Consider the following 72089-nt stretch of genomic DNA (forward strand, 5'->3'; position numbering starts at 1 on the left):
AAGTGATTCGCCCAGAACATCAGCTACCAAGGCAAGTTATTCGACATATAAGAGCTGGAAACCGGGCTAAAATACACTATTGCCGAAAACATTACTTTTGCAATGCACGGGGCACGTGACGCACTACTTACATGAGAAAAACTACATCCCATAAACTTGAACAGCACGTAACACACTGCTGCGGCGACGGCCACGTGGCGCTTGGCAAATTAAAGAAATGTGTAAAAAGAAATCAGGTTTAACGTTATTAAAAACATGGAGAGCGTGCTAAAATATAACATTGACCAATCGATTACATGTGCAGTACATGGGGAGGAAGCAACACGTTGCACACTACTTAAAAAATGAAAGGCGGTAAGATTAAGTGATTTGCCAAGAAACATCGGCTAACAAGGCAAGTTATTCGACGTATAAGAGCTGGAAACCGTGCTAAAATGCACTATTGCTGAAAACATTACTTTTGCAATGCATGGGGTACGTGACGCACTACTTACACGAAAAAAAACTACATTGCATTAACTTGAACAGCACGTAGCTCACTGCTGCGGGAACGGCCACGTGGTGCTTGGCGAATTAAAGAAACACAGCAGGATTAAGTGATTTGCACAGAAACAAAGGTTACGAAGTCAACTTTAACGATATAAAAAGGCAGGAAAGCGTGCTTAAAAACAACATTGCCAAATCGAACAAAAATTTGCATTTACGCTTTACTTAAAGATTGTTCAGATTAATTAACTTAATTATCCTTAAAAAAAGTGCTCACCTACAAAGAAGTGGATACGAACACTATCAATGGCTGTGACTGCGGAATAAGAAAAGTTTGAGAAATTTGGAAGGTTATAAATGCTTTGCAGAACGATGATTGGTTGAGCATGTCACGGGGTGTGAGAGCTGTGATTGGTCATGTTGTAATTGAGCATGCGCAAATAAAATGAAATTCGTTAGGGATACACGGCCAGATGGTGGGACGTATTGTGCGCATGCACAACATTAACACTCGTGCGCTACCACAAACATGCATATGCAAAGTGAAGGCAACTCCTAGGGGATAGGCACACAGATGGGGTTCGGATATTGATAGAACGCAGGTGGGACCATGGGGGGATTGGAGATCCCCCCACGGTCCCCAATGGTGAGGGACAGCCCTGGGGGATTGGCTGCCCGCGGCAAAAAAAAAGTCTGTCCCCGGGGAATGGGCTTTCTGGGGCCTTGAAGAGGCCTCAGGAGGGGGGCTATACAGTCCTCCTCCATAAAAAACAAAAAAAAAAATTGCCCATGCCCCGGGGGATGGGGTCCTCGGTGTTCGGAATTGGCCACTGGAGGGGGGCCACGCGGATTTCTTCCCATAAAAAAATTTATACGGATGCTGCGCGCATTGTATCGTACCATGAGTGCACCCTTCCGATCATGCGCCAAATGCTAATTGACTGTCAAGTGGTTGTCAACATTTGAAACTAGAAACTGTTGGCAGTCATTTTGTGGCTCGGTAGAAGCGAGGCTGAGTAAGTCAGTGGAATATGTGTTCAAAACAGAGAATGGGGGTAGGGTAGAAATAATTTTACCCTGTAGACCCCAAGGGCCCACATTTCTTTTTTTTTTTTAAACAACCAGGATGCGTGTAGGGTGCGTGGACTGTGCCTTAAAATAAATAAAAGAAAAAGGAGGTTTTTTTAAATAATTTGTCTCCGGGGGATTGAATTCCGGGGGCAAAATTATTACATTTTATGTGGGGCCCAGAGGGGTCCCCCAACCTCTGGGATCGTCAGTGCCCGGGGCTAGAAAGAAAAAAAAATGTTGGGGGAGGGGTCAAAGATCCTGAAAGCCGCGGGGTCCATCACCCGTTGGGGGTTAATGTATTGTGTACTCACCTACTGGAGTACTTGAGGGCCCCGTTACTCACTGGGGCTACAAAAAAAAGTATGGCTACAGAGGGGTGGCTGTAAGGTCTCCAAAGCCCCTGGGACCACCACTCACCGGGGCTTTATGTATTGTGGGAGGGCTAGTTCCTGCAGTGTCCCGGGGTGTCCATCCCTCCCTTCCATAGCAAGGAAATCTGTTCTCTCTTTCAAAATCAAAATCAGATTGCTTCTCCACATGGGTGTTGTATGTTAGTTGCTCGTGATGTGGAAAAGTAATGCCAAGTCCCAAACGCATACAAGTTGTGCATCAAAGGCGCCTGAGTCGCGTACCGTACAGATTATGAGTCGTGCATCCAGCGGGTGCACACCAGACTTTTTTACCATAAAAAATAGCCCCTATTAGTAATTTCTAATATCTCTGGGGACCCTATCCCCCGGGTCTTATAACAAATGTTGGTGATCATGACGGGAACTACAATGCCCCCACGGTCCCGCCGGCTTCCTGCATTCTTCGGGAGTTGGCATTGCTTTTCCGCAAGGGGAGATGCTAACATGTATGTGGAAATGCAATCTGCTTTTTATTGTGAAAGTGAGTACATATTTCTCTGCTTTGTCTTTCAAAATGCAAACTAAGTCTGCTATGGGAGGGCGGGAGCCGTGAGATTCCCGCCCTCTGAAAGAAAACAGCAGTGTGTCGGCTGTAGGCACCCCGGGACACTGCATGAGATGGCCATCGGGCATTACGGTCTGCGGGGTTCTCGAGGCCTCTAGGAATAGGGTCACACAGTCTGTCTCTCACAAATACACAAATTGCCGGGGGTGGTGGTTCCCGGGGCTTGAGGGGGTTTTTGAGGACCCCACACTTCTAATTTTGTTGGGGGGGGGCCTTGGACGCAAAAGTGGTGCAAGGGGGTTGTACACAGTGTTTTGTTTTAGTTTGCTTTCCTTTTTGGTCTTGTAGAGGATCCCGGGTTAATATAACGGTTTTTGTACAGCCTCGCCTTTTTTATTGATACGGTCACGTGTGTAGTGATGGATGCGGTGGATGGGTGTGGTGTGGGTGTATTCCAGTCATGAGGGAGTGTGTGTGTACCGTTCTGACAACTAGACCTGCAAGTAAGAATTCACTACAATAAAATCTGGGCAATGTTTCGTTGTTATGTTTTCCTGGAAGCGTAAGTGGAGTGGGCTGGCCTGACGTATGCTAGAGCTGAGCAAGGCTCTGAACCATGATCCCAGAGCTATGGACGTGGTCTCATTGTGAGCTATATGAGAAATCAAGTGATTCGGGTGTCCGTTTTGTAGTACTGACGTCACCCGGGTCTTAAAATGAAATGTGTCATTATATCTGTAAAGTCCCACAACTTGGCCAACATATGGAAAGGGGCGACCACTCGGTCCCCCCGAACGTATGGCAGAGTGCCTCGATCCCCCCGGGAACACATTTTTGGGCGGGAGGCGCGTCTCGGCTGGTATGCCCGAAGCGGCGTAGCCGGGGCGCGCTTTTTCCCGCCCTTGAGTGGGCTGGCCTAGACACGGACGCCGCCGGCCACGCCCTCGGGGCAGGCAGGGGCGGGTTTACGCCCGCCCTGAAGATGGATAAAAAGAGACGCAAGACCAGAAGACATCCTCTTGTTCCTGTGCTCTGAAGCTGCACCTCCCCGCTGCACGTGAGCTCGAGACGGAACGAAGAGCCAATTTTGAGCGTTTTAATCGTTCTTGTTTGTTTTTCAGTTACTTTGTTGGAGAATGCCGAAGAAGGTTGGAAAGCGCATGAATACCGACCAGATGCTGCGTGTTCTCATGAAGGAGATGTCCGAGCTAAGGAAGCGGGTGGACATGAATGAGGAAAGGGGTCCAAAACGTCCTTTGGCGGGAGCAGCCCCGGGAGGGAAAAACAAGAGGCCCAGGAGGGGGGCAGCGGGAGAGGAGATCCCCGGTCCCAGTGCTCCGCTCGAGGCTCCAACTCCCGTGCCAGAGGAGGGGAATCCGATCACCCCCGTGTCCGAGGATGATATGCCGCCCGAGTTGGCAGCACAATTGGCAGCGTGGTTGGGAAAAGGTAACGAGGGCGCCACGGCTGTCGAAGCGCAGGAGCTGATTAAGCAATTGCGTGAGAAGCGGGAAGCAGCCAAGGTGCCCGTGCCGGCTGCAGTGGGGGACAAGACACCAGGGACGGTTGCGACCACAGAGGCAGCGTCAGGTGCAGGTAAGCGGCCATTGCCGATCGCGAGGGATGAGTCAACACCCTCTCGGAGAGAAAAGTTGGGGCAACATGTTCCTTTGGCAATTAAGGAAAAGATTTGGGCGGGGGAGTATGTGAACATTTTTTCGTTACTTGTTGATCATTATGAGGTGGAGCATGTAAAGAGTCAGAAGGACCTAATGCATCCGAGTGTTTGGCGCGCAAAAATGGCCGCCTTTAAAGTGAATGAGAATATCGCCAATTGGGGCAATGCCTGGGGAATCTTTACATCAATCCTGGGCGAACGTAGGCCTGAGTTGCTTTCCGAGTTCCCAATTTACCAATCACGAATCATGGGGTACTCGACATCGCATCAGGGGAATCATTGGTTTTGTTACGATAATATGTTCAGAAAGGAAAAGGAGCATAATAAAAGTTTAACCTGGGATTGTTATGATGCCTTGACCTGGGATAAAATGAAGGAGTCAGGGATGTTAAAAATGCCATTGGTGGGAAGTAATGTGGGTGAATCCTCCCGACAATATGCGGGGACGCCCTTTCGATCAGGTTCGGGGGCCGACGATCACTCGAAACCTACCGGCAATACCGGAAGAAAGGGTTTCTGTTTTAATTACAACAGAGGAAAATGTACGAGACCGCAGGGATCGTGTAAATTCAAACATGAATGTAGTGGTTGTGGGTCGTCCCATCCTGAGGCCTCGTGCAGAGCCAGAACGGGTGATAACGGGGGGAGAGGAGGTGCCAAACAGGTCTAATATAGTCCGAGGGGCGCCTTTACCCACTCCCATTGATACCCTGGCAATGATCCCTTGGCTCAGTGATTACCCGGATCGTACTTCTGCTGGGGTGCTGCGAAACGGTTTTTCGTATGGTTTCCGCATCCCGGTAGGGGACTTTCAGGGTGTGGATAAGTGTAAAAACCAACTTTCCGTCCTGCAGCATACAACCGTAGTACAGGAAAAGATCCGAAAAGAGGTGACTCGAGGTCGGGTCGCTGGCCCGTTTAGTGTACCCCCAGTCCAGAATTTTGTTTGTTCTCCCTTAGGGGTAGTCCCCAAGAAAGACCCTGGAGAGTTCCGACTAATTCATAACTTATCAGCTCCACGAGGTCTTTCCGTAAATGAGGCAATCGATCCAGAAGTGTGTTCGGTGCGGTACGCATCCTTCGATGAGGCCGTAGCCATTTTGAATCGCCTGGGGCCCGGGGCGCTGATGGCGAAGTCAGATATCGAGTCAGCGTTCCGATTGCTCCCGGTACACCCAGACGACCAGCGTCTCCTAGGTTTCATGTTTCAGGGTTGTTATTACATGGATAGGTGTATGCCAATGGGGTGTTCTATATCCTGTGCTTATTTCGAGAAATTCAGTTGTTTTCTACAATGGGTTTTCACAAAGAAAACGGGTTTCCAAGATGTAATGCACTACCTTGATGATTTCTTATTTCTTGGGGCAGCCGGGGGTCTTGAATGTGGCCGGGCCTTGGCCGAATTTTGTGTGTTGATGAAACAGTTAGGCGTGCCATTGGCGCCGGGTAAAACAGTGGGTCCTACGACTTGCCTCGAGTTTCTGGGGATCGAGTTGGACTCCATTGAGGGGTGTTTCCGTTTGCCAGCCGAGAAAGTGTTGAAGTTCAGGGCTGCGCTGCAACTGTGTATAAATGCATCAAAAGTTACGCTGCAACAATTACAGCGAGTGGTGGGACAGTTGAATTTTGCCCTGAGGGTGATACCAATGGCCCGCCCCTTTTCCCGTTCAATTGCCCAAGCGATGGTCGGCCTTAAAGAAGGCCATCATCGCACGAGACTATCGGCCGAGATCCGCCAGGACATGCGTATTTGGTTAGCATTCTTGGCGGATTTCAATGGTAGAATCGTCTGGAACAAACCAGCCGTGTCTTCTGAGGAGCTGGGGCTATGGACAGATTCGGCGGGAAGCATAGGTTTTGGCGCCATTTTCGGCACAAAATGGTCGGCACAAAGATGGCCGACTTGGTGGCATGAGAAGGGTCTGACGAGTAATATTGCTTTCCTCGAACTGTTTCCCATCTTGGTGGCCTTGAGAACATGGCCCGATGGGTTCAAGAATCACTCGGTCATATTTTGGTCGGACAATATGACTGTGGTCGAGTGCATCAATAGTCAGGCAGCACGTTGTAAACTGATCTTAAGACTGCTTAAAGAAATTGTTTTACTATGTATGCAATTGAACGTGCTATTCAGAGCAAAACACGTGCCAGGGGTGATGAATCAGGCAGCTGACGCACTGTCTCGTTTTCAAATGCAGGCTTTTTCGGGTTTCCTTCCCTCAGCGGACCCGGAGCCGGCACCCTTTACCGAAGCTCTCTGGTCTCTCGGTGCCCCGAACTTCGTCACCTCGTGGGAGAGAGTCTAGCACCAAGGACGAGGAAGGCATATGAAGGGGCGTTTCGGGCCTATTTAGCCTTTTTGGGGAGTGATAGAGAGCGACTTTGGGGTCATGAGGAATGGGTGGTGAATTTCCTGATGTCCTTACGTAGGGCTGGGAAATCGGTGGCTACGGCCCAGAGGCATCGTGCTGCCATTTCCTTTGTTGCCAGAGCACACGCTATCCAGGACCCAACAGCGTCCTTCGTTGTACAGAAAGCGCTGCGTGGGTGGCAACGCCTTGAGGGTCGCAGAGTAGATGAAAGGCGCCCGATAGGTTTGGATAGATTGTCCCAGTTGTTGGCTACACTTCCTGCCACATGTTCATCTCAGTTTGAGGCAGTGCTGTTCCGAGCCGCGTTTACGCTAGCATTTCACGGAGCAATGCGGGTAGGCGAACTAGTTGCAAGGAACAAACTGGATGTGGCGGGGGGTTTGTGCCGGGAACACGTTCAGATCAGGGGAGAAACAATGACTGTCTCCTTTGTAAGGTCTAAGACTGACCAGGATGGGATGGGTGACTGCGTCATCATACGCAGGATTCCTGGGTCCTCCATATGTCCGGTAAAGTGTTTAGAGGATTACCTAGCACGAAGGGTGGCATCATGGGGGGGGACTTTGTTAAGACACGCGGACGCCACCCCACTGACGAAATTTCAGTTTCAGCGGGTGCTTGCGATGTCAGTTGCCGCTGCGGGCTTGAACCCGGGCGAATTTGGGACCCATTCCTTTCGGATAGGGGCTGCTACGGAAGCTACAGCCAGGGGTCTTAATGTTGAGCAAGTGAAACGAATGGGGCGTTGGTCCTCCAATTGTTATAAAAGATATGTGCGGTTGCACATGTTGTGAAGCTGTAATTATGTACTCTGTACTCACGCTTCTTGTTTTTGTTTGGTTTCAGTTACGCAAGCCTACGAGGCGGGGCGGACTATGCAGTCGACCTTACACCGGGCCAGCGGTCAGACATCACCGGCTGTGAAAAAGGAGGTGTGGGTCGTGGGCCACTCATACGTGAGGCGTGCCGCAGACGTATTCAAAGCAGGTGACATGATTCACGTAGCTGGGGAATACGGGTACAGGATGTCCTTCTACGGAAGGGGCGGTCTCTGTATTGACCAGTTTCAAACATTTTTTGAGGGTTTGTTAGGGCGGACAAGGTCACCGCCGTCTATAGTTATAGTGCATGTTGGGGGCAATGATTTGGTCACCATCGGTAGACGACTACTCCTGGAGGCAATGCTTTCCACTGTAAGTTGGTTGGCGAGGAGAGTTCCGGGGTGCACGATTGCATGGTCCCATTTGATTCCACGAAAGGTGTGGCGGGGGGCTATCTCTATACCTGCTTTGAATCACTCTGTTAGGAAGCTTAACAATAAAGTGAGTAGGTTGTTCCGTTCCAGGACATTGCATTCTATTTCTCATAGCTGTATTAATGATGACAGGATGTATTCGGGGGATGGTGTGCATTTGTCTTGGGAGGGGAATGAGTTGTTCTTAGGAGACTTCTTAGCATGGTTGAAATCTTTGAAACATGACCTTTAGGTAGGAGTTTTGTGGGGGGTCCGGATAGCCGGTCAACTATCCGGCCTGTGGCGGTAAGGTCATGATCGGTGAGCACTAATTGGAAGATCCCTATGAGTGGGCGTCACCCAACACGGATGGGAGCGCTCGGGGGAGGTGGCCTTTGGCCCCTCAACGGGGAGGCGGTCCCTTCTAAGGATGGGTCGCCGGAAGAAGAGGAAAGGCGGTCAAGGCCCCTTCCTGTGTAGGAGGGGTTACAGCCCCCTCCTGGGGAATTTCCCGGGGCCAGTGACATCTGCGACGGCAGATGCGGTAAGTTGTGTGGGGTTGGGGGGAGGTCTACGATACCTTCTAGATACCTCACACGAGTCTTCGAACGACCTTTAACTGGCGTCGAGTTGATAAGTGCCCCCGTCAAGACAAGGGAAATTGTAGTAGTTGCACGTGAGTACGCCTCAGTGCTGTCGCCCCTCCCAAGTGGGGGGGGTATGTCTGGTTAGGGATCTTGACACCGGTTACGACCTTGCCATTGGCCCTTAAACGTTAGGATGTACAATTTCAATATTTCAAGTAAATGTTTTGTAGGATGTTAGATCGGCTAGGAGAACCTCTGTATTAGAGAATCTGTTAAGGTTAGCCAAACATCGCAGTGTGGTATGAAATTGTACATTAACGTTTAAATGTTCTAATTTTTTGTTTTTTAATAAATACGGCCGGGAGGGTCACTCCCTCCCACTTCCAAAAACTTCAAGAACCGTTTCCGGTTTCCCTCATTTGGGGATTGTGTTGAGAGGGGGTGGCGGGTATCTCAGCCATATGGAAAGGGGCGACCACTCGGTCCCCCCGAACGTATGGCAGAGTGCCTCGATCCCCCCGGGAAGACATTTTTGGGCGGGAGGCGCGTCTCGGCTGGTATGCCCGAAGCGGCGTAGCCGGGGCGCGCTTTTTCCCGCCCTTGAGTGGGCTGGCCTAGACACGGACGCCGCCGGCCACGCCCTCGGGGCAGGCAGGGGCGGGTTTACGCCCGCCCTGAAGATGGATAAAAAGAGACGCAAGACCAGAAGACATCCTCTTGTTCCTGTGCTCTGAAGCTGCACCTCCCCGCTGCACGTGAGCTCGAGACGGAACGAAGAGCCAATTTTGACCCACCCACCAGCCCCTGAGGACAGCTAGTTGTTTTAATAAAGTTGACCAGTTATTCTATTTCGTTTTCAGGTTGTTTTGGTGTTATGTTGATATTTAATGTGTAATAAAGATTGGTATAATGTTACAAGTTGGTGATTAAAGAATGTCGGATTTAAGGTCCGTTTAGACACAGGTTTTTCGGTCATAGTGGCCAATGTAGTTTCGTTTAGTTAGCACTTGTCGTATTTATTTCGGTCAGGCGGTAGGCGGTAAGGTCATGATCGGTGAGCACTAATTGGAAGATCCCTATGAGTGGGCGTCACCCAACACGGATGGGAGCGCTCGGGGGAGGTGGCCTTTGGCCCCTCAACAGGGAGGCGGTCCCTTCTAAGGATGGGTCGCCGGAAGAAGAGGAAAGGCGGTCAAGGCCCCTTCCTGTGTAGGAGGGGTTACAGCCCCCTCCTGGGGAATTTCCCGGGGCCAGTGACATCTGCGACGGCAGATGCGGTAAGTTGTGTGGGGTTGGGGGGAGGTCTACGATACCTTCTAGATACCTCACACGAGTCTTCGAACGACCTTTAACTGGCGTCGAGTTGATAAGTGCCCCCGTCAAGACAAGGGAAATTGTAGTAGTTGCACGTGAGTACGCCTCAGTGCTGTCGCCCCTCCCAAGTGGGGGGGGGTATGTCTGGTTAGGGATCTTGACACCGGTTACGACCTTGCCGTTGGCCCTTAAACGTTAGGATGTACAATTTCAATATTTCAAGTAAATGTTTTGTAGGATGTTAGATCGGCTAGGAGAACCTCTGTATTAGAGAATCTGTTAAGGTTAGCCAAACATCGCAGTGTGGTATGAAATTGTACATTAACGTTTAAATGTTCTAATTTTTTGTTTTTTAATAAATACGGCCGGGAGGGTCACTCCCTCCCACTTCCAAAAACTTCAAGAACCGTTTCCGGTTTCCCTCATTTGGGGATTGTGTTGAGAGGGGGTGGCGGGTATCTCAGCCATATAAGGTACGGAGTATCACTGACTCTATATTCGTTCATAGTTGCATACATAGAAGATGGTGGACATGACGCATTTCTGCGATTATGAATCTTTTTTATACACTCAATGGATTGTTGTAGGTGTAGTAATACAGGGCTTGTTTAAGTTGAATTTTTTATGTGGTTATTCAGGTACACTGTAGAACTGGAAATTAGTGTTCGAGCCTCGGAGTTGCGTCCACATCCTGTTATTGTAATGACGTGATGTACGCGTGCCTGAAAATGTATTAGTTTTGATTTTATTTTGCGCTATATAAATATGGTTAAGAAGAAAAAAGAAAAGGAGGAATAGCTCACACTTACTGTCAGAGGTAAGATGGTTGCATACGCTATTTATAGCACAATATAATATGGTAGGGCGGAGGAGCAGCATTTTACAAACACAATAAATACACAGACACAGATAGATAGTTTAAGTGGGTACGGGCACGTGTGCTCGACTCAATTTTATTACGTTGTTGTTGTTAACAAGTAGAATAGTAATCATGATATCATATACAGATAATTAATCATAAACGGTTTATGACTTTTGTTGTACAAAGGTAGGAGCATTGTATGTCAAATAATACACAGAAGATTTATGAGTTGTGGTGCATTGAGGTAGGGGCGGTTTGTGTGGAGCCTGCGATGATGCGTGGTCCAGGCAGACCGCACTGGTAAAAATGTGTTTTGATTATTGAATTTTGCTTTAACAAGGGCACATGGCTATTACTTACGGTGTACTGAGTTAGTGGTACTTCTGGTGTTTATCGTGTCCTCACCCTACGATGATGCGCGGTCTGAACGGGCTGCACTGAAATCATTCTCTGTTGCATACTGGAGTATATGAACTTTGAGGGGGGAAAAAAAAGCTACCATTTATGGTAATCATTGCTGTGAAAACCTGGTGTACTGGTTGTTCCTTATAACAAATTACACAATTGCTCTTCATGCAGTGCATTGTAACTTTCACAAATTGGGGACGTATGTCTGGTGGCGATGTTGAGGGTGATATCCCAGAGGTACTTGGTATTGCTAGTGGTGGAGGTACATTTTGGCGCAAACTTGTTCATTGTTTGTTATCATATTGAAGATGCTTGAACATACTAGCAGTGCAACAGCACTATTTTTTCCCTACTTTAAATAAATCGAGGCTGAGTTTAATGCTGTCTGTAGTGTTTATGCACCACTGGTTTCAAGCGGTAAACTTTTTGATCGCAGTGTACATTTGAAAACAGAACTCACTACAGTCATTGAGGAATGTTTTTTGTGGCATCCTTTAAGAAAATAATCTTTGCTTTACATAAATCAAGGATATCTTTGAATGCTGTCCGTAGTGTAGATGGAAAGCTGAATGCAAGTTGTAAACCCTGTTGTACACAGTGTAGATTTAAGGCAGTAGTTGACACAAAGATCAAAGCATGCTATTTTGTCACAGAATCTGACGACAATGTACAATTGTCTCTGCCTTAAATAAAGCAAGGCTGGATTCAATGCTGTCTGTAGTGTTGATGCAAAGCTGAATTCAACTGGTATCAAGTTGTCAACTGTACTGACCGCAGAATAGATTCTAGGCACTTCTCAGCACAGATACTGAAGACAAATTTAGATCCAAAGTTGAATTCAAGTTGTGAACCCTGCTGTCCGCAGTGTTGATGGAAACCACTAGTCGATACGGTGCTGTGGCGTTGAGTTTGCCATCGGCCTGTATCAAGTAGGCACGAGGTCATGGCGGCAGCCACGTGGCATGGTGTGGACCTTCGTTGCGGCGCATTCTGTTCTCTCTGCAGAAGTGAACCACACCCAAGACGTAGACTAATTATTTATAGTCTTATGTTGATGTTGTTTATGTTGGACTAGCCTACTCTGCTTCTGTTTCAAAGGAGGGGGGGGGACCACAGCTACATGACCGAAATATTCCCTAGTGTCTGAGATAATATGTTTGCATCTACTATTCACTATAGAACCCTACACTTATCAATGGTATATGTAGGCACTGAAAAGTTTTTGATTTCTATAGTGAATTGTGTATAGTATTACACCGGTAGTCTTAGAGTTGTGTACATTATTGTTGATGTTCAAGTTCTTTCCCTTATACATACGTGGTTGCCACATTTCTGTTGATTGAGCTAGTGTACTGTTGAGGAGATATATTATTTTGGAAAGGTCCGTAGGACTGTTTTGCGCTGCCTTTGAGGTAGTAGGAAGGAGAGGTCCGTGGGGGTGGTTGTAGTGTTAGTGGCGCTAAGTATTGTGATTTTGTTGGGTGTCAGAAGTGTATAATTACAATCTCTAACACATATTGCTCTTTAAACATGGGTGTGAGTTTGATGTAATTCACGTAGTACATGTTCAACGTTCTACAGTAGTTAAATGTTGATGTTAATTTGTTAGTGGGAAGTGGAACTATTGCCTGTGTTTTTACCTGGCATTGCAGATTTAGTTACCGTTTGAAAATATAGGAAAGTGGTCAACATAATGAGTAGAAATTGTCATTTGAGAAACCTTTGAAATTCACAGAAAAAAACATAGGTTTTAGGAATTTTATAGTTAGCTGGACATTTCACTCAAACAAAACCATTGAAATTCCACTGTTATAGTTAGTTGTACTAACTGTAACTGTTGTGCCCGCAATCCACTGGAGATGATGTCACATATTACATCATTCATGACATGGTCAGTGACATCACTGATGACATCACTGATTACATCTCAAATGACATCACTAATGACATCATCCATGTGACAATCGGATTCATCTCATCATACACTACTATAATCTTTCATCACTCACTGTAAAATATAGACTACCATATTTGAATCCATTGACACAGCATTACAAGTATCTACTCACTCAGTGATTCCTAGAGCAACACCCACATCTAATCAATTACCTATATATTCACTCATACATGTTGTCAATGATCAATAGAACACTATCAAATATACTTATACACCTATATTGACATTACACACCAGGTAACACACATCCTATTCAGTTATGCAGTCATTCTACTCACTTTTGCAAACAATGTATCATATTTACATCTACTCAGATGCACACTTATACAAATAGCACTTCATTTATTCTTATAGATAGTAACTCATGCTTAGTGTGGAATTAAATCACTATTGCAAGTAAACAGTTATCTATACAGTCACTCATGCAATCAATGAGACTTGTGTATCCTTATTTATGTACAATAACTGTCATATACACTGCCTTTTATTTTTCTACTGTGTTGGACATGTACCATTGAGAAATATATTTGCTAAGCACCACACCCATAAAGATATTCACTCACCCAAACAACTATTATAACACGTAGTCTTAACCTCATATATCTACTGAATTAACTATTCACATATCTTTGGGTTGTCACAAATCCCCCACCATACCACACACGCATTCACGCTCCCATACAAATAGTCAGTTAACTAATCAATAACTAATATAGACTTTAACATAGCTAGTAACTAACTGGTGCAGCAGTTTACACAACAACTGACAAAGTAATACAGATATTCACACAGTTTAGTCACTATCCAATATGTTCGAGCAGTAACGGCACCCCCCCCCCAAGCGCCTTGAGACCCTACGGGTAAGTAGTGCGCTCTATAAATGTCTTTGATTGATTGATTGAGTGAGACACTATAAATTAGTCAAGAAAACAGTCAATCACACTCCTACTAAATCCTCCCCCAAGATAGGTATATATCCACTGATTCTTAAATGCAGATTGCTATATATATAATACATATTTAAATAACAAACCAAACCACATTCAGTGGATAATGTCATCAGTGATGTCATCAGTGATGTCATTTGAGATGGCATCAGTGATATCATCATTGATGTCACTGACCATGTCATGAACGATGTATTATGTGACATCATTACCAGTGGATTGCGGGCGCGAGAGTTACAGTTAGTAAAACTAACTATAATGCAGGAATTTCAATGGTTTTGTATGAGTGAAATGTACAGCTAACTATAACACCCCAGAAACCGATGGTGAATGTATATATATATATATATATATATATATATATATATATATATATATATATATATATATATTACCTACTGGCGATAGCCAGTAGGTATATATAGTTAAGATTTTTTCTCTATGGAACTTTTGAAAATTCTATGTCTAATAACTTTGGCGTTTGTGGACGGAATCGGCTGAAATTTTCAGGAAAATGGCACATTTTGTTTCTGAGCAGCCCCTGAAAATTTGGGGGGGTTCCGTCAAGGGGGAGCCGAGAAAAAAGGGGGGTCCCAAAACGCGTTTTTCCCATTCATTTTTCCATAGGGCGTTTGGCCTCACTTTTAGCTCGAACGGCTGAATGGATTTGCACGAAACTTGGCAAAATTGTAGGGACTGTTAGCCCGATGTGCCTTTGCTGGGTCTCAATATATGTGCTCCAGTGGATTTTGAGAAATTAACGTTTAAAAAAACAGATATATCTGTGACAGCGTACCGGATAGCGCACCAGTTCGCGTACTTTTCGCGTAACGGAGCTTTGCAAAGCGAAGCTGATTGGCTCTCCGGTGTCTGTCAACATTCTAAACAGTCCGGAGCGGCCGCCATCTTGTCTCTCGGTAGGATCAAGAGACAAGAGGAGGCCAAAACGAAGGGGGAAATGAAGGAAAGGGGGCAAGGTAGACCCCTACTGACCCCTTAGGATTGATGAGGGGGATATTAAAGTGCCCCGCGGGGCCAAAAAAAAGAAATGTGATTTTTCGCCGTAGAGGCGGGTCCCGGTACGCGAACCGGGCAGCTAACTGGGCAGCTAACCGGCAGCGTAACGGGAGTCTGAGGAGAAGCTGATTGGCTGTCAACATTGTAAACAGTCCGGAGCGGCCGCCATCTTGTCTCTCGGTAGGATCGAGAGACAAGAGGTGGTGAAAAACGAAGGGGGAAATGAAGGAAAGGGGGCAAGGTAGACCCCTACTGACCCCTTAGGATTGATGAGGGGGATATTAAAGTGCCCCGCGGGGCAAAAGAAAAAAAGAATGCGATTTTTCACGGTAGAGGCGCTTCCCGGTACGCCAACCGGGCAGCTAACCGGCAGCGTAACGGGAGTCCGACATCTTGTGTTTTTGGAGCGTCCGGTTTGCGTACTGGGTAGCGTTCCGGTAAGCGTAACAAGGGGAAAACCAAGAGAAACAGTAAAATAACATTTAAAGGAATAGATTTCCACCAAACTTGGCAAAATTGTAGGGACTGTTTGTTTGATGTGCCTTTGCATGGCCTCAAGATATGTGCACGTGTGGATTTTGTCTAATTAAGGTTAAAAAAATATATATATCTGTAAGCGTGCTCTGGCGCGCTTACGTTACGGGTTTTGTTTGCGCTGCAGAGACGATACGTCACGTTTATGCGACGCGTCATGAGGAGTCTCACGTGGCTACGTGATACGTCACATAATAAAGAATATATTTTACAGCTATAGATATTAGCTTTTAAAAAACCAATGAAATTCACTTAAAAAACCATAGGTTATAGACCATATATAGTTAGGAATTTGCATTTACAAAACCATGAAAATTCACTGAAAAAACCATTGGTTATAGACCATATATAGTTAGGGATTAGCATTTACAAAACCTTAATTTACTCGCACAAAACCATAGAAATTCGCATATATAGTTAGTTGCAATAACTATATATCACGCACCCGCAATCCACTGCTGATGATGTCACATATTACATCATTCATGACATGGTCAGTGACATCACTGATGACATCACTGATGACATCTCAAATGACATCACTGATGACATCTCAAATGACATCACTGATGACATCACTGATGACATCTCAAATGACATCACTGATAACATCTTATTTGACATTACTGATCACATCACTGATGATATCATTCATGTGATAATACGATGAACCTCTTCAGACTCTAATATAACCTTAGATACAATCAGTGTAAACAGACACTCACAGACTGTCACTCATCCATGGAGTTACTCACACACCTAGTCAGTCATGCAAAGAATCAATCACACCTCCATTTCCTCAACTATACAGTTATACACACCTTACTTAATCAAACATATACTAACACATATTTACTCTCTTATACAATCACTGATACAAGTTCACAATGATCCATACAGCCACTCACACATTCACTGGCTCTTATGCACAGTTATTTATATATGTCAACTCCCTTCATGTACTGTGTTTTACATATGTACTTACTTTGACATGTAGCACTGAGAAATCCAATCACTCACCAATACACTCATGCAGACAGTCAACCGCCCATACAGCTGTTTCCCCATGCACTTTTGAACCCATACATCTACTGAATCAACTGCTCACACATCTATGCACAGAGTCACATACCTCCCAGCCACCCCCACACACACACTCACTCTCCCATACAAATATTTGGGAAACCAATCAATAACCCATATAGTTACTCATATAGCTACTGATCAACACATGCAGCAGTTTACAGAACTACAGAAATAATGATGCACAAATTAAGACTGTTTAGTCACTAACCCATGCACTCAGTGAGACACATTTAATCATTCTCTCATACAGTCAGTCATGCACCTACTAAATCCTTCATCCAAACACTTATACATCCACTCATTCTTCAATATGTAAGACATATTTTAACTTTACAGAAACATACAGTCACTGGATGATGTCATCAGTGATGTCATCAGTGATGTCATTTGAGATGTCATCAGTGATGTCATTTGAGATGTCATCAGTGATGTCATTTGAGATGTCATCAGTGATGTCATCAGTGATGTCACTGACCAAGTCATGAATGATGTAATATGTGACATCATCAGCAGTGGATTGCGGGTGCGCGATATATAGTTATTGCAACTAACTATATATGCGAATTTCTATGGTTTTGTGCGAGTAAATTAAGGTTTTGTAAATGCTAATCCCTAACTATATATGGTCTATAACCAATGGTTTTTTCAGTGAATATATATATAGATATATATATATATATATATATATATAGAGAGAGAGAGAGAGAGAGAGAGAGAGAGAGAGAGAGAGAGAGAGAGAGAGAGAGAGAGAGAGAGAGAGAGAGAGAGAGAGAGAGAGAGAGAGAGAGAGCACAGTAGTAGTAGGTGACTAGACACACTCAAGCATACTTCTCTGTATTAAAGGAGGGCTGGAAAGCAGTTATGCTGCCTAGCAATGGTGTTTTGTAAGGTATTATCTTTAGGTTGCTGCTGCTACTGGTTGCTTTCAGTGGGCTGCTAATGCTTCTTTTGTGCTTCAGGACATTTTCTGGACATTCTAGTGCTCTTCCTTGCCTTGTCTTTGAAAAGCTGGTAAGATTACAACATTTTATGAGCTGACATACTTGCACCACTATTTGGGATGCATGATTCACTTTCTATACATGTACCATTGCAGTCAGCCTAAGCCAGTTCCGTCGCACTGCTTTTGGGCTTACTTTCCCATTATAGCCTTACCTGCTGTTTTTCCCAAATGCTCAGCTTGCCCGCGAGGTCCTGGATGATCATCTGCTCCTTTTCAAGCCTCTGTGTCTCATATTTCTACATTATCCACTCTTGTCTCCCCACAAATAATAATATGAGAACATATAACACTGTGTTCTTGGGTTATATTTGTGTGAAGGTTTGGGACGCCCACCTAAATTCTACCTTTACCCATGGGTAGCGAGGTTGAGCTGTCCAAATCTTATTTTTGCATTGTGGAGCAGTGTTAGATACTAATAAACGTAGTAAAGCATATAATAGTGGTTAAGAAATGAGTGCCCACCTAATGCTTTTTTTTATAAAGTACTTACATCATAAACTCAATATTGTACACTGTTATGAGAGGGCATAATGGTGCATATAGTTACACTTGGGGGACCAGCCAATAGAATCCAAGTCTGCCTCTGAATTTTCTTTCTAAAGGGTGTCCTGGTGACACAATCTTTGCACAATAAAGCAGTTGCTGCCTTAGTCTATGGCCTGTCTTATGTCTGTAGTTGATACACTTTCTTTTTGTAATCAGACTGAACTGGTCATCCTTTTGTAATTTTCCTATTGTCTTTGGTGCTTCCCCCTAAAAGTTCTCTGTTCACACTGTACTTTTCTTGTAGTTCGATAGAATGGGTTTTCAGCAGTCTCAGTCAGTAAGGACTACCTTCAACTACTGTGCACACTCCCAAATAAATGCCAGAAGCCGCCACACAGAACCTGCCCAAGCCATGACAACATATGCCCCTGCCTCTGATGATATCCTGATGCATGACTTCAGTCATGACATCGAGTGAGATGCATACACATGATGATGCAGGGCACAGTCGCGTCTGCTCATCTGTGGGTGGGGGCCTTGCCATGGGAACTTTTTCAGCCCTAAATTCAAACCCACTACCCACACAACCAAAGAGTCCACTCAGGGTCACAATTTGGATGATTTATTTAGTGTGAAGATGTTACAGGTGCTGATGACAGTGCTTAGCGCAGTGACAATGCATATGTAGTGCAAAGCTGTCAAAGGCACTTCTTAGGTGAACCTGTCTCCAGGGCTCACTTCTTACTGTATCTCAGCCACCACTCATTGAGAGGAAAAGAACCTACTGCCCCACCTTTAGAATTACATTAACTGATTCCTTCTGCTGTAGGGCACACTGTAGATGGTCTCTACACTCGCCTTGGTGGTGCATACCCTTCTCTAATTTACACTGAACTATTGTTCTGCTGATCGTGCACAGCTCCCTGAAGTAGTCCTCTGACAGGCATCCTTTTCTTTGAAAGAAATACTACCAGCACCCCTCTCAAGCATTCAGGGTCTAGTTTTGTCAAAGTGGCTCTTCCTGGAAACATTCAGAGTTTACAGGTTCCTTGATCTCCACTGCTCTGGGGCACCAGCATCTGGTTAATGATAAATCATGGCACCCTCCCTGGGGTTTTCTGCCACGTGTTGCCTACTTCGCCCTTTGGAAAGTAGGCGTAGCAGGCAACACTACGCCCACTCCGTGGGTGTAGCGAAGCTGCCCGCCACCCGCCTCCCTCCCGCCCTCCCCTTCATACCTAATTTCTGCAAATAGTAAAAGAAAAGTAAATAAAAGGCACCTACCTTGTCTGCTGCATCCCGGGTATCCCTCTTCTCAGTTGTGCTCGTTCGCGCCGCCGTCTTGGATACCAATGCGCATGCGCAGGTGGGGTGCATGCGCATTGGTATCCAAGAGGGCGGCGCGAACGAGAAGAGGGAGCCCCGGGAAGCAGCGGACAAGGTAAGTGCCTTTTATTTAATTTTCTTTTACTATTTGCAGAAATTAGGTATCATGGGGAGGGGGGCAGGCGGCGCGTAGTGGGGCTACGCGAAGTGCGTAGGTGGGCGTAGTTTCTCGCCCACTTTGCGTAGCTTCGCATAGCCTCACTACGCATGCTACTCCCAGGGTTATTACAAAGGTTGTATATTAAACAAAACCAACACAGGCACCAATTTCAGGAGGTTCCTGGCTTTTATGTTTTCTTCATAGCCAGGTCAAGCTACAGCCTTTGTCCTCTGTATCAGTAAGAAAGTGATTAGAATTAAGAACTCCCTGACAAGTGAGGGCCAAAATTAAAGCACAAGCATGCTAAAAACCTTCTCCCACTCTGGGTAAAACGTTTGGGTATACACACAACAGAAAGGGGACACAGTATTACTCTATATTACAAAGGGACCCTCTGTATACTACACTTCAATCACTAGTGATCCACTTCAAAGGATCCCAGCAATGTTTTGCAATAGTCCTTTAAGTCCCATTGCTGTCTGGGTCTTCTATAACTTCTAACTATCGGATCTCTGCAGTGAGGAAATCAAAATAGATTCCTGATGAGGTTTTTTTCGGTAACCTTGAACCAACTGTAAAGCCCTTGGATGTCTGTACTGTACAAAGATATACAAAAAGAATAAAACTAGCCACATCAGTGATGCTCCCTCTAAGAACTGCACTTATCATTCAGAATGTTATGTGAGTAAGCAAGATTATCTAGAGTGGATGGGAAGAAAGGGTATAAACCATGAGGAAGAGGGGGATTGATTAAGAGACCTTGATTATAAGGGCATTGTCTTCAAAATACTTAATGATAATTAAATAAATTAGTACGGAAAAAGGTAAATGGAAAACAATACATTGTTAACATGCAATCGTTTTCCACTGTCATTCTCTTTATGTTACTGCTATGGCACTCTATCAAGCCCCTGGACATAATTAGATACATTCTTAAAATAGACCGAGGAGTTCTTGCCTTCAAGTTGTTCTAATACTGTTTGAAGGAAAATGATGCAAACATCAGTTAATATTTTAACCCAGTCACTTTAAGAGCTGATATGTGTTTTACAAATCATGCTTTTTTGGACATAGGGTATGCCTTTATTTTTATATTATCACAATTTAAATCCAAGCTGGAGAACAATGTTGCCTATTTAATTATCCACTGAAACAAATATATTCTATTGCCTTAATGTATAACACCTGAAGGGACTGAAGAATCTTTGCACTCTGCTGTGACTTTTTTGGTTATTTGTAGGACATCAAATGTTGCTTTTTGCCCACGTCATTTAGATTATTCAATCCAGTGAGTTGGTTTATCATTCTCGGCGGATTGTAGAAACCACCAGCGCTAGCATAAAATGCTTTCTGTTAAGAGAACATGCAGACACAAGTTTGGGATTAGTTCTACATCACAAATAAAGAGATATGCGTTACCATGCCTACTGGGGAACAGGAAGCGGCCCAAGACATGCAAGGCACAGATGAGATTTACGGACCTGGCGCTGGTGCTGGCGATCAGGGTGCTCACCATGAGATGGAAGTCACCCAGGGCCCCGCAGATAGAAATGTGGCGCAGCGACTTGCTGAAATGGGGCAAGGCAGAATCCGCGGCGCTGCGAGACGAGGAGAGCAAGGGCCTGCGCAAATATCCTATAGCTCAGGACTGGGACTTAATGATGATAGATCTGGAGGAGATAGACCTGGACTGCTCGGGAGGCCCGGTGGGATGAACTCACAAATGTGGCGGGAGAGGGACGAGGTTTAAAGGGCACCAATGTGACTCACAGGGGCTAGACCCGACCTACGGTTTTTACCACTTCAGACATACATAGTGCCACCTTGACCCGGGATGTGGAGTGTACGAGTGAGAACGACCAGGAGACAGGGGGTGGGTGGGTGGTTGGGGAGGAAGGGACAGTTGGGGTATGCTACTTATGACGGACACGATTCTGGAGGGTACGGAGTACATATGGGAATCATCCTGGGGATGCTCTGATAAGCAATTTGTAACTGACATGCACTGTTCCCACAAGTTTCTGGGTTTGAAAACGGAAAAGACTGATGTATGTTGTGATAAGAAAATGTACAGAAATGTATGCCATCCTGTAACAGTCACGAATAAAGAGTTTAAAAAAAAACAAACAAATAAAGAGATATGAACAGAAGAAATGTGTGAACAGTCCGTAACACGTTCCTTGTATCTGGCTCCACTGGGTGATAACGTAATAATCTGGGAAAAGAAGAGCCCTGTATTATTTTGTTGTGGGACTTAGGGTCCAATTATGATGGTTGTGGGACCACTGCCATCAGGTCATTGGTGGCGGTTCCATCGCCATGTGCCCCTGCAGGTCTGCCCACCACATTACGATGGCGGGCGCATGGTGGGCTGGTGGAGAGACTATCCACCATGCATCTGACCTAAACATCCTTGCACCATGTGGCAGGCACCACATGGTGCCTGCCACATAGTGCACAGATTTTTTAAATGTGTTTTTATGTATTGCAGTGCATGCTGAAGCCTGTGGCATTATACAAAATATACATATTGCGACTGCAATGAAGGCGGTTACATCGTAACGCGCCAGCGGGACCTCTGATTCCTAATCAAGCAGTCCTGCTTCTGTGTCAGTGTTGGGTGGACGTAAGTCCATCTGACATCATAATCAGGCCCTTAGTCTTTTGAGAAGCAGATTATAGCGATATAGGAATATAGCAATTTATTTTCTGTAGGTTTACTGCCTGTTTGCCAAAAGAATATAATGAAGGCTTCCTGGTGGGTGTCTTCTGGCATCCTGATAGGTTGTATAACAGGATTGAAAACAATAATATAAAAGAACAGAAATATTGCCCTAAAACACATCTCACAAAAATATGGTCTTACTTTACTTAAACAATAAAAAATGCTTTAAAAATATCAAAACTACCCAAATTACAATTAAACTAAAGAAACACAAAATTGTTATCTCATTCAGTATATAGAACACTGAACGAAAATCTAAATTATCAATAAAAACGATTGTTAAAAAAATATAAAACAATTACTTTGTTGAAAGCCCAATATATGACTATTTTAAAACACTGGTAACTACTAAATAACATGGTAACATTTTAAAACCAATCATAAAACATAAACAAAATAAAAATATTATAATTATTTGATAAAATATCTGAAAATATCAGTAAATGAAATTTAAAGCCAAGCATTAAAACACTTATAAAAATAGTTATATATTAAAATACAAATTTTATGTAAAGTGAAATAATTGTAATAAATATATCAAATGTGTGTGTGTGTGTGTTTGTGTGTGTGTGTGGCTCAATTTCGTCCGGACCCCTGGCGCTCTTAATCCGGTGTGAGTTTCAAGGTAGAGCCCCGCCGTATTTTATCCATCCACATTAATCCTTTCAGATTAGAAAAACTGCACTCACAGAGTATAGACTTCTTCAATTAGTTTATTTTCCACAAAGTATCCAGTATCAGGAGCAACCGACGCATTTCGTAAACACAATTTACTTGATCACGGTTAACGTTAACCGTGATCAAGTAAACAGTGTTTACAAAACGCGTATATATATATATATATATATATATATATATATATATATATATATATATATATACATATATATATATATATATATATATATATATATATATATATATATACATATATATATATATATATATATATATATATATATATATATATATATATATATATATATATATATATATATATTACCTACTGGCGGTCGCCAGTAGGTAGTTATAGTTAGGGTTGTTTTCCATAGGGAATCTGCAACATTCTATTGGGAATAACTTTGGCGCCGATTGAGGAATCTGCCTGAAAATTTCCTGAAATTTGCCTCGCTGCGCTCCACTCCTTCCCTGAAAGTTTGGGGGGGATTCGTCAAGAGGGGGCCGAGATAAAAGGGGGGTCCCAAAACGTGTTTCCCCCATGTTAATTTCCATAGGGCGGTTGGACTCACTTTTAGCCCGAACGGCTGAATGGATTTCGACCAAACTTGGCAAAATTGTAGGGACTGGTAGCCCGATGTGCCTTTGCTATGACTCAAGATATGTGCTCCAGTGGATTTTGAGTAATTTAGGTTAAAAAAAAAATATATATATATATATAAGCGCCGCGGTACGCGCACCAGGGAGCGTACCAGCGCGCTACGAGAGTGCACGCGCGGAAAGCTGATTGGCTCTCGGGTGTCTGTCAACATTCCAACCAGTCCGGAGTGGCCGCCATCTTGTGTCTCGGTAGGATCGAGACACAAGAGGTGGCAAAAACAAAACGGGAAATGACCAAAAGGGGGCAGGGTAGACGCCCCCTGACCCCCTAGGTTTTTTTTTTTCGATTTACGCGGGGGGAGCGTACCGGAGAGCGTACCATGGGGAAAAAAGAATGACAGAGTTTTTAAAAAATGTAGCATTTTTTTTATAAATTGGAGGTAATTCTGAAAAGAACTGTTTTTTTTTATTCTTTTTGTTATTTTATATTTTCTTTATTGTTTTTTTGAACATTTTGTACTTTTGTTGGCTTTCATGAAAAGGTTTACCTGCTGGCAAGGGTAGAACTATTGCGGCGGCCATCTTAGGTAGGGCGAGCCTTCCTTAGGGGCGAGAGTCACCGCTATAAAAATAGACAGCCATGACTTCGCGCAGCGGACGCGATCAGCGGACGCACCGGACTCGCGCCGGAGTCAAGCCAGAGTCCTGCCCGTCTGCGCCCGTCCGCGCACAGGCCGGGCATAGGGCTAGGGACTCTGCTGGGATCAGTAAAGACACTTACAGCAGGCAACAACTATTAGCCCTACAACCAGTCCACGATTGTGACTACCACAACCTAGACCCTTCAGACTGGATAGGTCCGGTGAGCTGCCATAAATGCCATGTTGCATTAATATGGTCTCAGGTATCCGCCCTTACAATACATACCCCCCCCCACCCATACCTTAAAAGCGGGCTTAATAAACGCTAGATCTTTATCAAGACACGCCCAGCACATATATGACCTCCTCATAGACGACAACCTAGATTGTCTCTTTATTACAGAGACTTGGCTCAAACCCTGGTGCACTCCTGATCTGGTACATGCCCTACCTTTAGGGTATGGTATCCAGAGGGTTGACAGAGGCAATGAGCAACGGGGAGGGGGAGTGGCTATTATACACAGAGATATCTTTGGGTGTGTCATGACGGAACTCCATGATTTAAAAGAGGCGGAAGGGATGGCCTTTAGTATTAAAATTCACGACAACTTCTCTTTCTCTGGGGCATTAATTTACCGCCCTCCCGTTATTAGCACTGACTTTTTAGGAAGTGTGGGAGAAGCGCTAAGCCCACTGATACTCAGATATTCAAACTTTACCTTGTTGGGGGATGTGAATATTCATCTTGAGTCTATAACTGAGGCACCTACTGCCTCCTTCAGAGAAACCATGGAAGTACTGGGGCTTAAAATACGTGATACTCCAGCCACTCACGAGGAGGGACACACGATTGATTGTATTGCTACCAACTTAGACACTTTAACAATAGACCAGTTGAAACCCCAAATATGGACTGACCATGTACTAATGCCTTTCTCGATTACACCAGAGACTAATGCCAATAAAAAGAATACTTGCAAAAGCAACCAGGCCAGACAAGAGGACTGGAAGGCCACCATGAAGCATCCAGAATTAATAACAATAGCCAGAGAGTGTAGAACTAAGTTACCCGGACCCCCAAACCTAAACACCTTTAGGGAATGGATGACAGAACTAAAAAATATGACCGGACAGGGAAGACGCAAGCTCAAACCCGGGAATAAGAAGAGACCTGCCCCTTGGTTTGACCTAGAGCTCAAAAATAAACAGGGGGAACTAAGACGGGCTGAACGTAGATGGCGGAAGAACTACCTCAGCACAGAACGCAGCAAATACAAAAAGACCAAGAAAGCGTACCACGCCTTAATCAAACAGGCTAAAACAAAGTATTTCACGTCAGCCATAGCAACAGCCAATTGTAAACAGAAAGCGATTTTTAATATTGTAAAAGACTTTAGTAAACCCAAATGTCTAACACAGGACATCCCCCCTCTCAAATGCTTTGCAACTCCATCGCAGATTTTTTTGAGGAAAAGGTTAAGGGTCTGACGAAAGACTTTGAGGCTCCCAGCTTGGATCAAATATGTGAGGACGAAACTACTAGGCAGGAAGTCACCCAGCTTACAGCTTTCCGTACAATCAGCCTGGAGGAGACAAAAAAGGCCATCCTGGCAACCAAATCAGGATCACCATTTGATCCATGTCCTATAGGACTCTTACATCTTATTGCGGATATTGTCAACCCGGACATAAATGTTATCGTTAACAACTCTCTGTCCACCGCCTATGTCCCCCCTGAGTGGAAACTGGCAGCTGTAAAACCCTTACAAAAAAAACAACTTCCCGACCCCTCCACACTATCCAATCTACGTCCGATTTCATTACTTCCAGCTTTGTGTAAAATCACTGAGTCTACAGTGAACAAACAGCTGACACTTTTCTTGGAAGATAATGAAGTATGGCACCCCAATCAGGCTGGCTTCAGGACTCAGCATTCCACCGAATCGGCTCTCCTGTTCACTACGGAAACTATCCGCTCAGCTCTAGACCAAGGCAAGAAGGCCGTCCTGATACTATTAGACCTGTCGGCGGCCTTCGACACGGTCTCACATGCCATCTTAATAGACCGGCTAATAACATCTGGCATTAAGGGTATTGCCTTAGAGTGGATAAAAAACTTTCTTAGTGACAGGAGACAAGTGGTGACTCTGGGGGAATTCCGTTCCAGTGAGAAGCCACTGTCAACGGGAGTACCTCAGGGCTCCAGTCTGAGTCCGACATTGTTCAATGTTTACACCGCACCCCTGATTCAGCTGATATCGTCCTACGGCATAGATGTAATAGCATATGCCGACGATACCCAACTGATCCTGGTCATGGACAAAGACAACCAGGCCTGGGAGGAAAAGCTTAAGTGCTGCTTAACGGCCACCTTTGAGTGGATGCGGAAAAACCACCTAAAATGTAACACAGGAAAGACCGAGATCATGCCCATAGGCTCAAATAATGATTTCATCCCCAGACTGTGGTGGCCTGAGAAGGCAGAAATCCCACCCCACACTACCTCCTCGGCTCGCAACCTTGGGGTACAGTTTGACGCCGATCTATCCTTTAAACATCAGGCGTCAAAAGTGGCAGGCACTTGCTTCGGGGTAATAAAAATGCTCAGAAAGTTCTTCGACTTGCTGCCCCTCGAAGCAAGGAAAACTGTTACGATTGCATTAGTCACCTCCCGCATTGACTACTGCAATAGCCTGTATGCTGGCACCAATAAGATGGTTACCCATAAACTCCAGATGGTGCAGCATGCAGCTGCAAGGCTGGTTCTGAAATGGCCAAGAAGATCCTCAGCAACCAAAGCCCTCAATGCTCTACACTGGCTGCCTATAACTAAAAGGGTCCTCCACAAAGTTTTAACAATCACCTTTCGCGCTGTGCATAATTCAGGCCCCACTTACCTAAGAAATAAATTTGTAAAATACTGTCCAAATCGCGCACTAAGATCCTCCAATGCCAATCTTTTGACCATTCCTAGTTTCAGACTCAAAACCCGCGGGGGTAAATCCCTAGCGGTATTGGGTGCCAAAGCATGGAATGCCCTACCCCCTCTATTAAGAGCACTGGACAAGGAGTCTGAGTTCCGCAAGAAATTGAAAACCTGGATTTACAATCTTCCAGACACAATGGCCAGAGCGCTAGTGTGATCCTGGTTATGGTCTCCTTAAGCAGTAAGGCAACCTTTTCATCTGGTTGTCCTCATATTGGCGCCGAGATGCTCCTTGGAGCGATTGCTAGCGCGTTATAAATGGACTCTACAAGTACAAGTACAAGTACAATTTTATATTTTTTGGGGAATTTTTATGGGGACAAACAAAAATTTGGGAATTGTGGCTCAACTGGAGCAAAAACAAACAGGAAAAAATTAAGGTTTCTTTGGGCACTTGTGGTTGTCACCAGCACGGTTAATGAGTTTAACACTTTGCTCACCATAGCAAATTGTATGCCCACAAAATATGCAAACTATTTTGACATTTCCAAACTGGGTTTGGATGTTTGGGACCATCTCCCTTGTCTCTTGTCCCGATGGAGTGGGTTGGGTACTTTGGGAGGTGCTGAGAGAAGATTGGGGAGGGTTTCTGGTCAGTTCTCTGACCTCTGCTGCACTATAGTTGTTAGGGTGCCTGCGTTGCATGTGGCGAATCATGGTGTTGTTGCCAAAAGAATATTTTTTGGCAGGGTTCCCCCTGGAAAGTACAGTGCCACAGATCATACAAGTGACCTTTGGCGCATTGACTTTCTTGAGGCCCGGTAAAGCACCCAACGCCCTACTGCAGCAAAGAAGGGAGCTGCCTCCACACTCCTTCCTCCCTCACGAGGCCCCCACGATAAAACATTAAAAAAAATAGGAAAGAACTTAAAAGGCATCCAGGCTGCATCCAGGAGGCAGCAGCCCCCAGAAGTCGAACTCTGCCCCCCTTTGCACCATAAACACTATTGTGCCCCACTGCCCCCATGCTTGAGAAACAAAGAAAAGAAAATGGGACTTGTCTGGAGTCAGAAGTGGCTCTGGCCCACTCCTGCACAGTCCACGAAGAAGGTCGTGCAAGCTGGGGCAGTAAAAGAAACTTCACGAAACAAAGTAAAGCTGAAAAGGAAGCTGCTGCTAGATTCAAGCCCAAGCCTACACTGCCATCTAGTGGACACTGAGTGGTACTGCACCACAAGAACCAAACAAGCCCATGACAAGCCAAATAAAGGATTACCAATCAAAGCAAGCCTGCGGCGATGCGGACGAAGACTGAGACCCACTACCACTGCTGAAGAGAAGTGTGGTGACACCTGGTGGCCACAGGTGCTCACCGTAACTGCAGGAGAGGCAACAGCATCACGCTGGACAGCAAAGGGATTTAAAACCGTCCATCGCAAGCAGCAAGGTTCAAGGGCAACCGATGGAAGCGCGCAAGTGTACCCCGGACGCGAATGGTACATGACAGCGCCTAAGAGGAGGAAGCCACACCGAAAGCACTAGAAGATGTGCGCAGCAAGTACCCCAGTACACAAAGAAGCAGAATTCCTGCACGCTCGTGGAGTAGTGCGATGACGCCAGAGAAGATAAAGTAGCGCAAGGAACAACGCTACACTGAAGATGTACCACGGACATTATGAAGTGAAGCATGAACTTGCAACCGCCACGCACAAAGACAAGGCAAAGCAACCAGGCATGGTTAGTGCCCCAAGAAGATAAAGAGCCTCACCGGCAGCGAGCAAGAGAGTGCCCACCGGAGAAGGTCCAAGGAGCGGTGACGTAACCCTCCGGAACGAGCAGAGCATACGAAGAGTGCAGACAAAAGTGCCCCAACGCAAAAGCACTGCAACAGAAGCAAATGGCGATCCCAACGATCGCGGACAGCAAGAAGAATCACGAAGAGGAAGCTGTCTACCCCCTTCTGGTCGCAAAGAAGATAGCCCAAGAAAAAAAAGGATGAGCTGACCAGCCAGAGGGGCGCCCAAATAAAAGCCGATCACCCAAATGGTCGCCCGAGAAGGAAAAGAAGAAAGCCGACCTCCCAACAGGTCGCCGGAATGCTAACCCGCCAGAGAGGCGCAGCGAAGGTATTCTGCCAGGAAGTCAGGATGAAGATGTCCTGCCAGAAGACGTCCGTGAACTGAAAGATCAGGAGAATGTCAAGAAGAAGACCCGGATAGACGGACGCAACACCTATAAGAATTGGAAGCAACTGGAGGCAAGAGAAAAGATCGCAACGACCAGTCCAGTCACAGAAGAGAAGAAGATAGTGTCCAAAAGCCAGGACAAGACCATAGGGAAACAGGCGGATTGCACGCTGCTTGAAGAAGCCTGGTCAGGAAGACAAAGACAGAGAGGTGACCGCACCGTGTTGCGAAAAGGAAAATGGAGAAGGATGTGGCACGACGCCACGAAGAAGTGAAAATGAAAAATGGAGTCATGTGGCACGAGGCCATCAAGAACAACATCTGGAAAAGGTGAGGAGAGGTGTGACAAGTTTACACACCCACCAGAAGAAGAGGTGACACACACCACAACATCGTGAACAGTGACCCGCACGTCCAGGAGGACACTGATAGCACCAGGAACAGAACAGGCATCTACTTACAAGACCCCGACGACCAGTCGACTGCAGGAGAGTACAGGCTGGGCCATTGGCAACACCCACCTTTGGGACTGAGCGGAAGCCTGGATGGGGAGGGAGCTCAGATGTCCTGAAAAAGGAGAACTGACCAATCCACACCAGTCCTTGGAAATCCAAGGGCAAAGGCCTCAGGGACACCGGTGGCAGAGGGTCCCGACAAGAGAGATGGATCCGTCGCCGTCTACCCTGCACGTCCCAGGAAGAAGAGGAACTTGTGCGCAAAGGCAGGAGTCAACAACTACCCTTCAGGTGGAGCTACGGACTTTGTGAGGTAGTACCCTCATCGTCTCCTCCATTCACAGGCAGACTGTGGAGTTGGAGCAACACTGTGGAAGAACACCCGGCCCAGTGGAAACCTGATGAAAAGGGCCTCCTGGGACATCTTGTGGCAGGAGAACACCCGAGAAAGGGGCGTCCTAGTGAGAAGGATGTCTTTCAATCACTGCATCCTTTGTAATGTAAAGCCAAGCTGCCTACTGCCTAGACGGACTAGTAGAAGACATTCATCCATCAGGTATACCATCTGGTCATTCTGTTGGCGTCACCTCAAAAGCAAGATCTCTGTGGACTGACCAACACACCTCCAGGGCGCAAGTCCAGAAGAGCACGCCCACCGAGAACCAGGACGTCGAGCCCAGGAGAACTGATGTCTCAGCAACAATTTACACCATCGTCATCAAGCAAGCAGCTGAAGAGACTCATTTTAGATTTGTAATTATTGTATATTTATGTATTTCCTCCCACAGGTTCGGACTTTGCCTTTCCTTAATTTTTATCAAATTTTGGGAGGAATGTTGTGTCCTGCTGGACACATTCTAGTTGTTTGCAGGATGTGATCTCACACTGTACACCCACCACTATGTCACGAGTCACAGTTAATAAAAGGAGCTGAGCGCAGGTGCTCGCGGCTCATTAACCAGCTACCTCTCTAACAGGTAGATTCATCAAGCTTTTTTGCAAGCGCAAACGGTGCAAATCGCAAAAATCGTCCGTTTGCGCCCGCAAAAATGGCATTTGAGAATCATCAATGGTTCATGAACTCGCAATTTGATAATTCGCAAATAATTGCGAATTATCAAATTGCGATCGCATTTAAGGAATCTCAATTTGAGATTCCTTAAATGCTATTCATTAACCTTTTAAAATTTGCAAATTCGCAATTTCTGGCCGCTATTTACTGCGAGGTCTGACTTCGTGGTAAATAGCGAAAACTTAGAAAGATGCACTTTAGTGCATTTTTCTAAATGGTATGTTACACACACACATGTCCTTTGGACATGTGCGTGCGCAACATCAGTCTACATTTCCATTTCAGGGGTGCTACAGGGTGTCCTTTGGACACCCCTGGCACCCTTGAAATCGCATTCTTATTTGCGATTAGCAAATTGCTATTCACAAATATGGATTGACTCCCCATTCATTCCTATGGGCCATTAGGCCCATAGGAATGGATGGGGAGTTATTCCTTATTTGCGATTAGCAATTTGCTAATCGCAAATAAGGAGGCTGTAGGAATCGCAATTTATTTTGCAATTTCTACATGAATCCCGATTTGTGAGTCCTTAATAGCGATTCCTTAATAATCGCTATTAAGGACTCGCAAATCGGGACATTGATGAATCTGGGTGCTAGTGTCCGTGTGTCCATTCATTATGCTAATGCGGGCCTAGGGCCCCGACACAACAGTCTGCCCAGTCGTCTCCACAACGATGGTTAGTGTTCTAGTATTCACTTGTGTCAGAGAATCAATTCCTGATTACTCTCCAGTGCGTTCACTGATGCGCCACCAGGCTACAACGTCAGGCTTCTTCTTCAACGTGAGGGACATGCGCTGATCTTGGGTCTCAGACTCTTGTGGTGCAGCCAACATGCTGTAAGTGTTCTATTCTAACACCGGGGTCCGGGCAATGGCATCTTTCAAACTCTTGGGCTAATGTCAGTGCTAAGAAAGTAGCGCTCAGAAATTGTGGTTCCAATTTTTTAACCAATGTGCACCCTAGCGCCTGAGAACATGGTTAGCGGCAATATAATTAAGAAGAATTTGCCTCATGAACACTTCAGACTCAAACTTACTGCACAGTAATCGTCACAGCCCTTCTCACTGTTGGTATCGAAAAAAGTCGGTCAGGCTTAACATCTTGGGTTTATTGGTGGATGCTTTAACTCGTTGCCAATGTTAAGAGAACACATACACAGTAAACATGTTCAGTTCTCTTTAATGCATCCACCATGTAACTGCACAGCCACCACTAGACCAGCTCTACAATTACTGTCTCTACTGTTGCCAAGGATGTATAAGTCCATATGATACAAACTGAAATCCAGAGGCTGCATCACAGTTAGAGGCATGCACAAACTTATTAAAAATATAGGCCACAACACATTACCATCAGGATAGTGTGTATAAGCCCAGGGAAGATATCTGACACCTCTGACTTGCAAAAGAAACCCAGTTTTCATTGATAAAAACGGGAATATGTCAACAATAAAACACGTGCCGGTCACTTTTTAATGCCAGCCCGTCATTACTGTGTTGACCAAATGGAAGGCTCACTGGCTGGTGCACTGTGATAGCGACCTCCATTTGTTGCATAGATGCAAGTGTGCTTCGTATTTGTACTGCTCCTTTCACATCTGCATAGGAACAAGAGAGGTGTGGTTGTGACCGAAGCGTGCTCATTTGAACTGAGGGGCATATTATCAATCTTGGGCGATAAAATTATCGCCGCTTTATCGGCAGGAAACTGCCGATAAAGTGGCGATAATGGGCTTCATAATATGCTCTATGGAATTCCAATTGAAGCTCATGTTAGATGTGAAGGACATCTAACATGAGCTTTGATTGGAATTCCATAGAGCATATTATCAAGCCCATTATCGCCACTTTATCAGCAGTTTCCTGCCGATAAAGCGGCGATAACTGTATCACCCAGGCTTGATAATATGCCCCTGTGTTTTCTGCTTTTCCTTATGAAACTTATCTCCTCCATTAGCAATATTCAAATGAAGCCAGTAAAGTCTGCACATAGCAAAGCCAAAAAGAAATGTGATCTGTTACAGTCTAAGAGGCGTGTTTGGACATTACTTTTTGGACATTAACACCCATACATCTCAATAATTGAATAGTTTGGGCTTTGGGGCGAGTGCTTTTTATTGAAAGATTTCTGGAGTAAATTATACTTTTCCTCCTCAATCAAATTCAGGTAAGGGAATTCTTTCCAGCTAGTGCAATCATTAAAACGTTTACAGTTATGCCACAATGTGGCTGCAAATCTAGGTTGTCTGATAGCTTAGAAAAAAGAAAAACGTGTCTTGCAAGAAGAGAAATTACCATGATCTTTGTTATTCAACTTCAGAGAAGAGCTATGGCGCGTGTGTTAATTAAACAGACAACCATAACGTTCATTGAAATGATGCAGCGGATTGGGTCTTTGCTTAACTTTTTCATCTAGGCTTTGCTGATAAGCAGATATCCACCCACACTCCATACTGCAGGCATGATTGAAAAAGACTGTTTGATCTGTCAACGAGAGTCTCGGTTCATGCTTTCATAGATAAATAGAGTTGACTTATATCTGTTAAAATGCTTATTTCTGTTAAAATAAATAATGTCATTTAAATGGAAAATAGGTATTCATTGTTAATTCAGAGAAACATTTAGGTTTACTGAAATGTGTATTGGCCTAATTAACACATTTTTAATAAGTGCACTGTCAATGGATTTTGGTGTTTGGAGTAATTGGGTTTGTGCCAGTTGCTTTTGTTACGTATATTCTATTGGAATATTTCCTGCCTCGCCTGCTATCGTCCTGTAAGAATATCATGGAAAAAGTTTTGAAAACCAAATTTCGAAAGGTGCATATAGATTTCTTATTCCTAACTACACATATACGCACCTTGAACATATATAGGTGAGAACACACAGAAGCATGATTTAAAATCTCTCATCTGATGGATCTTTTTAAGTTGACTGAAATGAAAAGGAAGTTAACAATAATAAGACAATTCAAATTGTATGTAGCCCATTTGACCCCATAATAATGACTAGGAATCGGTGATTGGAGTTCAGTGGTTTATTGCCTAATAACATGCACACCAATGTATACGAATATTAGAATAATATTGGAAAGATACACGAATCTGAAATTTCCCATAGGTTCAGTCTCAGAATGATAAGGTATGAATTAATCACAGCCACAACAATACAGAGAACCAGAATCAGAAATAGATGTTCCATAAAGAAACTCTAAAGTTCTCTCCTAACATGAATAAGTTCTAGAGTCATCTAATAATAAGGGTGGTTTCTGGAGTGGGGTCTCAAGAAAATTGTCAGCATAGATAAGGTGTCAGCATAGTGAAGACTTCAGTACAGTAAAAGTCCTCACAATAGGATAAGTGTTTAGCCTGATGCTTCACAATAGCAAATATGAAGGAGTGAAGCAGAAAGGTCGGTACCTCTCAAAGTCCAAGGAAACTTCTTATAGTGTGAACACTAATGAAAACAAATAGACACTTCAGCAACATTTGTATCTTTTCACCCCTCCAGAAACCAGTTGTCTCTATCCTCATGTTGTGCAAATGCAACATTGGTGGACTTTCTCATCCCATAGAGTTTGGACAGATGCTGTAACCTTGAAAATCTCTTCACTCCTGATACGCGTTGAATAGGAGGTTTCATCTGCTCGTATGGTCTTCCCGTTTCTTGCCAAGATTTCTCTTCTCTGTCCTTGCTATCAAGAAATGTATACAGACAACAATATTCCTTTTTTTCTAGCTAATAAAACCATAAGAAAGCACCTGCAAAAGAAAGAACATTCTAACCTAGCAAAACATATTTCGAAATCACATGGCCTTTCTCGGGCCAGGCTAACTTTAGCTAAGCATTTCTCACGTACTTCAAGTACATGATTATACTGATGCACACATAGTTCAAAGTAAATGCAAATGTGATCAAGTGCATACATGATTTCACCTTTGAATATGACTTTCTGAACATATGCAGATGTGACTTAAAGTATAAATGTAACGTGAATTCAGAATTAATGTGCATGTTAAAATCAACATTAGTGCACACATTTAATAAGCTTTGGTTTCTCAGGGGTTATATGTCATTGCATTAGATGTGCACACATGCTAATCTTTATTAAGGTACACAGTAGATATAATAACAACTATAAATCCAAATTGTGAAATAGTGCATTGACGACGTGTAACGGATGGAGTCTAAATTGTGCTCCTCCAATCCCGCTCAGGTGGCAATGTTAGCCACCACAATAACACACATGTGAATTCTTATCAGATGAGATCAAAACAATATCTTGAAGTTTTCGAGAACTCTCATCTAGTATTTTCCAGATGTTTCATGTCATCATAAAATCTAGACTGACTCTCCTGAATTTCACATCCTTTCCCTTTAACCTTTCCTATCTTGTGCTTCTCCTTTTGCTTTCAAGTACTTGTACCTCTTCAAAATTGCCTTTTAAAAATTACAAACAGAAAATTACAAACCTCAACGGGAAATTATAACAGAAAAGTTTCCAAACCATTTGCCTACTGCAGCCAATACATTGTCAATTGCGCCCAAGCAATGTAGCTTCTAACTCATTTCACTCTCCTTTCAAGTCAGTCATGTTCTTAATATGTTTCTCTAATTTCTTACTCTGATCAGGAATGTAGGTACAGCATTGATGGACCTTTAACATCCTGCAAACTCTGCTCTCTATCCTGAGGAGAATGTCTAAAGCAAGACAATTTTGCCAAACCATGGATCTCATAGCTACAATTTCAGTATCTAAAGCCAATAAGGAATTTGCTGTGCCTGTGGGCAATGTATCCACTATTGTATTGAGATCATTAAATATTACCCCCACAGGTGGGATGATTGCACAAAAAGTGTCTTCCACAATTTCAGCACCACTACTATCTTGTTTAGTTCTAAATTTTGTTCCCCACAAAGATTCATTCAAATGTTCTACACAATACATATTTGGAGAGCGGTACCATAACATCCCATGGGCAATCTGAAGGAAGCATGTTGCCCACAAACAAAATAAACTCCATAAATAACAGGATCTTGTTAAGCCAAAAACAGAAGCCATGCTCCTATATAATCGAAGATATGATCACAATCACTTTTCCCCAGGCTCTTAGTATTAAGGGTCTATTTATCCCTACTCACACATAACCTAGCTGAATACAGTGGGACAATGAGCAAGGGACTCATATCTGGGCATACTCATCTGACTTAGGGTGAAAAGTGCTACTCAAACAAATGATGGACGTAATGCTGCATAACTCATATAGTCACCCCCAGTGAAGAGATCTGGGTTAAATCCATAGTTCTTTTGCTCACCAAGCCATCCCAGGTTTAGACCCAGCCATTACGTGAACAAAGACACTGATAGCACTTTGTTCATGTACTGCACCTTAACTACATGTCAGCTCGATAATTGACAGCCAGTAAATGAATTCAAAAATATTACGCATTGAAAAAACTCTCGATTTTGTGTTCCATTGTTTCAAAAGTCTTAAAAGCATTTACCAGACTTCTGATTTACTTGTATCAAAGGATTCAGATTGTGCCTGTGACCATAGGTGGTGTTCAATTTAGTTTTCAGTCTTAGCAGACAGTGAACTTTATCCATCATCTTAGCATGAGGATGTCTTAGTATGAAGATGTCAGAGGAACTTCTGAAATTACCAAATCATAATTTGAAAAATAATATTGGAACTGTCCCTTTCCATAAAACAGACCCAACATTTGAAGAATAATCTCCTCATGCAAAGCCTTATAATCTAATGTGTGTAAAATGTTATCCGTTGTGTTGCTCGGATATGAGTTTACCTTAAATAAATGAAAAGACATGAGGCATTTGGCAAAACAAGAACAAGTTGGTTTAATTAAAGCCTGCAGCCAGGAGAGCCTCAACAGAGTGCATCTGTTTAAAGTCTCTTGTGTACAAAGTTTTGACCTCTTTTATATACAATTTGTGAGGGAGGTACAATAAAACAATTTCTACATTCCAAAAAGTGTCTCAGTTGTAAATCAACAAGCACAGGCATCTGATAAAGGCACAGATGGCTATCTCCCCCCCGGGAGAGCTAATATGGACCAGTGTGTGTGTGTCTAGATGTCCAGCATGAGGAATGCAGTAATCACTACATGTGGTGTGCATGTCGAGTCCTGATTCGTTGAGTGTTTTTATCTACATGTGGTCATCTAGCTTTGTGGTACTTTCGGTAACTTGAACCAGTGGCCAAACATGTTTTCTTGGTTCCAATTTCCTTAGACCTGTTTGTGGTGCAACTGGGTGTGGGATCGATCAGGGTATTCCTTAGGCTCGCGCTTGTCTATAGGTTAAAAGAAACCTTACCTTTGACCTAGCATTTGATAGGCGTGAGCCGTAGGACTTGTCTAATCATCTGTTTTCGGTTCAGAGTTGAAGGGGAGGTCACCTTGAGTGAATCCAACAGCAATAATACGAGCTCACTGGAACTCCTGAAAATAATATGGCAGTCACTGATATCATTTTTATTGACATTCTCGACATTATGTGTACAGTTGTCATAGCGTACATTGGCATTGTTCTTACTGGCATTGACACCGTTAATTAAGTATTCTTAAGTCATAACGTACATCAACATTATTTTTACTAGCAACAGTATCATCATTTGTGCATGGATTATGACATGCTTTGGTCTTATTATTGCCGGTATCGGCGCCATTGTGCGGGTACAGCTTATGAAAGACAATCATATTATATTGAAGGGTATTGGCGTAATCCTGAGGGTAAAGTTTATGGCATGCATTGATATTTTTTATATTAGTATTGCCGTTGTAGTGCCTGTGGATATCATGGTATTCATTGACATCGTATTAACTCATTTCAACACTAGGTTTCATGGTCTTATGGGCAACACTATGCTTTATCATGGCTACTATGGATGAAGTATGGGAGCATAATCCTACAAGCCAAAAAATTAGTACTACAATCACAGCTATTAATAAACCTGCTATATTGAACCTACGCTTATTATTTTGATCAGGTTTGATGACTTCTTGAGATACATACTATTAAGTAGGAAATTGCAGTAAGCAAATTTTCTTCAGGTTTGTGTCCTGCTCAGGTAGCTGTTAAGGCCACGACTCTCCAACTGTCAGTTTATCAAGATCGTCCTCAGGTAGAAGATTTGCTGTCACAGACTCTTGCGGTGTCTCAGGACTCTGGGCAACCTCTTCCTGCTGTCTCTCAATTGTGTGTTGCAGTTCAGGCACAGATACTGTTGCATCTTCAAGAGGACACTCCACTTTACTCCCACACTTCATGTCAGTATTCATAACTGGGATGACCTGGTATGGTTCACGCCATTTAGGTTAGAGACACGTTTTCAAAACGTGTTCTTCACCAAGACTCAGGTCTGAGATCATGGCACTGTTCCTGACATCAAGAGGTGGCAACAGCTTCAACCTGGTGGGACACAAAAAGGACCACGTCAGCTAGTCCCTTGGAATAGTCAAGAACCATGTCATCTGTTATATTCACAAGCCCATTTACGGGCATTGCAGGCAGTGTCATTGTTCTCCCCATGATTATCTTGTGCAGAGATAATCCTTTTTTTCAATTAGGAACACTGTGAAGACACATCAGCACAAGAGGCAAAGTGTCTAATGCACATTCTCTGGCTAATTATACTTTCAACGTGCCAATCACCTGCTCCACAATGCGAGAAGCCTCTGGCCTAAAACTGCAAAGCAATTTCTACTCCATTTGCAACTTTGCACGTTTTCAGGACTGCATTATTAAAATTAATCCCTCAGTTCAACACAAGAAAAATCTGCCAACTGAACCTTGATATGAGCTCCCTCAACAACAGTTTAGCTATTGTAAGATGTTATTTCTACTGGTTAGGTAGGCTTCAACCCAACACAAGTAGATTCACACAATCACTAGGACATATCTCAGCCAGTTGCATACAGGCACTGTTTAATGGTCCTCCTGATCTTTTTATATGACTCAATGTTATTTTCTCAAGGTTATTTCTACTGGTTAGGTAGGCTTCAACCCAACGCAAGAAGATGCACACAATCACTAGGACATATCTCAGCCTGTTGCACACAGGCACTGTTTAATGATCCTCCTGATCTTTTTATATGACTCAGTGTCCGTGGAGTTCATTTCCCTAAATTAATCTGTTGACACACAACACATTTCTGGCACAATTATTCAGTCCAGAAAACAGATACATTATTTGTTGATCTGATGCATGAATTTTATGTGTTCATTACACTTGTTGACATTACCTATATTTAGTTCTAATATGGCTCATTCGTACATTATTAGGTGCTGCTGCCATTTCTCATCTTACAACACAAAATCATTTTCAAATTTTGAAATGAAGATATTCGCGTAGAATGGAGCTTTGGAAAAAACCATTGACGTTCCATTGCTCTGGAGGAAAAAACTGTCTTGCCACTGGAAGGAACTGTGAAATAATTAAAAGTGTAATGGCTTCAAAATAAATTCTTTGCTGGCCCCAATTGCCTCTGTTGTTAATAGGACCCACTTCACTCATTCCAATCCTTTATTATGAGGAATAGATCATTATAATGAGTTGCCATCAATGGTGGAGAGGAGTCATCAGTCTGCCATGTCTTCAGTAGGCAATTGGGTGATATTATTTCAAACATTTGTAGTATCCTTAATACATGATTGCCACTGTTGTACAATGGGTTGAAGAAAGAAGTCAAGGTATCTGCTAATGGGTTCGCTGATCGACCCACAGGCAGATACTATAGGTTGAAATGGAGGTTTGTATGATGTTTGTGGACCTTAGGTAACATATAATACTGAGGCCTTTGTGGATATTCAGGGAATAGGTAATTGCATGTGCGTTCAGTTGTCCATTTCATGTATGTGCCCTTAGTCAGAACTTGCATTAAAATGGTTTGAAAAGTTTGAGTGGGTCATTAGATAAATGCATATACATGTTGGCATCATAGACATGCGCATTTAGTTAATGCTCATACTTTTCTGTATACATTACCACAAGGGCCCCTCCTTTGTGTGCAAGCTGAAATGTGAGGTCTTTCTCATTTGCTAGTGCATCCAATGTGTTCCACTCTTCATTTATGAGAGTTCTAGACGGTGTGACTTCAAACTTGATACATTTGATATCATATTTCACTAATCCTTCAAATGAATCTATAGACATGAGAAATAGAAGCAAGGAATGAATTTTTTTGCATTAAATTCTTTATATTATGATTCTTGTGTGATCACAGTGGAAAATACCGTGGTGCTGAAGCAATATTCTAAGTGTGTTGCTCTCATGAACCTGAAAAAATATATGTTACTTTCAATACCTTTGCTCTGATAAGAGGGGACTAAGGAGGTCGCTTTGTTTAAGATGGCTATGTGGATGTTGGTTAATTTGACTGTAGAGATATTTATTAGTAAGTCTTTGTCTTTCTGCATAAATTTCTCCTCTCTTTTTCTTGCTCTGTCTCCTTTACGTCTCCTAGTTTTTCCATGTTTCTTTCCTGTTGATTGTTGGCCGCTGGACTTATGGCTAAAAAAGCCAGTTTAGTGAATATTTGTCCACCTGCACTTGTCAATGGTTATGCTGATACTCTTATTTGACTTGAGATTGGCGGTCTATCAGAAGCTATGTCTGTATCAGATGCCAGACTCTCTTTTGTGTTGGGGTTCCTTTGCCATCTTCTATGTGAGTACACCTCGGCCCAGGTGTAGACTTCATCTAGTTTGTAGTCTATTGTGTATTTTTGGAATTTTTTAATTTTACAGTCATGTATTTCTTTGGCATATGTATCAAATTTCTTATTGACCTGTTCCAAAATGGTTTTCCACTCATCATCTTGAATTTGTTTGGATAGTTTCGCCTTGACATTATAAATTTCATTTATTTATTTATTTCTTGTATTTATAGAGCGCGACACTCATCCCATGGGATATTAAGGCACTATAAGAAAAGGGGACTACTGAAACTGTGCGAAGGGAGTTAGTTTTTGGGGAAGAGGTGGGTTTTTAATTTTTGGGGGAATTGAAGGTAGTTTGTAGTGTGTCTAAGATCCATAGGTAACTTGTTCCATCTTTTAGCCGCCAGGTGTGAGAAGGCGCGTCCACCTGTCCTTGCCCTGTAAATGCGCTTGGGTTTCGCCAGGGCTGAATTGTTGGATCTTAGATTCCTGTTGGGGATATAGAATTCGATTTTTCCTTGCAGGATGGTAGGGCCGGTTTTGTGGAGGGCTTTGTGCGCGTGACAGAGTAGTTTGAAGGTGGCTCTCTGACGCATTGGTAGCCAGTGAAGTTTTTTTAGGCATGCGGATGCCGAATCTCGTTTGCCTTTGTTGCAGACCAGTTTGGCTGCCTGGTTTTGTAGGACCTGTAGGCGGGAGAACAGTTGCTCGTTCATCCCTTCAAATAAGGCATTGCCGTAATCCAGGCGGCTAACCTGGAGGGCCTGGGTGATTGTGCGGCGACAGTCCAGCGGTATCCAAGAGAAGATTTTGGCCAGGAGTTTGAGGATTGCAAAGCCTTTGCCCCAGAGTATGCGTACGTGGTCCTTCATGGACAGTGCGTCGTCCATCATGATGCCAAGGTTTCTGGCGTACTGTTTCGGGATGGGGGCTGATCCCAGTGACGGTGGCCACCACGTATCATTCCATGATGGTTTGGCTCCTCCGAACAGTAATATCTCAGATTTTCCGGCATTGAGTTTTAGGCAGTGGTTACGCATCCATTCTGCCATTTCGGAGAGGCAGCTGTGTAGTTTTTTCTTAGTTGTTTCCGACCCTTCGTCCATTGTCACCATCAGTTGTGTGTCGTCGGCATATGAGCATATGCCGATGCCCCACTTTATTCCAATGTCGGCCAGAGATGAAACATAGACATTAAAGAGAGTGGGGCTTAGCGAGGCCCCTTGTGGGACCCCACAGCCGATGGGACGGGGTTTTGAATGGAATTGGCCCATGTGCACTGCTTGGGTGCGGTTGCTAAGGAATGATTTGATCCATCTTAACGCTGTAGATTGTACTCCTTTACTCCGGAGGATGTTTAGTAGGCAGTCGTGCGACACCGTGTCAAACGCTGCTGACAGGTCTAGCAGTATCAGAGCCACAGATCCCCCTTGATCTGTGATGCATCTGACGCTGTCCGACACTGCCAGCAACGTTGCTTCGGTGCTGTTGTTGGCTCTAAAGCCGGTCTGGGTGGGGTCCAGAAGTGAGTTGTCTTCCAAGTATCTGGATAGTTGTGTATTGACCATTTTCTCTAAAGCCTTGGAGAGATAGGGGAGCTGGGAAATTGGCCTATAATTCTCCGGGTTAAGGATGTCGGATCCGGCTTTTTTCAGGAGGGGGGTTACAGATGCGTGTTTCCAGGATTCTGGAAAGGACGCAGTAGTGAGGGACTGATTGAAAAGTTTGGTGATGAAAGGGCAGAGTGTCGGTGCAATTTCGGAAAACACAAAATGGGGACAAGGGTCAGCAGGAGAGCCGGATTTGATTGTTTTAAGAACCGATAACACCTCATCTTCGGAAAGTGGTTGAAAGTTAGTTAGACGTGGGGAATGGCCTGCGTCTGGATGGACGTTGTCTTTGTCAGATGTTGGCGAGTTTTCGTCAGGGTTGTCAGGTGGAATAGTGGAATGAGAGGGGGTGAAGGTAGAGTAAATTTTGTTAATCTTTTCGGAAAAGAAGGTGCTAATCCGTTCACATGCCTCAGTTGAGGGGGTGAGGGTTTGTGAGGTACTGGATGGATTACTAAGCTCCTTTACGATTTTGAACAGCTCTTTTGCGGAGTTGTGGTTTTCCTGGATTCGTTGCGTGAAGAAAGCTTTTTTTGCATCTCGAATGGCGAGAATGTATTGTTTCCGCTTGGTGATATAATTTGCTCTAGTTTCTGAGTCTTTAGTTTGTCTCCATTGATGTTCAGTTTTTTTACATATCCTTTTAAGGCTTTTGAGGACGGGGGTGTACCATTTTTCACTGGTGGTTGTTTTTTTCCTTATTTCCCTCAGGGGTGCTAGTTTGTCCAACGTTTGGTGAATTCCGGTTTCTAGCAGGGTGACGTTATTGCAGATAGAGGAGTCATCTAGCAAGGAGACATCTATTTCAAGAAAGTGATTTTGGAAGTTGGAGTCATTGATTAGTCTCCAGGCTCTGTTAGCGGTGATGGGGGTGGGTCTAGACTTCGCAGGTTTACCAGGAAGTTTAAAAGAGAAAGATAGCATGGAGTGATCAGACCAGGACAGGGGGAGGATTTCCTTAATGATAGTTGACTCAATATTAGTGAAAAGGAGATCCAAGGTGTGCCCTGCTAAGTGCGTGGGGCCCTCGACCAGCTGCTTGAGTTGCAGGATTTCCAAGTCGTACTTCAGCTGTGTCGATCCAGGGGCATTGGTGTTTTCGTAATGGACATTAAAGTCACCATTGACCATGTAATTTTTGTGTTTCAGGCACGATGGGAGCAGTTGGTTCAGTAGTTTGGCACCGACGCTGGTTTGTTGTCCTGGCGGGTTATAGACAACTGCACCTGCTAATATGATAAGGTTCTCTACGAGAATTTTAAATGGTAGTATCTCATGTTCGGGATAGACAGTTATTGTTTCCGTGAGACATGCTAGGTGGTCTCTGAAAATCACAGCGACTCCACCTCCTTTTTTTTTGCTTTGTCTGTTTTGTGTGATTATTTTGTATTCGGGGGGGAGGGCGTTGGCCAGGTCTGGAGTACTGGCATCGGATAACCATGTTTCGGTGACAAAGACCAGGTCAGGGGTCTTAGATGTCAGTATGTCCCAGATGTCCAATGCATGCTTGGGTAGAGATCTAGCATTAAAATATAGGCATTTTAGTTCCAGCTGGTTACAAGTAGAGAGTGTGTGATGATCAGTTGGGGGTTGACCCATGCTTGACCATCGGCATGAGCGGCAAGAGATAGGTCCATAAGATAGACCAGGGCCGGTTAGGATGCATGGGTGCAGTCTGGCTTCCATGGTGGTTTTGTTGAGAGCCAGTAATTCGTTGCGAGTGTAGCAGATGGGTTTGACCATGGATGAGCTGGAGCCTGTAGGGGTTATAGCCCCTAGTCCCGGTCGGTCACGGACGGGCGCAGACGGGCTTGCCTTAGGCGCGCCTTCGGCGCGCAAACGTCGCGCCGCGGCGCTCGCCCGCTGCGCGACCGAGGATTACACATAATTTATGGGGCTCTGGGATTGTGGGATGGGAGGGCGTGGCCTAAAAAGGGGCGTGGCCTCCGCTCGTGGCGGGAGGGCGCGAGGGGGAGAACGCGTGTGACGTCAGCGCTGGCTCCGCTGAGTGCACGGCAGTTCTGTCCGGTAAGTGAATTTAACGCACAAGTATTCTGTGACAATAAATTTTAAAAGTAAACAAGATATTCAGTGACACAAATGTTTTTAAAAGCAAATAGCCTTACTCCCGGCTTCCGCCTCAGGAGTCGACCCTTAGTCTTTGCTGAGAGCTCAAATCACGGCGCTTTTATATGCGCGAGTGTTTGTTTGGGGGCGTGGCCTAAAAAGGGGCGTGGCCTCCGCTCGTGGCGGGAGGGCGTGAGGGGGAGAACGCGTGTGACGTCAGCGCTGGCTCCGCTGAGTGCACGGCAGTTCTGTCCGGTAAGTGAATTTAACGCACAAGTATTCTGTGACAATAAATTTTAAAAGTAAACAAGATATTCAGTGACACAGGTTCTCAGAATGTCAGAAAGTTCTTCAACAATATGTAAAAAAAGATCTAATGAACATTTAATCAAGCTTTTTCCATGAATGAAAATAGTCAAGTCACATATGTCATATTCAACCACCCAAGTTGTGATGGTTATGGTGAAAGGACATTATGATGGAGCCCTCTGGAACCCAAATGGAATTCCACCGTCCATCTTTAGAAAGAATCCTTTATTCTGGGCTCCCAAAAATGTTCGGACCACACCTTATAGTGTGAGGCAATACTAGGCTCCAGGAGAGGTTCTATTATAAACCCAATTCACAAAGGTCAGCTAGGCACCAGAAAGCTATAGAATAGTAATGCATCTTTATAAGGATGATGAATACTTAGCATTTCTGCTGCTGCAAGGATTAGGAACCTTTGAAAAAGACGAGAAATTAACTGCTATAAATCAGTTGAAATTTTGCAGATGAAATGCACCACAACTAATATCCTAACACTCTCTCTGATTATCGACCCGCAGTTAAAAACGCAAATACATTTACATCTTTGCTATGTAGATTTCAAAGCCACTATTGATCGTGTTTAGATGAATAAGTTATGGGAAAAAGTTGTGCAGTGGGAAATACTGCCTTATCTTGTGAGGTCCATTCAGTTGTTCTGTACTAACACCTGGGTAAGAATTGAGACTGGTGATAATTCACGTATCTCTAGAAAGATTGAAACCCAAATAGTCTTGAACCAGGGTTGTGCTTTTGGCCCCTCAAATTGTTAACTTATTTCTAGACAATTTGACTGCTGAACAGTATTCTGTAAATTCTCTCCAGCCAATAATAGGTGGGTGCTCTATATCTAACATGTTATATGCAGATGATGTAATTTTAGCAAGTCAAACTAAAGTGGATCTGCAAAGGCTTATTAATATTTTAGCAGAGTTCACACCTAATAATGACAATAAACTCAGTGAGTATTTAGGTGTTGATGGTTGACAATAAACTAAACAAACCCCATAGATGGGTTATCAAATTGGGAAAACGATGTGTACCTGTACCTTAGGGTGATTGTGAACTCTAAAGTTTCCTTCCAACAACAGATTAGGCAGCTGAGAGTTAAAGGCCGCTCTATGATACTCTAGTCTATATAAAACACTCATTGGCCCACATTAGCCCCAATTTTGAAAGTAATATCTGCGAAATTTTTACCAACCCTAATTTATGAATACCACTGTTTCCAATACACACAGGTACCTTTTCTCCCTGCAGAGGAAAATATCCACAGCTGATATATGCCTGGTATTTGGCATAATGAAGCATACAATAGCCAGGCAGGGAGCCTTTGTAAAGCGCTGCAACATATTCAGACCAACAACTCAGCTATCTCTTAATGAGATCTTGAGGACAGAAATAGCAAATGGTTCAAAGAAGTACATGAAAAACTCTTTACTTACACTTCCGATGAAATCCTTATGGTGTGTGTCAGTCACACACACCTCTTCTAATAGAACTGAATAATGTTATTTAAAAACTTTCATTGCCAGAGATAGCACTGTCCAAACGAAAACATGCATTTATTTATAAAGTTTTATATAGCGCGAACTTGACCCAAGATAGTATCAGAGGGCTTTACATTTAGGATTGTTGCATTACAAGTTACATCAGATACAAGAGCATAGTAAGGTACAGTGCACATAAACAATGTTTCAATAATTCGTAGGAGGGAGGGGAGGAAGGAGTAATAGCGGGGAGACGAGGAGGAACTATGCCCAATGTCCAGCTGGGTAGGTGACGGTCAAGGGGGAAACTAGGGCCAATCTCCTCATTAGCTGTCAAGCAGCTCCACCGGTCATCAGCCATGTTGCTCAGGTCTCGGCGTTCAGGAAAAAAAAACTGTTTTTAGTTTATTAGATTTGCGTTGGTTATATAGCGCTATCTAGACCAGGAGGTATTGGAGCTCTTAACCAGGGGACAGTTGCATTAGAGGTTACATCAGAAAGATTATAAACCGCTGGCTAGACCCTTAGGTATCAGAGCGCTATAACAGAGAGACATTGAGTTACAATTTGCATCAGTTGCAATAGCTTAATAATGTAAAGTAAACAAACAACGAAGTTGAGAGAATTTATAGGAAAGAAGGGAATGAAGGAGCCATAACAGGGAGACGAGGAAGAACTGTGTCCAATGTCCGGCTGGGTAGGTGACGGTTGAAGGGGAAACCAGGGCAAATCTCCTCATTAGTTGTCTAGCAACTCCACCGGGCATCAGCCATGTTGCTCAGGTCTAAACAATCTGGAAAAACAGTTTAGAATAGATGTATAGGCTATGAGGATCGAAGTACCAGAAGAAGGTGGGGGGAGGGCATAGAAGCAAGCCAGAGAGTGAGTTGAGACACAGCGGGAAGACAAGGTGAACTATGCCCATTGTCCAGCTGGGTAGGTGATGGTCAAGGGGGTGAACCGGGGCCAATCTTCTCTACAGGTATCTAACAGCACCACTGGGCATCAGCCATGTTGCTCAGGTCTCAGAGTTCGGAAAACAGGAATAATCAATTTTGAGGAGGCATATTAGCTACAGTTACATAGTCAGACATACAATACCAAGTCCCCAATGGAGGATCAGGGAAACATCCCCGCTGGATGATGTTGCTGCTGGAATCAACGTGTAGGCGGAGATGGCTACGCTTGGTGTAGTCCAGCTCGGTATCTGAGAAGGAACTGGGGGAGCCGGATAAACAAAGGCAACGAAGGCCGCCATTTTCAAGTCAGGCACATCAGGACCGGGCCTTTGTAAATCCTTGTGTAGGTGTAAATGAGGAGGATAGGTCTCCACCATGATGAAGCCCTGCTCTTGAGAGGCCACAAATGGCCCGGTTGCCAAGCTGTTGCCGAGAAGCGTGGGACAGAAGCAGTGGGACTCAATCATACTCTGGAGGACAAGGAAAAAATCACGCAGAGCTGCAGGAAGGTGAACAGCAACTCACTTGTGCCCTCCACCGAGTAGTCCCCGCCAAGAGTATAGAAAGCCAAGCAGTATTGTGAATGGGGGAGCCCCCGGGGGCACCGCTGAGCCTCCCGATGCTGTCTCACAGCGGGCGCCATTTTGAGATCAGGCATCTGACCCAGGGCTCAGCCAGAGCAATGACAAATTGTAAAAGCATCACTGAAATTATGACCAAAGGAAGGGGGCACCACTCAAGAGGCTGGAAAAAAGGGCTCGCCATGTAGCCTCAGCTCCGAGGGGCCATGTTGAGTGCAGGCTCCTCCTCTACGGCCTTCAGCTGAGCTTGCACGTGAGCCTTTGCCTGTCCCCTCACTATTTTTCTGGTCGGTCGTGCTGCCTTCATAACGATCTGACCACGTCTGCACCTCCTGCCTCCGTGGGAGGCTCGCTCTTCGGGTGCCTGCTATGTGGTCTTTGATGCAGGCATAGGTGCTTGCTCAACCCTTCACCCCCTCACAGCTGCCTCGCAGGGGCTGCGAGCCATGTGTCAATGCCAACTAGAATCCCACGGGCTCTCAAGCTTGCTTATGGGGTGGAAGGGGGGGTCACCCTCGCTCCCGCTTCAGGCGCTCATTATCACGCTCCACTGCAGGCCGCCGTAGCTTCCCCGAGGATCGCCAGGGAGTAAAGGCAGGCGTCGCAGCAGACGCCTGCCCAAAACCATAACTTAGGGCAGGTTATAAACCTTTTGTGAAATGAAAATTCATGAACCTTCAGTTTGGCAACCTTCCTTCACTTGACTAGACTCTACCCTGGCTAATGAACACTGAGGGCATTAACTCCAGATTGTGTGGTGCAGCTAAAGAGGACTTGATCCATCGTGTCTGCATATGCAAAACTCTCATGATGAATTGGAGAGAGGTATTACTTCAGCTTTTAATGTGCAAAACACGCGCTCTTGTAGGTGAGTAATAATCGCATGCTTCTACCCCTCTGGAACGGTCCTCAATTGTCGGTTTACAAAATGTGAGCTCTGGGCAGAGAAACTGCTCCAATAATCAATTAAAATGTGTAAAATCAAGAATATTTTCAACTATTGTAAGTAACATTGTATTCTCTTCTGCTGTTCAAAAAACTTGTTTGATAGAAATCAGAGGCCTGCTCAAGGATTGAGGCATATAATTCCAATGCATTTAAGAGATTGTAGCAACCAGACTCACACAGTTTTTTTTATAGTTTTTGGTAATGTTTTTAGATCGGGTCACAATACTTGCATGTGCAATGATTTTAATGAATGATGTTTAATAAATATTATATATATATATATATATATATATATATATATATATTCCACCGTTTCGTCCACAATTCAAAAGAACGACGTCCAAGCCACAGATGTATTCAAACTGGATTTATTATCACAGCCCTACTCCGAGAGTAGGGCTGTGATAATAAATCCAGTTTGAATACATCTGTGGCTTGGACGTCGTTCTTTTGAATTGTGGACGAAACGGTGGAGTATTTTGGGACTGGCGATCCCGTCCAAAGCCCGCCGCTGCAAGGGGCCAACACAGCTTAGCGCTAAAAACCCCTGTTGGAATATATATATATATATATATATATATATATATATATATATATATATATATATATATATATATATATATATATATATATATATATCACATAAACACACCTTCACTTCCTTGCTCCCCATCTTTGTAGTTCATCTTCTCTGTGCCTACTACAATGCATACTCCACTCTCACTCTCCCACTACATCATCTAAACTGCTCTTAATTACTCTTACATGCAAATTGTTTTTGATTTCCATGTCTCACCTGAACAATCAGTATCCCTTCTGCCTTTGTTTTTTCCCTGCCCCACACAATGTCTCTGCTTATAATTCACGTTATTTGAAAAATTGTTGTCAAGAAACGGCTGAAGAACTCTTTTAGATTTAGAATAGAGGGAATATCAACAAACAAGTGATCCTTTCAATGTTAGGGGGACCTCTACCAGACCATCCAGGCAAAGCACTCGAGCCTTAATAATGACTATTCACCTCCATACCTCGGCATTAGCATATTTATTTAGGCCGTGGAAAACAAAACAAAAAGCTTTCAGACTTCCCAGAAAGAAAGGAAAAACATATTGAAATCGTGTATTCTCTCTGATGCCCCTGGACCCACTGCTCGCAAGACCTACTGGATTTGCCAGTGCTTGTTAGTATAGGGCTTAGGGCTCTCGCTTACAGCGAGGACCCACAGCAGTGATACAAATGCACAATATAAATGAAAAATGCAACACAATGGAGGTAAGTATTAACCCCTTGCGTGCGTCGGGCGGTCCCCGGGCGTCCCATGTCACGTTGGGGTGTGCAGACGACAGCCAGGGAACTCCGCCCACGCAATAAAACACCCGCACTGCGCGTAAATTCGTGCAGCGAGAAAAGGGTTGAAACATTCAAATACTTGTTTTCAGTAGTGTAGTTTAAATGGAAAATGAAAAGGCAATGCACTTAAGCAATGATATTTATTTACACAGACGCGTAAAAAATTAAATGTTAATAAAAATGATTTTATTACCATTTTATTTTTTACCTTTCCTGCCAGCAAATGGAGGCCAGGGCAGGGCGAGACCAGTGCATCACTTCTTCCAATGATTGGTAGCAGTGAGGGGTGGCCACTTAAGTTTGCATTGCGCATGTTGGTTTGGCCTATTACCTTGCTACGGCCAAACCGACCTACGCAATTCACACCTCTCCAACCCCTGCTATCTAGGACTGGTGGGTGGGAGATCATGCATAGGTCTACAGTGCCTTTTGGAGCATGGAGCCAGCCAGATCCAGCCCTTTAGAACTGTGTCTTGATTGGATGAGAGAGTTCGCTGTAGGCTTCACGCTCAGAGGACATGCTGCAGAACAACAACGATGTACTGCAGAATATCGAGCGGCAGTGTAAGGTAAATGATTTTTTTATGTGTATATTCATGTTAGTGTGTCTAATATTGTGTATTTATTATGTGTAATTGTATCTGCTAGGTGTATTGTGTGTATTTGTTATGTGTATATTTTTTGCCCCTCACCAATGTGATTTCCATCAACCACCACTGAATTTACATTACTGAAAAATATCTATATATTTGTACAAATGGTTAGGCAATGAATAATAAAACATGTACTTGAGGATTCATTTTCTAAAATGTTCATTACCAATAAATAATAGACATTGGTTACTCTTGATGTGCATAAATATTAAACAAAAGCCTAAACATACACCGTCAAAAGGTTAACATCACTATAATTATCATGGAATATTACACGTTAGAAGTTATATAATCTCAATCGCTTTCTTTTATTTGAAGCAACCATAAGACATTTATATTTTATTTAATAAATTATTTCTTCAAGGGGTGCTGAAACACGGCAAGACAGATTGGTAGTAGTCTTTGGTTCTCTTGACAGTTTTGATTAGGTATTTTTAGAACAGTGTGTGAGAAGACATCACAGATGCAGAAGATGACTAAGTAGAACATTTTAGCAGTGCTATTTCAGATGCATACCCACGACAGAAAGATTTCAATATGTGATACGTGTGTGTCGCTGAACGACTTATCACACATTCTAGTGTAAAGAGGATGACGTGGACACCTACGTGGCATGGGGGTGGGAGTTTAGCATGGCCATGTTCAAACTCTCCGCATCCAGTATAAAGAAGCAAAGGATAATTTCCAGAGCTCCATGCCCAAGTGTGATAACAAATGCACAAATTATTTATTCAACAATGTTAGTCAAATATAAAGTATTTGGGATGCAGTCTGTTAGAACCAGAAAAAGTGTTACCTTTGAATTATTCAATTCAATTCAATGTATTTATACTTTATTCAGTTTATCAAATAAAACCATGAAGGTGATTTATACATCATAAAACTCCAACACACGTATCAAAAGAAAATGATACAGTAAAATCTTTCTAAACCCTCAGTTACAGAAGAAAGAAGAAATAGGTCCCACTGTCATATTTAATCACATTTCTAAACCTAACGACAGCAATTAAAAAGCTAAGCATGTGGAATACAGAATAACTTGACAGAAGTTGTAAAAAAATAAAAGCTGTGCTAACCCTTTTGAAGCCTGCTCTTTTAAGAATAGGAATTATAAAAGACTTTCTGGGACCCTCATAAAAATTACAAAACATTAAAAAGTGAATCATTTCGTAAATTATTCACCAAGATTTTTAAAAAGTGTTAACATTTCAAATTCTATGTCATTACTGTTCGCATCTGTGATATCTAGCACCCACGATCCATTACACTTAGGAATGGCATAGAGTGTTAGAAATGAGAGTTTCTAATTGCCAGAGGTATGCACCTTTGTCCTAGTAGAGACCTTTCTTTCTAGTAAGGGTAAGGGAGCTACACACTTCAGATATCCCCTGCTCACCCCCTTGATAGATTGGCACGAGCAGACAGGCTTATCCAAAAGGCAATGTGTAAAGTGTTTGAACTCAAAAACACAGTAACATAGTGAAACAAGCATTTACAATGCAATAGGTCTCGCAGTTGTTAGAGTTTGAGCTATTGGCATTGTAAATGGCAATGTCTTTTATTTATGTGTTGGTTTTTAAAACATAAACTCTGCACTCTGAATCTGCACTCTGAATCTGCACTCTGCACTCTGAATCTGCACTCTGAATCTGCACTCTGCACCCTGCACTCTGAATCTGCACTCTGCACTCTGAATCTGCACTCTGTACTCACAATCTGCACTTTGCACTCACAATCTGCACTCTGCACTCTGAATCTGCACTCTGTACTCACAATCTGCACTTTGCACTCACAATCTGCACTCTGCACTCTGAATCTGCACTCTGTACTCACAATCTGCACTTTGCACTCACAATCTGCACTCTGCACTCACAATCTGCACTCACAATCTGCACTCTGAATCTGCACTCACAATCTGCACTCTGCACTCACAATCTGCACTCTGCACTCTGAATCTGCACTCACAATCTGCACTCTGCACTCTGCACTCACAATCTGCACTCTGCACTCTGAATCTGCACTCTGAATCTGCACTCTGCACTCTGAATCTGCACTCTGAATCTGCACTCTGAATCTGCACTCTGCACTCTGAATCTGCACTCTGCACTCTGAATCTGCACTCTGAATCTGCACTCTGCACTCTGAATCTGCACTCTGAATCTGCACTTTGAATCTGCACTCTGAATCTGCACTCTGAATCTGCACTCTGAATCTGCACCCTGAATCTGCACCCTGAATCTGCACTCTGAATCTGCACTCTGAATCTGCACTCTGAATCTGCACTTTGAATCTTCACTCTGAATCTGCACTCTGAATCTGCACTCTGCACTCTGAATCTGCACTCTGCACTCTGAATCTGCACTCCGCACTCTGAATCTGCACTCTGCACTCACAATCTGCACTCTGCACTCACAATCTGCACTCTGCATCTGCACTCTGAATCTGCACTCTGAATCTGCACCCTGAATCTGCACTCTGAATCTGCACTCTGAATCTGCACTCTGAATCTGCACTTTGAATCTTCACTCTGAATCTGCACTCTGAATCTGCACTCTGCACTCTGAATCTGCACTCTGAATCTGCACTCTGCACTCTGAATCTGCACTCTGCACTCACAATCTGCACTCTGCACTCACAATCTGCACTCTGCACTCACAATCTGCACTCTGCATCTGCACTCTGAATCTGCACTCTGAATCTGCACCCTGAATCTGCACTCTGAATCTGCACTCTGAATCTGCACTCTGAATCTGCACTCTGAATCTGCACCCTGAATCTGCACTCTGAATCTGCACTCTGAATCTGCACTCTGAATCTGCACTCTGCACTCTGAATCTGCACTCCCAATCTGCACTCTGAATCTGCACTCTGAATCTGCACTCTGAATCTGCACTCTGAATCTGCACTCTGAATCTGCACTCTGCACCCTGCACTCTGCACCCTGCACTCTGAATCTGCACTCTGAATCTGCACTCTGCACTCTGAATCTGCACTCTGTACTCACAATCTGCACTTTGCACTCACAATCTGCACTTTGCACTCACAATCTGCACTCTGCACTCTGAATCTGCACTCTGTACTCACAATCTGCACTTTGCACTCACAATCTGCACTCTGCACTCACAATCTGCACTCTGAATCTGCACTCACAATCTGCACTCTGCACTCACAATCTGCACTCTGCACTCTGAATCTGCACTCTGCACTCTGAAGCTGCACTCTGAATCTGCACTCTGCACTCTGAATCTGCACTCTGAATCTGCACTCTGAATCTGCACTCTGCACTCTGAATCTGCACTCTGAATCTGCACTCTAAATCTGCACTCTAAATCTGCACTCTGAATCTGCACTCTGAATCTGCACTCTGAATCTGCACTCTGAATCTGCACTCTGAATCTGCACTCTGCACTCTGAATCTGCACTTTGAATCTGCACTCTGAATCTGCACTCTGAATCTGCACTCTGAATCTGCACTCTGCACTCTGAATCTGCACTCTGAATCTGCACTCTGAATCTGCACTCTGAATCTGCACTCTGAATCTGCACTCTGCGCTCACAATCTGCACTCATAATCTGCACTCTGCACTCACAATCTGCACTCTGCATCTGCACTCTGAATCTGCACTCTGAATCTGCACCCTGAATCTGCACTCTGAATCTGCACTCTGAATCTGCACTCTGAATCTGCACTTTGAATCTTCACTCTGAATCTGCACTCTGAATCTGCACTCTGCACTCTGAATCTGCACTCTGCACTCTGAATCTGCACTCTGCACTCTGAATCTGCACTCTGCACTCACAATCTGCACTCTGCACTCACAATCTGCACTCTGCACTCACAATCTGCACTCTGCACTCACAATCTGCACTCTGCATCTGCACTCTGAATCTGCACTCTGAATCTGCACCCTGAATCTGCACTCTGAATCTGCACTCTGAATCTGCACTCTGAATCTGCACTCTGAATCTGCACCCTGAATCTGCACTCTGAATCTGCACTCTGAATCTGCACTCTGCACTCTGAATCTGCACTCCCAATCTGCACTCTGAATCTGCACTCTGAATCTGCACTCTGAATCTGCACTCTGAATCTGCACTTTGAATCTGCACTCTGAATCTGCACTCTGCACCCTGCACTCTGCACCCTGCACTCTGAATCTGCACTCTGAATCTGCACTCTGCACTCTGAATCTGCACTCTGTACTCACAATCTGCACTTTGCACTCACAATCTGCACTTTGCACTCACAATCTGCACTCTGCACTCTGAATCTGCACTCTGTACTCACAATCTGCACTTTGCACTCACAATCTGCACTCTGCACTCACAATCTGCACTCTGAATCTGCACTCACAATCTGCACTCTGCACTCACAATCTGCACTCTGCACTCTGAATCTGCACTCTGCACTCTGAATCTGCACTCTGAATCTGCACTCTGCACTCTGAATCTGCACTCTGAATCTGCACTCTAAATCTGCACTCTAAATCTGCACTCTGAATCTGCACTCTGAATCTGCACTCTGAATCTGCACTCTGAATCTGCACTCTGCACTCTGAATCTGCACTCTGAATCTGCACTCTGAATCTGCACTCTGAATCTGCACTCTGAATCTGCACTCTGCACTCTGAATCTGCACTCTGAATCTGCACTCTGAATCTGCACTCTGCGCTCACAATCTGCACTCACAATCTGCACTCTGCACTCACAATCTGCACTCTGCACTCACAATCTGCACTCTGCATCTGCACTCTGAATCTGCACTCTGCATCTGCACTCTGAATCTGCACTCTGAATCTGCACTCTGAATCTGCACTCTGAATCTGCACTCTGCACCCTGCACTCTGAATCTGCAATCTGCACTCTGAATCTGTACTCTGAATCTGCACTCTGAATCTGCACTCTGAATCTGCACTCACAATCTGCACTCACAATCTGCACTCACAATCTGCACTCACAATCTGCACTCACAATCTGCACTCTGAATCTGCACTCTGAATCTGCACTCACAATCTGCACTCACAATCTGCACTCACAATCTGCACTCACAATCTGCACTCTGAACCTGCACTCGGCACCTGCACTCGGCACTCTGAATCTGCACTCTGCACTCTGAATCTGCACTCTGCACTCTGTACTCACAATCTGCACTCTGCACTCACAATCTGCACTCTGCACTCACAATTTGCACTCTGCACTCACAATCTGCACTCTGCATCTGCACTCTGAATCTGCACTCTGAATCTGCAACTGCAAAGCTGTGGGGCGGATGTTCAACCAATGTCAAGACACGCACCTGGTTCCCAAAATTCTAAATCGGCAGCTCTCTGAGCTCCGGCCATTAAGCTACATCTCCTCCCAATGTATAAGGCTGTTAATCCTATGCCGTTTCCCATTACTTGGATGTGTGTGACACTGTGTCATCTAGTGTCAACCGATCTGCCCATTTCATGTCTGTTCAAGACTCCCACACACCAGTGTCAGTTTCAACTGACAGATTCGGTTGTTTGTTTTGGGGCAGGTGCCTTGGGCATTGCTTCTTCCTCTGCTTCATTAGTTCTCCAATTTGGTTGCTGTATAATGCCAATATTCATTAAAAATGTCACGTGTGATTGCAGCTCCCTGTGTCATTATTTCCTTTTGGCCGGACCTGGCTGCAATGCTTCCAAAATCCTGACTTGTAAGACTGTAACAAGAAAGAGGGGTGAAGAACAGAAGTAATGGGTTTCTGGTTGTCAGTGTTAGATCTTCACATTCTCATGGGAAAAAATACCGACCTTTCCAGGTCTTTAGTTTGTAAAAAGGCAAGGCATAGGTACCTGGTTAAGAATTGCTTTAAAATCGCAGGGGATTCTTGGTTAGCTTGGCAATTCTGCCCCTGTCCGCTTTATTAAACATTCTGGGAAAGCTCTTAAACACTTCTGTAGTGTTTTCTTCTCGACTTTGATGTTTTTTTAAAAGGGATCGTATTCTGCCTTTTTACTTGCTTTCTGCTTTCACATAAAAATATAACCGCCCTGGTCATATAACAATAGTGGCGGCCCCAGGAATACGCGATTGCGGAAGCCCAGGGTTAAAGGAGCATTTCCAAGTATGGGGCCAAGAAGAGTTCTCTGTAAATTGACATGTTTCGGTAAAACAACATGACCCACGCACGAGTGGCTTATCTTTTTTTTTTTTTACTTTGGATTCTGGGATCTGTATTCCAGTTTATTTAATTATAGAACCGTCCCAGAATCCAACGAATAATAGGACTGGGAAACGTTAGAGTTCTGAATCTGGAACATAACTTGGGCAGGATGTGGAGAGGTAGGTGTCAGGCTGGGGCGACAACAGGAGGTACGGAATAGCACAGAACTCCTCCAATCGGAATTTTTTGTTTGCAATCGTTCAGAAAATCGTAAACCTCATAACTAACCTCGTCTCCATGATGCACAGATATTATTCTCCGCTGAACAGGGAAGATGGCTTTCCTAATCAAAGACTCCTTGCAGTGATGTCTTCTGAAATTCTGGTTCTAATAAACTCCCAGGCAGAAGGGAAGCGATTGTGACGTATAGGCTAGAAAAGTATGCAGCTTGCTCTATGTACACAATGCACTATAAACAATCCTTTTTGTAGAACTAAGAGTATATTCATGCACAGAACGGGAAATACTCATCTCCAGGAGAAGCGCAGATACAGCACTCACGTGACGCAGCGTAAGGTCACGTCAGAGACACTAATCACCAGAATAGCATTTGAACAGACCGACCCTAAACCCCCCTCCCCCTAGCTACGCGGGTGCACGGAACACGCTAAAAGAGCCCGGTGAGTTTGGGGGGGGGTGGGGGGTGCGTGCGTGCGTCTGTCTGTGTGTGTGCCTGCCTGTGCCTGCGTGTGTGCCTGCCTGCGTGTGTGCCTGCGTGTGTGCCTGTCTGTGTGTGCCTGCCTGTGCCTGCGTGTGTGTCTGCCTGTGCCTGCGTGTGTGCCTGCCTGCGTGTGTGCTTATCTGTGTGTGTGCCTGCCTGTGCCTGCGTGTGCATGTGTGCATGTGTTGTGAACAGCCGGCCGGGATCGGAGCGCGTGACCTGATCCGATTCCGGCCGGCTGCGTGCGCGTGACAGTCTGTTGTCTCCTCTGCCTACTCCTTGAAAGGGAAATGACTGAAATGATCACAATAGATCGCTTTGCGACAGCAGGGGCTTTCGCCCCTGCATTCGCAGGCGCGACCTAAAAACCAAACATGGACACCACACCAGTTTAGAAAAATAAAGTATCTTTATCTAAACTAAACATGACCAAAACAAAAAAAAACAACATACAGGTATCAAGATATACTTTTAGAACAATTATTTAAAAAATAGAACTTGTAGGAACAAAATAGCTCCACCTGGGGCTATTACTACATTGTGAAAGGCATAAGTCTAAAGTACGAAGCTGACCGCAAGGTGCGCGTCGTCGGTCACAGAGCCACAAGGACTCCCAAAAAACAGTACCATGGAAACAAAGTCTATGGACGATGCACGGTGTCATGGAGGTGAGGTGTCGGTGATGAGGTGAAGCCAGTTCCCTGGTTGATGTGGGGGAGGGGAGGGGAGGCGCCAGGCCCAAGGAACTGGAATAAGCACCCTTTTGAATGCAGGAGTCCACAGAGAAGTCCTGATTCTGGTCAGTGGATTGCAGGCGAAGTCTTTTTGGCCCTGAGACTTCAGAACAGGAGGCCAGAACACAGAGGCCCTTGGAGATTCCTCTTGAAGCAGGTTCCAGTTTTTGTCCTCTCTTTGGCATAAGAAACAACTGCAGGCCGACCCAGAAAAGCACACACACCAAAGGGGCAGTGCTTCTCCTTACAGCTCTCCAGCTCTTCTCCTTACTACAGAAGTGATCTAATTCTCTGGGGTTTAAGGTCCAATACTTAAACCCTTTTTCTCATTATCCTCTCTGCTGCAAGGGTCTCTGAGCCCAGTCCAAACGAGTTCTGTCCTCTCTGGTGCAGCATAACTACAGGAGGTGGAGACAGCATAAGGCAAAGGAGATACAGCCTATTCAGGTATAAGTGGAACATCTCCCACCACTCTAAATGCAGCCAAGGTCCATTCATCCCAGCGATGAGACACCCTGGAAAAGCAGATCATACCTCAACCCCCCTTGTGGCTGTCTACAGTGAATGCACATGCCCAGCCTGTCACTCCAAAACCAGACAGTCAATACAAAAAAGGCAGAGGCACACAGAATGGTTAAACAAGAAAATACCTGCTTTCTAAAAGTGGTATTTTCAAACACACAAATTAAAAACCATCTCTCTAAAAAGATGCGTTATTAAATTCTGAGTTCAGAGAGCCTAAATTGTGCTTCTCAATCTTGTCCTACTGGAAAGTTATACTTGTAAGATGTTACAAAGCAACTCCTATGTTAGTCTACGGTGCAGATAGCCTTTCAATAGTGAAAAACTAAATTGGCATATTTCACTAACAGGACATCTAAAACACACCAGCACATGTCCTACATTTTACTGTTACTGCACCCTCACAGGTCTACCTGAGGGGTGCCTTGAATGTAAGAAAAGGGAAGGAGGGTTTGGTAAGTGGGATCGCTTGACAGGTCAACATGGCAGTTTAAAACTGGGGGTGGAGACACTGCAGTGGCACGTCTGAGATCCATTACAGGGCTTTGCATGTGAGTGGCATAATCAGTGCTGCAGACCCACTAGTAGCATTTGATTCACAGGCCCTGGGCTTACACAGTGCACTGTACTAGGGACTTACCAGTATATCAGATATGCCAATCATGGATAACAATTCATAATAACAATTTACTCTGAGAGCATATGCACTTTAGCACTGTTTAACAGTGGTAATATGCCCATACTCCTAAGGTCAACAGAAACAGGTCAGGAAAAATTAGAGAAAGAAGCTAAACAACTTGGGAAAAACCATGCAAAAAGCCCATTTCCAACACTTAGTAAGCGAATTACATTGCATGCACATCCCTAACATTGCTCCTCTTGTTTACAAGCACAAATATAATACAATGCACAATAATAGGATAGAGTTCTCTATTTACATGACTAAAAATACATGCATTGCCATAGCATGGTTAGTTCAATTGTGGGCCCTATACACACAGCTATTTTTGTGTGTAATGTTTGCTTGCATGTGCAAGCAGTCCTTTTTAAAAGCATAAAATCCCTTTAGGAATCCATGAATGTGTGTTTTACCACTGTAAAAGGACTTACTCAGAGGAAGACTTTGGTGTGATTACATTTGCTCACTAGGACAAGAAGGGATGTGGAATCCAAGAAGTGGAATCCCCTGAAATGTGTTCACAAAGTAGGATATTTCCTCCTGTTTAGAAAGGAATAAAAACAATCACAGATCACAAAGGTATTTAATTATGTCATTTAAGATGTCAGCCATGATGTCATCAATGATGTCATTTAACATGCCATAAGTGATGTAATATGTGAGGTCGTAAGTAGTGCATGGTGGGAGTGCAAATTATAGTTAACTCGTCTAACTATAATTGGTACATTTCAGGGCTTTTATTTCATTTAAAATAATAGTTTTATTATTATTACAAAGCCGAACTATAATGTCACTTTAACCTTCTTTTTTTTGTTTTTATAACATTCCCTAAGCATTTATTACCAGAACTTACTATAAGATCACTTTAACCTTTGTTTTTTTTCAATGAATTTCTGAAGTATTTTTTCACTTAAAGTAAGTTCTTATTACCATACCTAACTATAACGTCACTTTAACTTTGTTTTTTTGAGTGAATTTCTTTGCTTTTTATCATGTCTAACTCCTTCCCTGAGCATAGCTAGGGACCATTTACAGTGGAAAGGGGCGGAGGTGGGGAAGACCCTGCACCCAACACCCAGTTTGAGTTGCCAACTTCTTGCTGCACATAGCTCAGCCACGGTCCGTGCAGGTAACTGCAGTGGGGCCAGGTAAGGGGGGATTGCGAGGAACGATGCAGGGGGAAAATTAATTATTTTTTTCATTTCCCCCAACATTGTCCCTTGAAATCCCCTCTTAAGCAGCCCCTCTGCCCAACAACTGTTGTGTGCATGGACCACGGCTGACATCGCTGAAGTGGCCAGGCCCTGGCCCAACCACCCGCAGGAAGTCAGCAACCTATTGCTATCCATTCTCCTTTGGTCGAGCAACACCACATTTTCTTTTCTCTTGTGGTACTGCAGAACTTCTGCAGTGCCCTCACAAAAGCAGCAGTCCAGGATACCGCAGGATGGTGCAAGCTGCTTTTGTTTTACTCTTCCACATTCCCACAGGAACACCTGAGGGGGCTACACTGACTCATGCGGTACTTAAGTCATGAAATGGCATCCAGAACATTTCTCTTGAGCTTGATGGCAGTCAATCAGGCTGCTCAGTTGTCCTGTGATACCACCCATATAGATATCATCATATTTTGAACCTTAACTTCTCAAACATTTAAACACCAGGGGCCGTATTACGTATTGGCATTGTTTGCACCCAGTGCACCTTTGGAAAGGTGCCCTAGTCGCAAACAATGCCAATTCGCCCCATTATGGTGAATGTGCTGCCCTGGGGGCAGCCATAAACAGGCACTGCCCCCAGGGCAGCGCATTTATGTGAAACCACGCAGCTGCTCCGTGTTTTCACAGTGCAAGCGGCACCCTCCAGTACTTTAAAAGGGGATTAGAGATCCCCTTGCAGGCGGGTGTAGTCAGTGAATGTACCTGCCTGGTAGGGAATGTCTGGAGAGTCCATGGGACCCCCTTTACTCCCTGCAGACGGCTGCTGTCAGGAGGTGCACTGACAGTGCACTATCTTTTAAATGACGCCCTGTCAGTATGCCTTCTAAGGGCTTCTTTGACTCTGCGCCCGCGTCTGTAATATGGCGTGGGTGCAGAGTCAATGGAATCCCCTCATTTGCATAGGGCACATCCCTATGCAAATGAGGGAGCACCCTCTGTTGATAGTGCTGGCACTTTAAGTGCACCGGCGCTATTGGTATTAAAGAAAGGGGATGCACAAGCTTCTGCGCCCCCCCTTCTATAATACCAAAATGCCCCTGTGGGGAGAAAAGTGGGCGCTAAAGCCAGTTACGCTCCCCGGGCACCTTATGTAATACGGCCCTAAATATACCACTCATTATTTCTGAGAAAAGATCTAGCTTTCTGCCAAATGTGGTGCAATTCCATTCAGCTTTTTTTTCTGTATCGCTTCCCAAAATTCCTATGGGAAAATGCATGGGAGGAACAAGTTTTGGGACTCCCCTTTTTCTCTACTCACTCTTGAATTGTCACCCCAAAATAAAAATGAGCGAGGCTGGTTAAAGTGCTTTCATTCTGGCAAGGTAAATTAAGTGATGGAAAAGAAGAAGTATTCAATACATTTTGACCCACACAGAACAAGGGGGGCTTGATCACAGCATGAACACACGATTTTGTGCATGCAAAATAAAATATCTTTGAATGACAAGGTTCACAGACAGACCATAGAATACACCTCTTCGTTCTCCACTCAATATAGAAACTATAGACTGACAAAAGTGTGCATAAAGAAAAAAAACACGTTTCCGTACTAATATATAATTAGGATTCAATCGGGGAAAAGTCATATTTGAAAGACATGGTATTTTTGAGATTCCCTATAACTGACATACTTCTCATACTTTGTAAGATCCAGCTGATTTCATTACACCTCAAATAAAGAATCTTGAAACTAATATGCATGCATAAATCCCAAGTGGGCTCCTTTTGTTAGAATGTGTCTTAGAATTCTGGAGATCACAGTTGCTTACTAGTGGAGTGGTTTGTGATGCGTTCTTAGAGTAAACTTTGTATCCACACAAATTGTCAAGAATAGATTACAACCCATACAAATGCCAAAATGTCCTTCTCAATAACAGAGTAAGAATCTTCTGATTTTGTGAAGAAGGTAATGGTGATAACTTTTCCATATATGTTAATTTGATATAACCTTTGATGCTGGCAACAGTGGTCATTACTACTGCATGGGAGAGGTCAAAACCACTTATGGGTATGGCTTTACTTATTTTGGTGGGAATGGTGTTTACATTCAGCTGCAAATTGTGTTTAAATATAAAGATTACGACTTGGCTTTTTAATCTTTAGGCTGTTCTTATTGTTTCAGTTTCAGTTCTTTTTCTTTTTCTTATTTTTCTACTGTGTTGTGTTATTTTTATTCTGAGCTGCAGGTGGAAAGCGCCGGGACACTCTTTTTGAGTAGCCGTGCGCTATACAAGAGCGCTATAACATAACATAACATAACATAACAGATTGCATCTTTCATAAGAAGTTGTTGAGTTTCTTGTGTCCTGTCTGCGAAATTCTGCACAAATCTTGCATAAAATTCTGCTAGACTAAGACATTATATAACAGGGGGCCTCATTATGATGTCAGTCGGGTAGCAACCGACAAGACGTTGGTTGCGATCCAATTGACATCTAATGTCGCAGTCCAACTGCTGCATTAAGATGTGCGGCAGTCAGAGGCATGGCGGGGGAGCGACCGAGGGTTTTGATGGGTGGAATGTTAACGGTGGTGGCTGCTCAGGTACTGCCATAGGATTAGGATTCCCTCAGACTGCTTTTCAATGGTGGTCCAATTGCTATTGAAAGACTGTTGGAAAAGGTCTCTGGGACCCCTGGCATGCCTCAAAATACCCATGCATTGTGTGGCAGGCACCACATGGTGCCTGCTACACAGTGCATGGCTGTTTGAAAACGCAGCCCTTTTCCGACCGCAGCACAAGCCACGAAGAAAAAATGGGTGTTTCCGACCACCTCGTATCCTAATTTGTCGGATGGAACCACAGACTAATAGTTGGTCGGTTTCCATTCTGACATGATGCCGGTCGAATGAGTGTCTGATTGGCATAGAAATAAGCCCCTTTATCTTTATTTTTAGGAAAGCAGGGTTATAGTATTATTATTGGTTTCCCCTTTTTTATTTCAGTTTTGTTACTTACTAGTGGAGAGGATGCTAGCTGCTCCAGGGATTGTCCCCAACAAACCTTTTTCTGCCTAAACAAGTGTGTCAAGGAGTTTGCAGAGTCATCATAACTTCATGATCAGAACGTAAGCATTGTAAATGGCAGGTGTTACTAAAATATCTTTGGCTGACTGAATACTTGGAAAAAGTATATTTTTATTTTTATAAGTCCTATTTTCCAGCTAAGTTACAGTGTAGTTGTTACTCCAAATATATGCATGCTTTCCCTTATAAATAAAAAAAATATTATATTTCGGCTCAGCAGGAGAAGGAGTAATCTACCTAGTTGGAGGGCTAAAGTATTTGCAAACAAGATTTAGGCAGCACAGTTTTCACCAAAAGAAAAACTCATGACTGTGTGTTCAGCAACAACTGCTGCCCATATCTAGTTGGAGAGCCACCATATCATCACAATGAACTGTGGTGTACTGGGAGGGCTACGCTTATCCATACAGAAAGGGTGTCTGAGGATAATGTTTTTCTTTGTATAGAGCCCGAAAAAGAGTAGCCACTATACCCACAAGCTTCAGGAAGTGCTGAGAATAAATACCGGGATATCAACTAGATTGGAGAAGTCCCTGACTCCACAGTAAATGTGGGAACATTTGTGAAGTTTATAGAATCAACCTGTGTTTATATGTGAATAATTTGTCCTTTTAAAAGTAGAAGCCTGAAAAAGTGATATGTTCATTCAAATTGTAATAAGCTAAGCAATTGGAAGTACTACCAGTTGCTTTGGTTAGAAGCTGGTGGTAACGCAGCCTGAGCATCTTGTATTAAGCACATGGGGAATAGTGGACTCCTTTGTTTATTGGTGTAGCCCAATCCCAATCACACTTACACGTAAATAGGCACTGATAGTGCCTGCCACCCGAAATGCCAGTAGCTCTCTGTGTGCTGCCTCAGAATGGGAATGGCTCTGATGATAAGCCAACGGGTGCAGGGTAGGGTTCCAGAAGTTTGTGACCTAAATATTACATGGCAACATTATAGTGTCCTAAGTCTCTTCTTTTTTATGAATATCTTCATTTTAATTTTGCAGTGAAAGTGGTGCAGCAATATCTCAGAAAGACACGGCACAGGATACCCTAAGTACACCTTTGATATAGAAACATTAGCAGGAGTAACCCATCCAGGCAGGAGCAGTAGGGTGGTGAGGCGGGGTGTGGCAGGACCGGACAGACGTTGATGAGGGAAAATAAATAAATAAATAATTTTCCCTCTCTGTCATCTATTGAGTCTCGCCACCCTGGCCCACCAGTCCTACCTGCACGGACTGCTCCTGGGTATTGGCATCACTGACATTATCATTAACAGTAAACGTCAAATCCCCACCTCTCCCACCATCTTCAACGCAGACAGCTATCAGTCGGTACCGTTTCATAAGAGAAGGACAGCATGAAATCAATCTCCACATTTCAACAGACCATTTTAAACACAAGGATATAATGGAAGTGGCACTGAAACTTTTCAGACACTCACCCCCAGTCACAGATCTAGGTTGCATCCATCATAATTTTTTTGCTCACTTTGTCACCTCAGGTCAGACACAGCTATATGCAAATCAGTCTTGACCCTGTGCCTCATGGGAACAGCCTAGCCCAAACTGCCAAGCCAGGTCCTCCCTGAACCGGAAACAAGCATCCTGGGACCGGTTTCTGGGTAACACCCTTCATCTACCAGGCTAGCTTGAATCCAGTGGCAAAGTGAGCAAGGGACCCACAACAGGGCTTCCCCTGCCAACTTAGGGTGAACAAAGCAAACACAAGGAGATAATGGACAGAGTGCTGAAACTTTTCAGACACTCACCCCCAGTCACAGATCTGGGTTGAATCCATCATCATTTTTTAGCTCACTTCGCCACCTCAGTTCAGACCCAGATAAAAGCTAATCAGTCTTGACCCTGTGCCTCATGGGAACAGTCCAACCAGAACTACCAAGCCAGGTCTTCCCTGAACCAGAAACAAACATCCTGGGACCGGTTTCTTGGTAATACCCTTTATCAGCCAGGCTAGCTTGAACCAAGTAGCAAAGTCTGCACGGTTCTGCAGGACTTTGTGGCTTAATATCCAGCCCTCAGTTACCCCTCCTTTGAACGTGCATTGCTTTCGAATCGATTCACAAGTTGGAAAGACTAAGTTACTTGCATTCTCTAATGCACCTGCTATTGCATACTATAGTGGAAGGCAACCTCCATTGATTATCATTCCAGCTCAGCTGGAGCTGATTGATTTCTTCTCATCTTGTTCAACATGCTCTGTTCCCACTTGCTGCTCTCTTTCACGTGTTCTAGTGAGTACAATGGTAATCCACACAGTTAATATTTGAAGAGTCAGTCTGACATCACTGATTGGACAACGTACTACTCCTAAATAAATGGCACACAGTTGAAAAAGTAGAGCATATCGTTTACAGTGTTGCATATCTATTGGTGCATTGTGTTGTTTTGAAATTGTTTTTTTCTCAAGCACTCTCAAAGGTAATTTCTGTGACCCCCACACAACATGAAGTAACTTCTGCATTAGAATAAGCTATACATTGTGCTTTACCATACTTTTGCCAAGAACTATTGTTACTTTGTAGAGGTACCAACTGTTTACAGTCTTGAACAGTTAAATGTAATTGTCTGTAGGCACCACTTATTTAACATTACTTTAACTTATACTTAGAGTAGGATTTCAGTCACCACTTGCACATGTGTTGATGGCTTTCTTGTGCCTCTTAGCCTGCTCTTTTTAAGTGCCCTTCCCTCCCTATGTTTGTGGTTGTATTGCCTCTTGTCTATTTTGGTTTCATCATGTTTTCTATTTGCATGTCTCTATAACATTTGCCAATTGGCACTCAATTCAAGTGCATGTCCTATTCGTTCCTCTTTTCCCCTCGTATGTTAGCTCCTCGTTGCCCCAGTTGCCAGTTCCTTTCCTTGCTCCCTACCTTTCTGCCCTCTTTCCCGCGAAGTGCCAACCTTAGCCTCTGGCTGTTTTTCATCAGTGCTGCGCGGCTGATATATTTCTTCTCGTCTTGCTCCATCTGCTCTGTATTCCCTTGCTGCTCCCTGCCTGCCTGTCATCAGCAATGTCGGGATTGGCCCTTAAACCTACACCCGGTTTCTCAGGGACATCCTACACTGTATAGATTCCTTATGGGAGGCCTGTTGTGGTTGCCATTTAGACACTGGAGTCCTAGAAGGAGGTAGCAGGCCCAGGGCTGTTGGGGATCAAAATACACGCAAGCATTTAGGAACAAAGAACTCGGATTTAAAATAAAAAAGCACGGGATTTTAATTTCACTATTGTAGAGGGACTTAAAAAGTTGAGCAATTTGAATTCGTTGTATTTCTTAACAACATTGTCAGTTTATTCTGTATGCAATGTACGTTTCAGGACATTGTAAGATGGCTTTCATATTTGCAGACATCTTTCAACGCCCGTGCTTTCACCTAAAAAATGGAATACATTTGTCAAAGTATGTTTCATTTTTAAAGGTTTCATGACTACCAAGTTTCATGTTAAGGGGTCGATTAGGATGGCGGACGGACTTGCGTCCGTCCGCCACCCCTGAGTACGAGGGACCGTCCGAATGGGCAGCGGCGGTCCCTCCATGGCAATTAGGATGTGACCGCCACCCTGGCGGTCACATCCTGTAAGTTTTACATTGCGGCGGGTGCTGCTTGAAGCAGCACCCGCCGCAATGTAAAAAATGAAAGCAGTGCATTTGCATGCACAAAGCGGCAGGCACCGCGCGGTGCCTGCCGCTTCGTGCACGCAAAGGCAGGGGGGTACCATAGGTACCCCCCATGTGCACCCCCCACGCAACCTTCACCCAGGGGGCCCACAACGGGCCCCCAAAGTGAATGTCCGTATGCTTTTCCACGGCGGAAAAGCCGCAGTGGAAAAGCATTACTTTCCCTACATCCTAATATGGCTGGCGGTGTCTGACAGACACCGCCAGCCATGTTAGTGCTTTTCCGCCGTGGTCGCCTTCCGACCGCGGCGGAAAAGTGGAGGACAGATTGTGAGACCCACCAGCCATCCTAATTTGGCGGTGGATCTTTCAGGCCTCCTCGGCGGATTCCCCGCATACTCCGGGCCGGCGGTGGCTTCCGCCGGCCCGGAGTATGCGGGGAATCCGTCATCATAATGACCCCCTAGAAGTGGACCCTCGCACTTTCTTTTATGAGGTTTTATTTTTTAATGGAGTGGACGACACAAAAGAGAGATCATATTGTTTCAGCTGTTTTAGGACCCTGCGAAACAATATTGTTTTCCCATATCAAGTGCAAACACCAAAGGGATGGGGTCATCAGGGACATGTTTCAAGCATGGACGAGGTGGAGGTGACGAGTCCATGTGAAAAGAAAAGGTCAGCGAACAGAATGGACTTGAAATGCACCATCAGCTTTCTTAAGACATCTTCACATGCAAGTAGCTTAGCCTTCTCTAATATTGAAGAAAAGCCAAGAGATTAAGGGGCTCATTTAGACTATGGCAGGTGGGTATCCTGCCCACTGCCATGCCTAAGATGTACTTGCCTTCACCGCCCTGGCTGGACTACTACCCACCTTACTTTGTCATAGAGGCCATTGGTGTAGCGTTTCCACCGGTAGTGCCAGTGGGGATGCCGCTCTGGAAACATAATGGACCACTCACCTCTGAAAAGAGCAGGTGAACTGTCAGTTTGGAAGACAGATACTCCACCATGTTTATGATGAAGTACCCTATCTGTCAAACGTTAAAGCCCCCCTTTATTAAGACACCAGTTTGTCATAGAATTTCAGTACACCAAAACCCATCATGGATTTAGCCCCAAACATAGGGCCCGATTCACAGAACTAACTTAAGACAAAATCCTAAACTTACTACCATTTTAGTATTCACAGAGCACTTACTCATTTTGGTATTCACAGAAGGCACTTACTCATGTTGGTATTCACAGAAGGCACTTACTCATTTCCGTATTCACAGAAGTTAGGAGTCCTAACTTTAGGACTCCTAAATGCCTTCTGTGAATACCGAAAGTCTTACAGTTAGCATTTTTTTCAGTTTAGGAGTCCTAAAGTTAAGAGTCCTAACTTTACTACTCCTAAACTGAGAAAAATCCTAACTTTAAGACTTTCGGAATTCGCAGAAGGCATTTAGGTGTCCTAAAGTTAAGACTCCTAACTTCTGTGAATATCGAAATGAGTAAGTGCCTTCTGTGGATACCAAAATGGTAGTAAGTTTAGGATTTTGTCTTAAGTTAGTTCTGTGAATCGGGCCCAATGTGCCCTGCCAGAGGCACTGACCGTTTTGATAATACTTTGACTTCTCCAACTTATTGACTCTTTCTCAGCCATACATTTTGGTCTGACTTCAGAAGCCAATAGTACAGCAGTCTGCAAAGGGATGGGACAGATTGCTACTTTTTCAGATGCATGTGAATACCAGTGCCAATGCTCCCTAATATAAAGTGAGACTGATTGGCTTTGCCAACGATTGTAATGAATTATTCTGCACTTTTCTCAACAGTAAGCAGATACCTACTTTGGGGGAAACGTTCTTAAAATAATGTAATGCCTAATCATTTATTTTGCCAAGATACACCCAATACAGTGAGCATTTGATTTGAAATCATCAATGTAATTTAAATTATATATTTTTTTAAATAAATTGCTAACGAGAATCACAAAAGTGCTTGTTGTTTCAATAATGGGCACAAGGACAGCATCTGCCCATAACTGGAAAAATCCATCTCAATAAAAATGGAAGTGCATTTAAACATCCTGTGCCAAAACCCTGATTCTTCCTCTGAGTAGGTTGGGCCTGTGAGATAACAATTTGTTTGATGTAAAAGTATGTGAACCGCCTGTCATTCCCCACGGTGCTAATAAACCAAGGCTACTGCAGAATGAAGAAGTTATGGGCCAGATGTATGAAGGCTCTGTTGTGCAATTTCTTAATTGCGAATCTTTGCAATTCGCAATTAGGAAATCTCAAAAAGGAAAAAGGGCCATATGTATCATCAAACTATTTTGCATTTCCTAAATAGCGAGTTTTAAGGAATCGCTATTTAGGAAATGCAAAATGGTATGTATGAACAAAATCGCTTTTTATTTGGGATTCCTTAAGCTTCCTTATTTGCGAATTCGCAAATTGCGAATTCGCAATTAAGGAATAATTTCCAATGCATTCCTATGGGCCAGGAGGCCCATAGGAATGAATGCAAAATAATTCTCAAATTGCGAATTCGCAATTTGCTAATCGCAATTTGAGAATTATTGCAAGGGTGCAGGGGTGTCTCAAAGACACCCTGCTGCACCCCTGAAAAGAACATGTGTGTGTGCATATGGCGCACATACATGCCCTATGCCACCTTTTAAAATGCCAATTTGTGCATTTCTGGAAGAATTCGCAAGTTACCATCAACTGAAAGTTGGTGGTAATTTGCGAATTCTTAAACACAATTTGTAAGGTAAAATTGCTACATACATAGCATTTAAGGAAATCGCAAATTTGCGATTCCCTAAATGCTATGGAAAAATAAGGAATCGCACAAGTTTGCAATTCCTTATTTTGGGAATGTTTCATACATTCCAAAACGTGCAAAACGGCCGCTTGCGAGTCGCAAATGCCGAAAATCTGCGATTTAAAAACGGCTTGATAGATATGGCCCTATATGAAAGTGTGTTTAACACTTTTAGCAATTCCATGGGGATGGCAAATAATTTACCTCATGAATATTAATGAGGTATGTTACAATTTGCGACCCCCTAGGAATCGTAAAAAACACAGGAATGGTGGCCTGCTTGGCTCAGCAGACCACCATGTCTGAAAATGCTTTTAAATAAAGCAACTCTCTTTTTTTTTTAAATGCAGCACATTTTCCTAATGGTGGTGGGACCACTGCCTGCTATTAAAAAATGAATTTACTAACATTCAAAAAGGAGAAGAGGTCCATTTGGGACCCCTTCTCATTTGCAAATGGGTTACCACATACTTGAAGTTGGTGGTAAAATGTGAATGTTTTGCGACCGCATTCACGGTCACAAAACATTCATGCAAACCGTTAGGATTCGCTATTTGTAAGGGACGCCCTAAATACGCCCCTTCCAAATAGCGAATCGCAAACCCATTTTGAAATTTGGTAGCAGGTTACCGAATTGCAAAATTGGGTTTGCGGCATCGGAAATTGATTTTTTTGCAATCGCATACGGGCCGATTCTACAATTCGGCCCATTTGCGAGGAGCAAAATGCATGATGCATCTGGCCCTGTATCATGTTTCACTAGGTTCACTGTAAAAAAGCAGCCATTAGGTACCCGCGGCAAGGACCGCTCTGGGATCGCAAACCAGCCCTGGCAATTACGTCCGCAGGCCCCCGAGGTAATGTAATTGCTAGGACTGGAACACTGCTGCTGCACTTTTGTTGCAAGGGGCCGATTTTGCAGCACTGCTGCAAAACCTGCCCCCAGCAACAACACTGGTTCCCAATGGTGCAAAACTGGCACCCACCCTTCCGGTCTATTGGGAAAATGCCTGGTGTCCGCTATGGCCAGTCTGGCCCTTCCTGCCACCCTCATACTGCAGTGACTCATGTTATATCTCCACCAATGGTGTTTAAACTACTCCTCCTAAACCTGCTCCTGCTATGATCTCCAAATAAACACTTTCTAGACCCTTCCCTCTTCAATCCCTCCACTATTCTTTCCAATACAAGTAACAGACTCACACGCCCTCCGCTCAAAATAATTTCATATTTCCCTACACTAATTCACCACTAATCCTGTTTGGGTGCCAGAGTACTTTGCTACTCCTTTTAAAAGCGATTTGCCTCATCAGGGGTACCAGGCGCTATATAAATGCAAACCCCTCCCTCTTCGATCTCTGCACTATTCTTTTCACCCCAAATAGCAGACTCACATGTCCACCACTCAAATACATTTCATATTTCCCTATACTAACTCGCCACTTATCCTATTTGGGTTACGGAGTAGGGTGCTACTCGCCAAAAAGCACTTCAATGCTTCCTCAGGAGTAGTAAGCACTTTATAAATGTAATTACAATTACTATAACTGTCTTGAATGAGGGTGAGGCCAGATATTTAAGATTGTGACCACATTAGAGTGAACAGAGGAAGAACATGGAGATGATGGAAGATAATGCAGGCTTGCAAAAAGGGTGGCATCCGAGAAGCCAATGGGCTTGTTGCTTTTTAGGAGGGTGAATGAATATCATTATAAAAAGTGGGTGACACCTGCCAACAGATAGTGAGCTGACATGCTTGTCAGCGTGATGTTTCTGACCATCAAAACCACTAGATGGGCACAGTTCCTGTCTCCAACCTGAAGCATTTCTAGTCTCATCATTAGTTCCAGAAAGAATGCCTTCCCTGGCCGTGCTGTTCGCAGTGTCATGAAATGCCGCCGCATTCATTTAGGTTGAATTTTAATGTGAAAGCCTTGATTGCAAGTTCTAATGGAGCAGCTGCATGCGCCTTCAGTGAGGCACACCAGATGGCAACAATGACTGAACACTCTCCGTGGAGATTGTAAGAAACGAAAATATTTTAAATGATTTGAATGCAGTGAATATGTATTTTTGAAAATAGCATGTGGCAGAATCCCTTCTCAAAAATGCGATGCCAGCTCCCTTTATTTGAAAAAAAGAAAGCGTTGTGCTTTGAAGAATGACCAATTTCAAACTCGCTTTTTATGTTAGTACTTCCAAATGTAATAATAAGACTAT

The sequence above is a fragment of the Lissotriton vulgaris genome, chromosome 9 (genome assembly GCF_964263255.1).
Source record: "Lissotriton vulgaris chromosome 9, aLisVul1.2, whole genome shotgun sequence".
NCBI lineage: Eukaryota > Metazoa > Chordata > Amphibia > Caudata > Salamandridae > Lissotriton > Lissotriton vulgaris.